Raw genomic sequence first — 62,280 nt, forward strand, 5'->3', positions numbered from 1 at the left:
AGCAAATCGAAACGAAAACACAGCTCAGAGACCATTGCATTGCGAAAACCCTAGAAATTTCAGCGCAATCGAAATCAAAATGCAATGAAAAATGAAATTCAAATGCCAAACAATTGAACCCACCTTCGAGCCCAGTTTCGGACCCCACGGGCCAACCCGACTCCGACCCGTCTCTCCCAGTGCTCCGCCCGTAAAACTCCATTGAAATTTTTTGGGGTTCTGATTCTCTATGAGTTAGGATTTTATAGAAGGAAAAAAAAAAAAAAGGGAAATTGTGAATTTGTGTATGAATAGACACTGTTTTGTAGAGTAATTAATCAGAGAGTTTGGTAGATCGAAGAAAGATTGATACAGTGCATGATGGGATGAGAGAGAGAGTCATCTCTCTAAAACTATTCTTGTGCGGTCTGGTTCTTTAGCTCTCTCTCTCTCTCTCTCTCTCTCTCTGTTTTTTTTTCAAAGCGTGTGCTTTTTGTTTGGGTTCTCTCTCTAAAACTACAACTTTCTCTCTCTAAAACAACGTTTGTTTGTGTACCCGCCAAAGTCTGGACAGCCGACAGGGGTTAAAGCCCCCCATCAGGTAATTTTCGAGGGAAATATGGTAACCGACATTGTTTTTTGTTTTATATTTACATAACTACCATCCACCTTGTTCGTTTACTTTTCAAATTTTAAATTTTTTGGTTTAATTACACTATCATCACTTAATTGTCAATAAATATCACTTTGCTCTTTTTAAATTGGATAAATTATAAACACACCCTTTAAAATTTACTTAAAGCACAGATTACCCCTTATAATTTGAAAAAATACAAATACTTCCTTGTTAAAAAAATTTATTTAAAGGAATTAATTAAAAATATGAAATTCATAATTGTTCTCCTATACAATAATAAAATTACTTAAATTATTAATTGAAATATATTTATAACATTATTAAAAACTGTTAATTGACTTGATGATTTATTAATAAAATAGGAGATTTGTTATGAAATTAGAAACTTCAGAGGATAAAATATAATTTTTAAAATCACAGGGAGCGATTTGTATTTTAATCAAATTTCAAGATGTGTATTTATAATTTACCCTTTTAAATTTGTACATTTTCAATCTCTTGATTATAAAAAAAATGTACTGTTTTTATTTATTTTGGAGATGGTTTGGAAACGGTCACTACAGGAAAACCTGTCAAATAACACGGAGCTTTTTGCGACGGGGTACCTGCCGTCGCAAAAAGTGGTTTTTTTGCGACGCAGTGTAATTTCTGTCGCCAAAAATTTATTTTGCGACGGGGTTTATTTACCGTCGATAAAAATGGGCTTCTGCGACGGGTGTGACTTCCGTCGCTAATGAAATTAAAAGAAAAATGTAGGAACAGTTGCGACACACGGTATACCGTCGCAAAAAATATTCTTTAGCGACGGTAAAATGTTACCGTCGCAAATGGTGGATCATCTGTGACGGCAGAGGCCCATCGCAAATACTCTGGGTAAAAATGACGTCGTTTTATTTGTTAATGATGTACCATTTGCGACGGTTAAATTTTCCCGTCGCAAAAAAGTTTTTTTTCATATCCCGCTCATTTCAGTGGCCCATTCGCGGTCATATGTCCCAAAATCCCTAAAATCCCAAATCAAAATCCATTGATCCCAAAATCCCTAATCTCCGACGGCGACGGCCTTCGCAGAGTGGCGAGGGTGAACGGTGAACGATGGCCTTCGCCGGAGTGACGAGCAGCAGCGACGCGTGACGAGGGTGAACGACGACTGACGAGGCAAGACATTCATCTCTTATCTTCAAGTTCGCCAATTGTAGCTCATCGTGCTTTGTTGTCGCCTACATTTTTCTTGATCGGTTCGTGCACAGCCAACCACTTTTGCCGATCAATTCCTTCAATGTGCATCGGTTTTCATTACCAGTGTCTTCGTTTCTATCAAGTTCATGGATGATATGTGAGTTCTCTTCACTTTTCTTCTTCTTCTTCTTTTTTTTTTTTTTTTTTTTAAGTAGTGATTGAAATTCTTTGATCTATTCTTGTGGTTATACATGAATCATTTAGTTTTTTAGTTAGCAAAGTGGATTTAGATGTTAATTGTATTGAAGTTTGTTTTTTTGTTGGGAGCTTCCTCTATCAATTAAACTTAATATTTTAAAAAAAAATTCAAATTTTAAAATGTGTGGATTTGATTCATTACGTGTGATTCACACTATGCTAAATTTAAATACTCCTACATACATTAATTGAAATTCTTATGTATATACATTTCTAAAGTTAAATTGGGTTGTCATATGAACTTGTATCCCTCTTCAATTTGATCATTCTTTTTTTCTATTTTCATTCAATTCAATTCTAGTTTTATACTTCTTTGATTTTTTATTTTTATTTTTTCAAATTTCTCTTGTGAATTGACTTTCCTTAAAAATTGAAAAAGAATAAAAATTGAAGCTTAAATGTCAACACACCTGAACATTATCATAGAGCTCAAACAGGGGAACGGCCAGCAGTTTCAAATTTTTGGGTGCTGCGAAGTACTCTCTTTCAGACAAGTGAACAAGGAAAAGCTTCTTACACTTCTGCATTGAAAATTCCTCTTCAGGACAGCTGATTTCAAGACAACTCAATCAGGGAAAAAACAAATTTATTCCATGTGTCACTAGGAAGTCCAAAGATCCTCTACTACCTTAGGCTTTGTGATATGTGGAGGGCAATAGGGGTACATTATAGTTTCAAAGTTTGGCCTCCACCAGATAGCCACACACTCGCCAATCTGCAACAAAATGTGACAAAATAAGCACAATTAAACCCCCACAATAATGTGTCCCTTCATGTTCCTTGTCAACATGAAAATCAAGCAGGGCAATACAATTCTTTCTTGATGATGGAAAAAGAGCAACTAGCATATCTCTCGAATCAGGAACACAGTTTTTTTGGTGAATCAGGAATACAGTTACTTCTCCTAGATGGAGAGCAACAAAGGAAAACAAGAACAAAAAATATAAATAAAAAGCTAATCAGCTGGAACATGGTGGATGCCTATTTTCTTAGGGATTAGCTTTTTTATCTTATAATTTCCCCAATTAAAAAGGATGATAGTCAATCAAACCAACTTGGTATTTACTGTTTCCTTCCCAGTTGTTGAAAATTTAGCTAGAAGCTAATTTCTGCCTCCTCATTTAATAAATAATAACACACAAACTTGTGTCTAATTGGGATTTGAACCCAAACATCTCTCTTTAGGGGCGGGAGATACCACTCAAACTAACAACTAATAGCAGCATATGCTTGATTATTAAAGGTAATGAAAGAACAAACCTGCCAATTTGGTTGCAATGAAGGAGAATTAGCACCAAGTTTGCTTGACAATTTCCTTTTCAAGCCTTCAATTTCTACAAAAAGTAGAAAGCAATATCCTAACATCTGAGAGAGAGAGAGAAGGCACACTATAAATTATATACCATTTTCTTCAGGCTTCAAACGGCCACCAGGAAGCTTGCAAAAGGTGTTTCCAATTTGCAAAAGAAGAATGTGAGGATGGTTATGCTCTTGCACTTGCACAAACCAAGCATTGAGAGCAAAATCAAGGAACTTATAAGTACACTAAACTCTAAACCCTAACTTATAACTGACAAGGATGCTTGGTGGTATTGGTGATAACTGATAATTGATTGGCTCGGTTTACATTTGAAACTAACAAATATCTAAATCACATCGTAAAATGCAAGAGTTGTCTTCTTAAAACAGGATTCATTATAATTTCTCCAAAATAAGCATACATACATTTAACGTGCGTAACATATCCATAATATGTAGTTGAAGACAAATCAACTCAAAAAAAGTTCATCAGTCCATGCCATATGGTTATAATAATTGGATTTTGTTATTTGAAATGCTTAGTTTACATGGTTGTAGATGTGTGTGGGCTTATATGTGTGCATTCCTGATTTTTCCTCCTCTTCGTCTTGTTCTTCTTTGTAGGTTATTGCAGGTATTTGTGTATTGGTATGGCTTGTAAATATTGGTCATTTTCGTGATCCTACTCATGGTGGTTTCTTACAGGGGGCAATCCACTACTTTAAGGTAATGATTTATGGATGAGGTTCCTTCTTTTCTGTTGCATACATGTTTATATACATATACATTGAACAATGCTAGAAACAACCCTTAAGGTAAAAAGTGTGTAAAAAGTGTATTGAAATGTGTATAACTGTTTTGGGACATGTGTGGATCTATTTTGTGCCTGGTTTGGAGGTAATTTTAATTCTCTCACACTTTTTTGCTCGATACTTCTGCCTCTAGTTACATAGTTGAATCCCAAAAATTGTTCTAGGCTGCTTTTGCTTTTTGATGTCATGAAATCATGTCCTTTGTTTGTGTTTGTTGCAAAAATCGTTTTATTTCAGTTGGTGCAGTACATTAACCAATGACAAGTGCAATCTCTCCTTACAACCAGGAACTTTTTTTTGTGTTTGGATCTTAGATTTGTAAAAAGATTAACGAGGGAGTGTGTTTGGCTATGTTTTCGATTTCTGTTTTCATTTTTTTGAAAACACAGCTTCTATTTCATTTTGATTTCCTTTTTTTACATTCACAATTTTTTTGAATTAAACATGTTTGATAAAAAGCCATAATGAAAAGAAAAGAAAAAAAATAAAAAATAGCTCTATTGTACATTTAATTTATTAATGCAAGCAAATCTTTAATGACAGAGAGCTTACATCCTACTGCAACAGAAGCACATCCTTTACACGCACCTTCGTCCAGTTGCTCCTCATTTTCATCCTGTAACCTTGATACTGTAACAACCCTCATACTGTTTACCGATTAATGACTGATTGATTACCGATAACCATCGATTACCGTTAAACTGAATTGATTATGACTGATAATTGAACTGATTAAAAATACTGAACTGACTGACTGAAAACTGGAACTGAATTGACTGAGTATGTACGTTTGAATTGCATTCTATCTGTCGATTGTTTATTTGATCTGTTCGTATTTTAGTGTTTAAACTGCTAATTGAAGGCCTTATCGGCGGCCGAATCCGGAATTGATTAATGTTTTATGATCATCATAATTAATGTGATTTTATGGTATAATTATTTGAAAACTGATTAGGTATGATTAAATTAGATTAAATATTGATAAAATACAGAGTTTGCCGTAATTACCAACTTGCCACTAAGTGGGCCACTATCTCACACACCTTTGAGCCTTGTATACACTCAAACACTTGAATCAAAAACCATTTCCTCAGCCCTTTTCCTTACACTAGCCGACCAAGAGAGGAGATAGGAGAGAATTGAGCTCAACTTGAAGAATTGCTTGGTAATTGAAGTGTAGATTGCTAAATTGGACTCCTAAACCTTGAATACAAGACTTAGGTAAGGATTTCATCTTCTCATTCTTGTGTTTGAGCTAATTCTTGCATGGTCCATGTTGAATTGTAGAGCTAAGTCATGTTTTAGTTCATACATGTTGATATAGAGCATAATTCATGCTTGCATGTGTTCTTGGTTGAATTTGGAGTTGAGTTCATGGCAAAATGGTGCATGCATGTCCATAATTTTGTAATGGTCCATGTTTTCAACTTGTTCTTGGATCAATTGGCTCCTTAGAGCATCAAATTGGAGCTTCAAAATGGTTTGAATTCATGCATGTTTGCATGTTCATCTTGTGCTTGAAAAATGGTTTAAATTGAGTTTGAATTAAACACCCTTGGGCTTTGATTTCTTAAAATTGAGCTTTGAAACATGTTATTCTATGTGTTTATAAATGTTTTCTAGAAAATGGGCCCAAGAGGATCGGTTTTGATGCTTTTGAACTTGGTTTTTGGCTTGGAGGTGCAATCTGGAATTTCTAGATTTTGCATTTCCGCTCGAGCGGGGGAATCGCCGCTCGAGCGTGGAATTCGAGCATCCAGTATCTCTGCACTGTTTTACAGTCCGCTCGAGCGGAGGATTGGTCGCTCGAGCGGAGTCATGTCTCAAGCTCGAGCGGGCGTCGAGCGGAGATTTCACCCATCCAGTACTTTTACAGTACGCTCGAGCGGGAAAGTTTACGCTCGAGCGTGTACCTTTGTTGCATGTCCGCTCGAGCGGGGAAACATGCGCTCGAGCGGGACTCTGTTTTTCTGAAAATTCCGAGACTGTTTTCTGATCACATCTTTGCATCCTCATTCCATTCTAGGCATTCTTAGACCTAGTTTAAGGCATCTTATTGAGGATATAGATGTAGAACACACCGAGGCAAATTAGGGATTAAGTTGTTAGCTTTCCTAACTGTGTAGCTTAGTGTGTGTTCAACCTGTGAACTGTGTAGGGTTGGCAACTAGGGAGACACGCTCTAGCATACTGTAGCCCAAACTCTGTGAGTAACAATTGTGTAAAGATATGTTCAAATGATTATCTTCTGAATACTGAACTGGACTGTTTACTGAACTGATATTGTTTACTGAATGAATGTATGTCCTATCTTCTGAACTGTATTATGGCATCCTTAGCACCTACTGTTTACTGTTACTGTTACAGAGATCTCTGTCGGTTCCCTCGTGGGACCACTACTGTTTACTGATTGATAGCCATCAATACTGTTCGGTCTTTAAGACCTACTGTTTACTGCTATGCTAATGGATGTACCACATATGACTGAATAACTGTTCTGACTGAAAGACTGAAGTATTGTTTAATGAACTGATTTCATTACTGTAAGGACATTTCATTCATAACCCCTTTACGCATTATGTTATTCACTGGGCTTTAGCTCACTGTTTATATATATATGTAGGTGCTCAGCCACCAGATCGGAGCTAGGAGCGTGGATTAGACTCCAGTTTTGTCAAGCCAACCTATGTGCCTCACTGCGAGGTTCCGAGCCTATCGTGTTAAGGCTTAGGGGTGTTTTACAATTCCCCCTTCTGTACCGTCTACTGTTCTGTATAGACTGAATGCTTACTGTACTGTTATCAAGGGATTAGGTCCCTGTACTGTGTGACTGTAAATTTTGTATAGACTATACTGTTTGTATATGTGAATGCATGAAAAATCTTTTTGGCATACAGACTGACACAGCTCAATGGACATTATTCATTTACTGTATTGGCTTCCGCCAGGCCCTGTACTCTGTTTTACTATACTACTGTTCTGCAGGCCTTTGGTAATCTCGGATTACTGGCCGGTTACGGTGCTAAACCCATAGGGCCGGGTTTGGGCCGTGACAGATACAAAGATAGGTAATTCTTCTTCTTCCTTACCCCATCTGGTTGGTAATTCTTCGAAATATGCATCTTGGTTTTTCTTTCATGAATATCATGTTGGACCTTAGAGGCTGTGATTTTATGGGAACATGATTCAAAATGTAGTAATTATTAAAATCAAATAAAACTCAAAAGGTCATAACAGATTTTTACCCTTACATCTCATTATGACTCTTACATTTGTTATAATTATATTTTTTTCTAGGGCATATTTGTTTTGCATGTGAGATGTATATCTCCTAGTAAGTTTGCCTGAAACAAATTAATAGTGGGAAACACATATGAGGGAAGTACAGATGATGGATAAGAGTTGGATTGATTTGCCAAATAGGATGTCGAGCGAATACATTAATGGGATTGATCAATTCCTTGTGTTTGCCTATACCAATAGGGTTGAAGGTTCGATGATTAGTTGTCCGTATAGAAAATGTGAGAATCGATACCATCTTGTGCGAGAGGGTGTACGGGAGCATCTGATTTTAAATGATTTTTTAAAAAAGTACAAACATTGGATTAATCATGGGGAATCTTACGTATCTCTGCATGGTAATCGAGAGAATGAAACATTGGCTAATTTAGACATTGGGGACGATATGGTTGGAATGATACAAGGGGCTATGGGAAATCCATATGCCGATACAAGTGTTGAGGGTAATGAACCACAAGGGCCTGATCCCCATGCATCTGAACCCCAGCTCGGTCCAAATGCAGAGACTGCAAAGTATTTCAAACTTCTTCAAGATGCACAAAGTGAATTGTATCCGGGTTGTCAAAAGTTCACATCTTTGTCATTCATTATTCGACTTCTACATTTGAAGGTGCTTAATCAGTGGACAGACAAGTCTGTTGACATGTTGCTTGAGTTATTGAATGAGGCGTTCCCGTTGGGTGTGAAACTCCCGGACTCATAGCTGCAAAACAAATGAGGTATTTTCCTTTAAAGCCAAGGTTGCAGAGGTTGTTTATGCCATCCAAGACGGCTAAGTTAATGAGATGGCATGCAGAGGAACGAACTAATGACGGTGTCTTTAGGCATCCTGCAGACTCCCTTGCATGGAAAGATTTTGATCGTCAGAATATTGACTTTAGTAATGATTGCCAAAGTGTAAGGCTTAGCTTAGCATCTGATGGTTTTAACCCATTCAGGACAATGAACATAGTTCATAGCACTTGGCCTGTTGTATTCATTTCATACAACTTGCCGCCATGGATGTGCATGAAACAACCATTTCTAATTTTATCTGTGCTTATTGACGGCCCAAAAGGACCTGGTGACAAGATTGATGTGTATATGCAACCGATGATTGAGGAGTTGAAAGAACTATGGAATGACGGTGTCTCCACATTTGATGCATCAACAAATCAAATGTTTCAAATGCTTGCAGCTTTACTGTAGACAATTAGTGATTTTCCTGCATATGCAAACTTGTCAGGATGGAGCACTAAAGGCGAATATGCATGTCCTTGTTGCAATAGGGAAACTACATCGTGTTGGTTGAAGCATAGTAGGAAACAATCATACTTGGGTCATCGCAGATTTTACCTAGTGGCCATAAATTCCGAAAGGATAAAGTATCATTTGATGGTAGTCGGGAAGTCAGATTCAAACCAAAATTGTTGTCTGGAACTGAGATGCTGCTACAATTAGAATCTGAGGGTATTTTAACGCAATACAAGAGGGATGACCTTAAGGAGAGGCATAGGAGACAAGTAGAGAAGGAGAAAGCTGGACATCGCACCCATAGCTGGAAGAAAAAGAGTATCTTCTATGAACTGCCATATTGGGAGCACAATCTAATTAGACACAACCTCGATGTGATGCATATAGAGAAGAATGTTTGTGACAATGTGTTGTGGACAATATTAGGGGTTGCAGGAAAATCGAAGGATGGTGTTAATGCTCGGCGTGATTTACAAGAAATGAATATTAGAAAACCCCTACATTTGCAGTTAAGAGGGTCGAATAAAGCTTATTTACCACCGGCACAATTCACGATGACCAAGGATGAGAAAGATTTGTTCTTGAAAGTATTGAAGGAAGTTAGAGTTCCCGACGGGTATTCATCCAATATATCGCGTCGCGTGCGCTTACATGATAGAGGTATTGGGGGTCTTAAGAGCCACGATAGTCATATTCTGATGCAACCACTAATTCCATTGGCCATTCGAAGATCGTTACCGAAGAATGTAATTGAACCTTTGATTGAATTGAGTAATTTCTTTAGACAATTGTGTTCCAAAGTGAATCGTGCGACGGATTTGCAATATATTCAAGATCGTATCGCCATAACACTTTGCCATCTAGAGAAAATATTTCCTCCTAGTTTTTTTGATATAATGGAGCACTTGCCTATACATCTAGCTGACGAAGCATTATTGGGTGGAGTGATTCAGTTTCGATGGATGTATCCAATTAAGAGGTATCTTCTTACTTTGAAGCAATATGTGCGTAATAGAGCTCATCCAGAAGGTTCGATTGCTAAAGGATATCTTATGGAAGAATGCATGAATTTTTGTGCACAATATCTCAATGATGTGGAAACTAAATCTAATCGACCCGTGAGGAACTACAGTGGTGATGATAATCTGGGTCGTGCTGTTGGTGAAATCACAAGCTTTTATCTTGATAACACTTCTTGGGCACAAACTCATCGGTATGTCTTATTCAATACACCCGCGGTTCAACCATTCATAAAGTAAGTTATGTCACTCACGCAATATTTTATTATGTTTCATTGAATTTTGAACCAAATTTTGTTTTTTGATAAAATTTCAATCTACACAGCAAACACATTGAAGAACTTAAGGTTAAAATGCCTCGAGTTGACGATCATCAGCTTCGGCGTGAACATTTTGAAACTTTTCACATTTGGTTCAAGGAACATGTATGTATTTAAATCTACAGATTCTATTTACCTAAGTCAAACTACACTTTAAATTTTACAATTTTTATTTTTTAAAATAGGTTCAAACTTTGCGAAGGACTAGTGATGCCACATTTTCTGAAGAGCTTACTATATTGGCAAATGGTCCTCATAACCTGGCAAGGAGGTTCAACGGGTATATAATGAATGGGTTTCGGCATCGAGTTAAGGCCATGGATGACCGTCGAGCCACACAAAATTGTGGTGTAGCTTTGAAGGCAGATACCATAAGTTATGCTAGTCGGAAAGACAAGAATCCTCGTGTGGGGTCTGTGTACTATTATGGACAATTGACAGATATTGTTGAGATTCGATATTCCAATGAGAATAAGCATGTGTTGTTTAAGTGTGCTTAGATTGACAACATTCACGGGAAGATACAAGATGTCTTCAATTTCACGTTAGTCAACTTCAATCATTTGTTGTACCGAGATGATCGAATTACCAATGAACCTTTCATCTTGGCATCCCAAGCAGAGTAAGTTTGGTATGTTGCAGACCCATTACAACCAGACTGGCAAGTGGCAGTGAAGATGTCTCAAAGAGGTTTATTTGATATGAGTTCGACTGATCCACAAATCGAGCCATACATGAGCCAACAATTAGAAGAAAATATAATGCTTCGTGATGAAGAAGTTGGTTAAGTGAGGGAAGCCGCAGAAGGGGAAACAGTTGATGTTCAAATAGGCTGATATTTAATCAACATCAGTAATTCAATTAAGGCGAAGGTTGTAGTTAATCATCAATTTCTTAGTTGTATTTGTAATTGTATTAGTTCAATTAATGTCATATTATAGTTGATGACAAACCATTGTCTATGTTTCTAATGTCAATTAATGTTATATTGCTTGCAGATTATTATGGGAAGGAAGAGGAAGCCTGATCATCCTCGGCGCATGATGTCCGATGTGGTACGTAAGAGGACATCAGCGGCACCACCATCAGAGGAGGCATCACATCGACCACTATTAGTGGCACCACCATTAGAGAAGGCATCACAGCGAGCACCATTAGTGCCACCGCATCGACCACCATTAGTGGTACCACAGCAGCTATCATCTACTCAGCCTCCACACCTACCATTGGTGCGTCCACCATCAGTGGCACCACCATTAGAGGAGGCATCACAGCGAACACCATTAGTGCCACCGCATCGACCACCATTAGTGGCACTACAGCAGCTATCATCTACTCAGCCTCCACGCCTACCATTGGTGCGTCCACCATCAGTGGCACCACCATTAGAGGAGACATCACAGCGAGCACCATCAGAGGAGCCATTAGTGCCACCGCATCGACCCCTATCAGTGGCACCGCAGCAGCTATCATCCCGACTGGAGTCATCGACTTATGAGTCATCCGCAGGTATATAATTTTGCTTTGATTTGTATGAAAATTATTTAAATATATATTTATTTGTTCTCATTACATATAACTTGTTTATTTTCATTGTATTTTTCAGACCCTTCGACGTCTTCACAGCCTCCCTCAGGTATAAGAAATTGATTTGTATTGACATTATTTAAATTTGCATTTGTTTATTCTTATTGTATCTCGCAGGTCATGTTAGTTCTTCATCAACCTCGAGTAGGCGTGGTAGAGAATGTGCCAAAGGCATTAGAGAGTGGGGTACTGGTACAAAGTTGGACATACAATTTGATGAAAATTACTGTCCAATAGGGGATAACGTGTCTAAGTTAACTACTCAACTTGGCATTATTGTGCGAAATGGTAACATTGTTCCTCTTACATTTCTTGACTGGAACACTGTGCCTGATGACATTCTTGATGCTATCTGGAAGGATGTGAAGGTAAAAGTATATTTTTGTCCAAAAATTGAAATTCTAAAATTGTGTTATTATTATTTAAACTTTGAAATTGTGTTTTATAGGACAATTTGAATATATGTCCAGAGGAGTACAAGCCAATCTGCATGAAAAACAGTAACAGCATATGGAAGGATCACAAGAATAAGATTAAGTCTAATTATTTCAAGCCTAGAAGCGAAGATCCTAATCTGAAGGATGATGTTCCTTTGCACATTGTGCCAAGCCAGTGGGAAGAACTTGTGGAGTATTGGCGTACTTCTGATGCTGAGGTATACAAATAAGTTATATGTATGATATGTAAACATAGAAATCATATTTATATACTTACATTTGTTGAACCTGTTATAGAAAATTGCAACTAGGAACGCTAAAAATCGACGAGCTCACGGCATAGCTCATACCACAGGGCGTACTACTTTCGCTCAGATACGGCATGAGGTTTATATTTTATTGTTTTATTTTTGTATATAAATAAACATTGTATATTTGCAAATTATTTAGATTCTAATTTTCATATTTCTAAAAAAATGTAGATGACCAATAAGGGGGAGTCTACAGATAAGATGAATGTTTGGCTTATGACACGTAGAGCAGACGACCCAGAGGTTATCTAGACCTTGGTAGTTTCCAAACACATTTGATTGTATTTACAGTTTATTTTTTATTTTTTGTGTGTCAACCATCTTAATTTGGCATATACTTGTATGTTTTATTCAATACATGATGAGTTTAATGCCCAACTCTCTATGCTACCTGAGGATTGTCGGACTGTGGAGGCTAGGAATGCCATTTTCCATGAGTTGATAGGTCATGACAATCATGGATATTGTCGCACATACGGGAGAACTGTGCCTCAGAGAGCAGTGTATAAAGATGGTGCTGGGCCATCACAGTCAGCACCCCAGCCATCGACTATTGTTCAGATCACCCAGCAGGTTCGTGCGGAGCTACGGGATGAGTTGAGGGAGGAGCTATGAGCAGAGTTCTCTGCACATTTACAGCAGCTGAGAGCTGAGATGATGGCCTTTGTGTCACATGGGGCAAGTGTGGATCCCAACAGACAGGTTCGATATAATTAAATTGTTTGATAGTTAAATTTTTACACAACATTATATATAAAATTCGAATATGATTAACACATTATGCATTGACTATCATAGGCTCCTGATGCATCGAGTGGCCACCGGGCATTTAGGGAATCTGCAGAAGACGAGAATCCATATACACCACCACCAGAAGATCAGGTATAAAATGTATCTTTACATTCTAAGCTAAAATGTATCTTTCAATTATTTGCATTGTAAGCTAAGAGACTTGTGGGAGAAGACGGGACTCCAATGGGGTTCCCGGTTTGGGAGTTAGAGCCCTAATTCAATCTAGGCAAACTAGTTTCTTAATAAACTTGAATTCGAGGTGTTAACGCCCCAAAATCACCAAACTGGGTTGGATTGGCATGAAACTCGGCACGAAACTTGGCACACACGACCGCCTAGGCACGAGAGACTTATGGGAGAAGACGGGACTCCAATGGGGTTCCCGGTATGGGAGTTAGAGCCCTATTTCGGTCTAGGCAAACTAGTTTCTTAAGAAACTTGAATTAGAGGTGTTGACGCCCCAAAATCATTAAACGGGGTCAGATTGGCACGAAACTTGGCACACACAACCGCCTAGGCACGAGAGACTTGTGGGAGAAGACGGGACTCCAATCGGGTTCCCGGTTTGGGAGTTAGAGCCCTATTTCGGTCTAGGCAAACTAGTTCCTTAAGAAACTTGAATTCGAGGTGTTGGCGCACCAAAATCACCAAACGGGGTCGGATTGGCACGAAACTTGGCACACATGACCGCCTAGGCACGAGAGACTTTTGGGAGAAGACGGGACTCCAATCGGGTTCCCGGTTTGGGAGTTAGAGCCCTATTTCGGTCTAGGCTACTAGTTTCTTAAGAAACTTGAATCCGAGGTGTTGACGCCCCAAAATCATTAAACGGGGTCGGATTGGCACGAAACTTGGCACACACGACCGCCTAGGCACGAGAGACTTGTGAGAGAAGACGGGACTCCAATGGGGTTCCCGGTTTGGGAGTTAGAGCCCTATTTCGGTCTAGGTAAACTAATTCCTTAAGAAACTTGAATTCGAGGTGTTGACGCACCAAAATCACCAAACGGGGTCGGATTGGCACGAAACTTGGCACACACGACGGCCTAGGCACGAGAGACTTGTGGGAGAAGATGGGACTCCAATCGGGTTCCCGGTTTGGGAGTTAGAGCCCTATTTCGGTCTAGGCAAACTAGTTTTTTAAGAAACTTGAATTCGAGGTGTTGACTCCCCAAAATCATTAAACGGGGTCGGATTGGCACGAAACTTGGCACACACGACCGCCTAGGCACGAGAGACTTGTGGGAGAAGATGAGACTCCAATCGGGTTCCCGGTTTGGGAGTTAGAGCCCTATTTCGGTCTAGGCAAACTAGTTCCTTAAGAAACTTGAATTCGAGGTGTTGACGCACCAAAATCATTAAACGGGCTCAGATTGGCACGAAACTTGGCACACACGACCGCCTAGGCACGAGAGACTTATGGGAGAAGATGGGACTTCAATGGGGTTCCCGGTTTGGGAGTTAGAGCCCTATTTCGGTCTAGGCAAACTAGTTTCTTAAGAAACTTGAATTCGAGGTGTTGACGCACCAAAATCACCAAACGGGGTCAGATTGGCACGAAACTTGGCACACATGACCGCCTAGGCACGAGAGACTTGTGGGAGAAGACGGGACTCCAATCGGGTTCCCGGTTTGGGAGTTAGAGCCCTATTTCGGTCTAGGCAAACTAGTTCCTTAAGAAACTTGAATTCGAGGTGTTGACGCAACAAAATCACCAAACAGGTTCGGATTGGCACGAAACTTGGCACACACGACCGCCTAGGAACGAGAGACTTGTGGGAGAAGACGAGACTCCAATCGGGTTCCCGATTTGGGAGTTAGATCCCTATTTCAGTCTAGGCAAACTAGTTCCTTAAGAAACTTGAATTCGAGGTGTTGACGCACCAAAATCATTAAACGGGGTCGGATTGGCACGAAACTGGGCACACACGACCGCCTAGGCACGAGAGACTTGTGGGAGAAAACGGGACTCCAATCGGGTTCCCGGTTTGGGAGTTAAAGCCCTATTTCGGTCTAGGCAAGCTAATTCCTTAAGAAACTTGAATTCGAGGTATTGACGCACCAAAATCATTAAATGGGGTCGGATTGGCACGAAACTTGGCACACATGACGGCCTAGGCACAAGAGACTTATGGGAGAAGACGGGGCTCGAATTAGGTTCCCAGTTTGGGAGTTATGGTCGGATTTCTGTCTAGCCAAAATTATTTACTTAACTATCTTTGTAATTATATAGTAGTTAATTTTTTATGTTTTTTTGTAATTAAAATATTAACACATAATTATATTGCCATTAATTATTTTCATTTTTTATTTTCAGATATTTCCTGAGTAGCAGTTTGCTTCATGTGGAATGTAGGCGTGTGAAGATGTTGACAAACTTTTGTTTTTGTAACCCACGGAAGAATCATGACGAATACTTTTACTTTTGATTTACCTTATTTAGATTTGTGAACATTATGTATGTATTATGCAACATTATGTGGTGGGATAATTTTGATGATGTGTTGTTATGAATGGAAGAATACTTTAATTATGGATGGATTTTTATTTATATACAGGAATTTTTATATTATTATATAATTATCAGTCTTTTTTTTAGTTATTTTCATTTAATACAGGTAATTTTCATATTTTTAGGAATTGTGTTGCAGTTTTTTTTTTTTTTTTTTTAAGACGGTATCATATTGTCTCAAAAAGGATTTGTTGCGACGGTAGTATAGTCGTCGCCAAAGATATTGGCATTAGTGTTAATTAGAAGAAAAGGCTTTAGCGACGGTACCCTTAACCGTCGCTAATATTATTTTTGTCGACGGCATTTTTTGCGGTCTCAAATAAAACCTTTAGCAACGGTATTTTACCGTCGCAAATAACCTTTTTAGCGACGGAACCAGAGTGTCGTCTCAAAAACTTCAAATTTTTCCACATTAATAGCAACAGTATTTTGCCGTCGCTAAAAGGCACTTTTGTCGTCGCCTATATTTTGCGACGGCGTCACACCGTCGCTAAAGGGCTTTAGCAACCCCCTTTGTTGCGACCCCCCTGTTATCGTCGCTAAAAGCTCTCTACTGTCGCAAAAAAGCTTTTGAGACGGGGTTTGGTGTATTTGCGACGGTATTTTACCGTCGCAAAAAAGCAAATTTTTTGTAGTGGGTGGAAGTGATGCATTTTGGTATGAAAACATTTATAGTTTATTAATTTTAATTTATAGAAAATATTAACATGTTTATCTTTGTTTTAGTAAAAATGAAAATAAAAATAAATATATTTTATATGTGTGTTTTAAATTTTTGTTTTGAAAACAAAAAATTATTATTGTCAATTGAAAATGGTGAATTAGATATCAAGTGCCGAAAGTAGATGTCATCGGTAAGAAGTCATTGACGGTAGCAGAAAGTAATTTTCGGCAAGAAGTGGTGGTTGAAGGTGATTATTGCTAGTGTGGGGTAGGTAGCGACAGCAAGAGGTGGCTGTTGGAGGATGTCATCGACAACGGTGTACAATAGATAATGATTAGGATAGATTAGAGAAAAAAGAAAAAAATATAAAATTAAACAAACAAACTAACTAACTTTTTTGTGATCTATTGATGATTGGTAGTGGTGGTGGTGAAACGAATGTGGGGATGGAGTTGTGGCATAGTGATAGGGCGACGACAGTGATGGTAGCGATGATGATGGTAGCAGTGGCCGTGGTGATGACGGTTGAGGTAATTAGTAAAGTTTTTGTTTGAAAAACATTTTTTGCATTTTAAAGTTGAAAATATTTTCTACTAAAATAAGTTGTTTTCCATTGACAAAAAAAAATATTTTTCATTAGTTTTTGTTTTTTATTATTCAAAATACCATAAAATAAAAAAATAAAATAAAACGCTTTTTCCGCCAAAACAAACTATACTAAAAATTTTGAAATTCTCAAAGTTTTTGTTTTGTTTTGTTTTTTTTTTTTTAATATTGTGAAATTGAGAACAACCATTCAGGTCTCATGGCCCAGAGGATCGAGAGGAAGCCCGACGTAGAACCCTCTGCCCTTGAGAAACCCATGAGCCTCTAAGTTAAGAGTGATATTACATGCACCAATTAATGTATTAATTAGTATATCAATACTAGTTGTGATATTATTATTGATCATACTCATTAATCACATTACAAATATTAAAAATCACTTAAATTATAATATATCATCAATTGATACACTAATTATTGTACTAATTGGTGCATATATCTTTATTCCTGAACTAATGGCCTATGGTTTTTGGAGTAGATCGACCACAGTTATTGAGTTGGACTAATTCTCCAATCACATTAAGATCTCGCAATTTAATTTTTTAGTTTAAAAATTAAAAAGTCACTAAATTCTTGTTCGGCATGTGAGCGTTTTAGTAAAAAAGTCAAAAAGTTATTAAAAAAAATCAAAAAACTTATAACTCATATAAAAAAGTTAAAAATTCATTTTTTTCTCTACTTTTTTCACATTTTCTCATAAAAAATCTAAAAATTATTACAAACATACTAGTTTTTTTTACCTCAAATTTTAGCCAAAAAATTAATAAAATAGCATGTTCCCAAATAGGGATGGCAATTTGAACCCGGCCCGACGGGGACCCGACCCCGAATTGAGTGGGTTTTCCCTGAAAAATACCCCCAACGAGACGGTGATAGTATTCAAAAATCAATCCCCAAACAGTTTTTGGGCCGAAGACGGGGATAAGTGTTCCAGTCCCGTCCCCGGCTCGGCCCGGCCCCGGCCCCTTCCCCTTTCCCTTTCCCTTTCCCGTTCCCCAGCTCGGTTTATCCCCGACGTGAAATTACTGTTTTACCCCTATATACATTATATATATATATATATATATATATATATATGTATAAACCAAACCCTGAATCTCGCTTTCACTTCTCTCTCTCTCACAGTCGCGTCTCTCATCTCTCTCTACCTCACTCACTGACTTCTCTCTCTCTTAGATCCACCGCCACCGCCACCGTCGTCCAGCTCACACCACCACCACCACCACGTCTCTCTTCCAGATCCACCACCACTGTCGTCCAGCTCATACTGCTGCTTCACTTCTATCGTCGACTCTCCACCTTCATCCACCTCGTCACTCTTGCACCTCTCCTCCACTTCTGTCTACCTCGCACCGCCGCTCTACCTCCTCCGTCATCCATCGCGCCGATCTTCTCCGTCGTTCGTCGCAATTCCATCGCCTCCGTCGCCCCTCTCTCTCTCTCTCTCTCTCTCTCTCTCTGTGACACACTCAGATTTTGTTGATCTCAGATCTGAGATCTGTTAGATGATTTTGTTGATTGTTGATGATATTGATGATGAGATCTCAATCTCAGATCTGTGTTGATGTTGCTTTTGTTTTCTTTTTTTTTTTGGCCGGGAAATTTTCGGAGTCAGGGAAATCTAATCCTCGTATAGGGGCAAGGATTGGGGAGTGTGATCCCCAGCCCGTTGTCATTCCTATTCCCAAACTAAAATTTAAAAGTCAAACAACTTATATCCAAAAGTCAAATATACCTTTTTGTCTTATGCTTTCGTAAAAAATTAAAAAATCATCCCCAACATATTAATTTGCACATTTTTTTTGTAAAAAATTAAAAAATTATCCCCAACATATTAATTTTTTTTACCTCATTCTTTAGTCAAAAAACTAAAATATTATTAAAATAGCATGTTTTCAAACGAAACATAAGGACTATTTGTTACAGCTTTTGGGGGGTAATTATAGCTTATTTTGATTTAGGATTATGTGTCAGCTCTTTAGTACAACTTCTGCTTATAACTTATTAAGCATAAATAACTTAAATAAACTGAAAAAAATTAATTATTTGAAAGCTGAGATAATAATATTTTTAACTTTTACTTTCTGATTATCAATTATTAATTTAAAAAAAGTTCCACCAAATATGTCCATAATACTCTTGTTTGAATTATAAGCTTGCACGATCAAGCCCAGCACACTATACTCATTAGGATTTTACATCGTTCGTATTTGTTTGGGTGGACATGAGCTTGAGATTGGACTAATAGTCCAATAAAATTATTAATCTGATGTTTGGTTAAACAATTGAAATACGGACTAATTATTTTAAACTTAACTATTAGTTAAGATAGGATACATAATCCAACGGATTCGTAGTCCTAATACTATTAGTCATGGGAATGCTAATCCAGTCCGCCCAAACAAACATGACCTTAGTGTTTGTTTGACATGCACTAAAAAAGTACACTTTTTTGCATACTTACATTTATTTGAGTTGCATCAATCAATATCTATCAACATATACTCTCTATTTTTTACTCATTTTTTCTACTTTTCTACACATCTTTTTATAAAAAATAAAAAAATACACTTATTTAGAAAATCTAAAACCACAAAGCCAACGTGGGACAAAATACAAGCAGTGCATTACTTCTTCTTTTTTTTTAAAAAAAAAAATGTTTTGCTTTCATTATTTTCGTACCAAAATGTTTATAAACCAATTGATGAGAAACGATTTAAAAAATAAAAAATAAAGTTGTTTATTTTTTATTTTTTATTAACAAATAAATAACTTTCAAGGTTGAATTTGTAACCTGTTGCTGTTTCGAAATCATTGAAGTTTAAAACGTACTGGATCCGGATAATAAAGGTTATTGCACTTGCGTGCCAATTATTATAACTGAATTTTCATTGGTGAAATTATTTAAAGATTTAAATACTAAACAAAATATATATTGAAATTCTCACTTAAAAAAAAAAAAGGGTCACCGTCAGTTATCAACCATTGCAATGATATGCCATTGCTTTTGAGCCTCTTAACTGGTTTTTTGGTGAAAGGGAAAAGAATGGCCAGGTTTGAAGTTAATAGGTGTTGCATGGTTTGGTTGGTTGTTTAGATTGGTGGTAAGTTTGATTAATATAATACAAACATCTCTTTATTTATTATTAATTGATTTTTGAGTTAACATATGATGTTAAATTAGGTGACCTTTCAACTCTTGTGGCATAAATGTTCATCTCTCAATCAAATATTTTAGTCACCTCTCCATGCTATCGATGCTATCGGGTAATATGCAGTCTTGTTTGGATTAAATTATATAAGTGTACTTTTTAACATAAGTACACTTATTTGGGTTACATCAATCAACATCTTCTTTTTATTTTTTTACACATTTTTTATAAAAATTCAAAAAATATACTTATTTAGAACATTCCAAACCAACTACATCACCAAGGTAAGCCACTCAAACTTAATTACTATAATATAAAGGTCTCTTTATTTATTGTTAATTAATTTTGAATTAAATGCTTTAACATGGGATGATTATTCTATAGTCGGAGAATACAATTACGTGGTGCTCTAACATAAAGTGATTATTCGGTACTCTAAAAGTACAGAAGTCCCGAACATCATATGATCATATTCTCTCACTAATTATCATTCATTATATCTTTTTATATTTCTCACCTATTAATTTTTTTGGCAAATTTCACTTTACCCTCCCATGGTATAAGCCATGTGCGGATCACCCCCTATGACGTTCGAATATCACCACAAAACCCCTCTGTGATTAATGGATTAATGTACACAGTTAACACCGTTAATGGCAGATGTAAAAATACCAATCTGCCCTTGTATATATATATATATATATCTAACCTTGCTTACCATTTTTACTTCCAACATTCATGCATCTAAAAAGAGGAAAGTGAAGAAGAACTAGGTTGTACATTCAACAAATTAGGGTTGTTTGATTGAACAAATTAGGGTTTCAATCGAACGAAATAGTGCTTAGATTTGAGAAAGTAGGGCTTCGATTGTTCGATTGTCACTAATTTGGAGATTTACGAAGCAAACAAAGCCCAAAAGTTCACGAAAAATAAGTTGTAAGGTATTTTTTCGATCATTACTTTTTATTTTGTATTTCATTCGGCTCGATTTACTAATATATATATATAATGTTAGTTGATGTACTTTTTATTACTGTATATTGTGATCCCGTATGTTTTGTATATTAGGGTTTGTGTGCCTCTCTTTTTCGTACCATTAGTGGTTAACTTTTTGTTATGGACACTGTGTTCGATGCGATTCTTCGTATCCTGTTGCGATTGTGGTTTTGTATATATGAAGTTGTTCATATACTGTGGTCCCTATGGTTGTTTGTTTATTTGTAGTGGATGATGTCAATGTATTACTTTGTTTGGTTGTTCTCATTGTGTTTTGTGTGGGGTATGCACTGAAAATGTGAAGTTTATTCCTGATCGTTAGTATATTACTTTGTTTGTTTCTTCATTCAATTAACTTTTAACTTTATGTCTGAAGAATAGGTTTTTTAATTATATTACTTTATGCTTGTAGGCATTTGTATTGTATGACTTTATGCTTTTATACTTTGTTTCTGTTTTGTGTGATCTGTTTGAGGATTATGGATTATTTATTATTTTAGTCTAGGGTTTAGGGTTGTGGTCCCCAAATGTATTGATGAAAAACTTTTCTACTTTAATAGTGAATGCTGAAAATGTCAGACAAATTCATAACTGTTCAAATGCACCATGGGGCTATTTTGTCTTTCATTCACATGTTGTTATGAGGGTGGTAGGATGAATGAAATAATTAACTGTGACCCTGACAAAATGTCCATGTTTGAGTTAAGAGACCTTTATTATGACCTGGTTAGTGGAAAAGAAACAAACATAGATATGTACTATACATGGCCTGGTTATAGTTTAGATGTTGGGTTGAAAACAATTTACAGTGATGCTGACGTGATAAAAATGCTTGAGGCTTATAAAGGTTTGGATTATGTAGTAGTTTATGTAGAGAAATGTGTAGATCCTATTATGGTTTTGTCATCCAATGGTGAGTTGTCAGATCCCAACGGTACAAAACAGGGTGGTAATGGCATAGGTGGTGGCAACATAGAACAGGGTGGTAATGCCATAGGTAATGATAACACAGACATTATTGATATAAACTTGTCTGATATTGACATCATAGTTGATGACATTAGAAATAACTCAGATGCTAGTGCAGAGGTACTTGAGGGTGAGGATGTGGGTAAGGAATGTGAGGGTAGTGAGATAAGGGAGCATAAAGGTGATGATACACAACATAAGGAGGGGTTGCCGCATACTACTGACACTGAGTCTGTAGAAGGTAATGAGGATGATGAGAGTGACAGTGCATAGAGTGAGACTGAATTTTTGGCTGATAAAGAGAGAACTGATAGTGATAATTTTGAGGACTTGGACTATATAGTTAGTGAAGAATACAGTGATATTGAAACTTCTAAGGATGGTGCAGAGGAAAGTGATGACCAAAGTTGGTTGTATGAAGACTTAGAGGGTCCAAATAATGACATTTTTAATAAAACCTCATACAGAAGAACCGAAGGACTGTAGACACCCCATTTTTGACCGACCTTGAGACTCAGACATCACCAGTTGAGCGCTCGGTGATATTGCATATTGTGCTCGTTCAGAAGTTTCAGAGTCTCGGCTGCGAGCTTTGCCTCCGGGCTTCCGGACTCTTTTGTGCTTTGCCTCGGTTTGCGAATCAGGCTCCGTTTTCTCTGTTTTCTCTTCCTGAAGGGAGGGAGAGGTCTCGTAGATCATCTCTCAGTGGCCGTAGGCTACGTTTCGTGGTCGTAGGCCATTTTGCCTGTTTGGAGTCCGGTTTCCGATTTTTCGGAGCCGTTGGCCGTGTGCCTCGGTTCGGGACCGTTTAACCACCTCTGTTTGCTCCAGTTTTTGGCATACATCTTATTTACTCCCTTTTGAGGGACACTGCGGTCCGAGAGACCAACTTTGTGGTCGGACACAACTTTCGGTGCCTAACAGCCCACTTTCGGGGCCCCGAACTGCGTGTTTTGGCTCCCGAACCTTCATTCTACATTTTTGGGCTCCGACCCGAACTTGAGATAGTCGTATTTTGAGGCCCTTTCATATTTTATTAAGGACCTTTTGCTGTTTGAGATCTCCTCCTACCCCTTGCTTCTTTAATGCCCTTTTAGGCCTATTTTTGCACGGTATTTTAGGCTTACTTGTGAGCTGTTTCGGACTTGGTCATAAACTACAAAGTGTCTTGTTTTGAGCCCGTCTTCAACTTTGTTGAAGGGCTCTCGGCCATTTGGGTCCAGCAGCTACCACTTGCCTTTATATCCCACTTTTTGGCCTTTTTTGGGGGGAAACTTGAATTGTTTTCCCCCCCTTTTTTCCCCCTCTTTTCCAACTCTTTTGCTTATAAAACCAGCAGCTCCCAGCTGTATTGGAGGGTGAGAAAATTTTGGTTTTGAGCTCTCTCATTAAATTTCTCTCTCTCTCTACTCTAAACCTCAAAACCCCTTAAGTTCTTAACCATTTTTACACACCATCACCTAGCACCACACCACCACTTCCATTTCCAGCAGCTTTGAGGGCTTCTCAGAGGCTAGGAGGCAGCAAATTTGGTCCAAGAAGTTGCTAAAGATTGGTCTACAAGGGTGAGTTACCATTTCCCTCTTTATAGCTCATTTTTTGCAACATTTCTTAGCCTCTCTTTCTTGTATATCTGAGCTCCGGCCATAACTGAAAGTAGTGTTTTTTTGAGCTCTATTTCATGTTTCATTAAGGGACTTTTGTCATTTGAGGTCCCCATTTTGCACTTGCTTCATTATCCCTCTTGTATGCCTATTTCTTGCGTAGTATTTTAGGCTTATGTATAATCTGTTTTGAGGCATGTCATAAACTGAAGAGTTGCTTATTTTGAGCCCTTATTCAACATTTTTGAAGGGCTTATTGCTGTTTGTGGCCTCCATTTACTACTTGTCATTATATCTCTCTTTTGGCCATTTTTTTTGCATGATTTGTTAGCCTCAGATGCTTCTGTTTTTGGTCTCTTTCAAAACTGAAAACAGTCTTATTTTGACCCTCTCTTCATGTTTCATTAAGGGTCTTTCATGGTTTGAGACATCTTTTATATACTTTGTGTTATATCCCTATTTTTGGCCTTATTTTGCATAGCATTTTGAGCATTCTTGCATACTGTTTTGGATCCGGCCATCAACTGTAAAGTGCATTATTTTTGGCCCCTCTTCAATATTGTTGAGGGACCCTTTGTGTTTAAGGCCAGAAACCACTACTTGCTTCTTTGTCCATCTTTTGGCCCTTTTCTTGCATGAGAGCTTAGCCATACCTGTGTTGGTTTTTGTGGTTTTCCATAAACTGTAAAACATCATATTTTGGGCCCCTCTTCAACATTGTTGAAGGGCCCTAATCTGTTTGGGGTCAGCAGCTGTGAGTTGCTTCTTTATCTCACATTTAGGGCTATTTTTGCATGCTAGTTTTGCCCTATTTGTGTTTGCTGTTTGGCCTCGCTTAGAACTGTAAACATGCTTGTTTTGGGGCTGCCTTGAATCTTTCTTCACATGTCATGATCAAATAATGCATGCTTGATGTAGCTACAAGTCATTTCATGTGCTTAATCTTGCATTTCGGGAGAAATTCCATGCATCGGGTGTCATTTCGCCTTGTTTCGGGGCTGTTTTCCCCCCTCATTTTGCTACTGATTTTTGCATGTTTGCATATCATATTCCATGTCTTTGCCATGTCTCATTAGAGTGGCATTTCGGTGCCTGAGGGTCGGTCCTCGGTTTGCGTGCACGCGTGCACGCATTTTTAGTTGTCTTATTTTCATCTGATGGCCTCCTATGTGAGTGTGGCTGAGGCTCTCTCATGTTGGTGTAAGCCCATTATTGCATTGCGTATGCCATTTCATCCATAGCATTGTGTATGCTCGGTTGTGTATTACCTCGTGCAGCGTGTATGCCATTCCATAACATTGTGTATGTTAGGATTGTATCTTAGTTGCATTTCATGCATGTCATGCATATTGCATTGTGTTCAGGATAAGAGTTAGCCCGGGCACGGGAAATGAGGTGCATTTCGTACTCCGAGTGACGGAACGTGTCTCAATTCCCCAGTCACCGACACTCCGGATTATCCATGATGGGGTTAGGTTTTAGTTGTGTTTTCATGTGCATTCATCCTATATTGAATTGCGCAATTCGACTCCTCGGTCGTCATGCATCGAGATGCGTGATTGGTGGCACGAGGATCGAGGCATGCATACATTTGTGAAAATACATTGCCATGCCCTTTTCCTGCTCTCTGTTGCAGCAAATCAAGAATCAGCAGTCTTCCGGGGCTTGGCACATTTTCCAAGAAATCATTGCAAAACAGAGGCTAATTGGGGCATCGCAGTAGATTTCCGCACAAGGCAGCCCAAACATACATCATTCATCAGAGTCAAGGCAGTCTCTGGCTTGCATGCCAGTTTATAGCTTTCCTAGATTAATTTGTAAATTAATTAAGATTTTTGTATTTATTCGGGACTGTAATTATTTGGGACTGTATACTATTTATTCGGACCCTCTGTGCGAGGGCATAATTGTAATAAGTGTGGGTGAGTGTGATGTATGTCTTCCAACCCCACGTCTTTCTTCCCTTTTATTTACCTGCTTATGATGGTTAAATTAGGGTATGTTTCAATTAGCATACAGTATGACAGCATGTTTGCACCATTCATCTGTTTTGCATGCACCGGGCTCGGCGCATCATACTAACTGCATTGTACTTTCAATTTCCAAGTTGAATACATGATAGTTGTAGCATTCCATATGCCATGTTCAGAATAGCCGAGCCTACTATAGTTTGCATTTTTGCATGTGTTGCATTAGGCATTTCTGTATACTTAGGTTTCATGCATGATTTATAATAAGTTTCTATTTTGGCTTGGAGTACCTGGTAAGCTTTATGCTTTAGCATCCTTGCATGCGTGTAAGTGACTGCCATGAATAGCATGCTTACCATGAGGCTATTTGCTTATGTGATATTACTGCCTGAATGCCTGTGGGTGAAGGTTGGGTTATTTGGATTGGAACAATTCATCAAATGTGTGTTGTTTTAAGCCCACTAGATAGTGGCAAAACCATCTTTTCTTAAGCCCACTTGAGGGTGGCAAAATCTGCATCTTTAAGCCTACTTGCGAGTAACAAACCATCTTTCAAAAACAAACATGAAATGTTTTGTTCCAATTCAGGTGACCCAGTTTATACTTGTATGCTGTGCGCATCACATAGTAAATCTAGGCTAATAACCGGGATAAGAACACACAATGTTTTCAAAACTAGATATCATGGTTAGTAGAGGCCGATCTTTGATCGGGCGAGCGGGGGTGCTCATGAAGTGACCTTCCCCAATCGTACTCAAGTTCCCGAGCCGAGGCAACTTTGGTGATGACGGACACATGGCCTTAGGCAAACGAGTCAGGGTTTCCTAAATTTCCCCTAAAATAAAATATTTAGGTGGCGACTCTGTATCTGGCAAAGCAGTCCATGTTTGGCACTTCTTTCAAAAAAATCTGTTTTCTTAAAACGATTTGCCGGATTTGGACTTTTTGGTTCAGACTTAGAATCGTGACAAATTTGAGAGTCCTGAGCTGTAGTGGGCCCAATATCGAACGGAACGGGGAGCTCGTTCCTCCCGGGGCGTTCGGGAACGTCTACAAGGACCACCACCTAAAGTCAATCTACCAGATCATGTTGGTTGGTATTCAGATCTTGATGATAATGATGAATTGATTAGTTTGAAAGGGTCATCAGATGAGGCAAATGATGCTGGATACCCTAAATACAAAGAATAGATGATGAAGGATTCCAAACTTGTAGTTAGAATGAAATTTCTCAGTCCCCAAGTTTTCAGAGAGTATTTAAGGGAGTTTAATGTGGTGAATGGTTATGATATAAGGTACATCATAAGTGAGAGTGCTAGGATCATTGCTGTTTATAGGCATATTTGTACTTGGAGGATACATACCTCTCCATTAGGGGGAACCACAACCTTTCAGATCAAAACTCTAGAGGGGAAACACACATGTGAGAGGCATTACAATAACAAACAAGCCAACTTTAAATATTTGAGGAAGAAGTTTGTAGATAAGGTAAGAGATGACCCCTCTATTAACATAACCTCTTTCAAGAAGAAAAAAAGTAAGAAGAGAGATAATGGTGAATGCAAGTAGGTTTCAAATATTTGGGGCAAAAAGAAGGGCAAGGGAAATAATTGTAGGGGATTTGGCAGAGCAACATCACAGGATTAGAGATTATGCAGCTACAGTTATTAGGAAAAATCCAACCTCACACATTTTAATAACAACTAATCTTGAAAAGATAAAGCCTACATTTCAAATGATGTATTTCAGACTTTAGTGCATAGAAATATGGATTTCTAGCAGGGTGTAGACCAATAATAGAACTAGATGGTTGTCATTTGAAAAAGATTTTTGGAGGGCAGCTACTCAATGTTGTTGGGAGAGATGGGAATGACAACATGTATCCTATTGTAATGGCTTTGGTTGAGATAGAATGTAAAGCCTCTTGGTCTTGGTTTAAGCTAAGGAAGGATAGACACACACTGTGTTTGTATTTAAGCTAAGAAATGACAGACACACACTTAGAGTTATGGTTTTTGTATTTAGAGTTATGGTTTTTGATAATGGTTTTTTTTTTTTTTTTGGTATGGAAACTGTTGATGTATTTAAGTGTTGTGTTTGTATTTAAGTCTGGTATTCAAATGTAGCATACTTCTGTAATGGATTGTTATTGAATAGTATTGTTAATCTCAGTTTTTTTTGTCATTTTTGTTCCATTGTTTCAAGTGCATTGATTTGGAATGAGGCCTTTTGTTTTGCAAATCAACTTAACAGGGTTACCATTTTTATTTTGTATACAATCGATTTGTTTGTGTTAGAACCATTTTAATCTTGGTTGTATATTTTGCATTAGAATGTAGTAAAAAAAATTCAGAATTTTTTGATTTTTTTCCAATTAAGCTCAGCATGGTTTGTGCTTGAATAATTTTTAATGCATTTACATGCATTTTCATGTTGCAGTAAAAAAAATATACAAATTTCATAAATTTCATAAACATGATTTCATTGCTTTCAAACATACATCAAGTACATAAAGCACCTTACAAATCCATTTCATACTGAACATTAACATGGTAAAAATGAAACACACAAGCAAAACCACCATAGATGTCTTCATCATAATGTTCAGTGCCTCCATCTTTATCTCCAGCTTCATCAGTCTTCCATTAAAATGCACACCTTCCTCAACTCTTGGCTTCTCATCATCAATCTCATCTCTTCCATAGGTGGGAGCATATCCAACTAGGTTGCACCAAGCCCAAAAATCACAACCCCCCAAACCCGCCTTTTCACAAACATAGTACAACCTACATTTTGAAGGATTTTCGGACTCCATGATTTTAATGGCTGTTTTTTTTCCCACAACGACATTTCTTGCTCATGAACCTCAACATTTGTCCTTCTCCACTAGCAATGCTTGAAGATGACATTTTTGCTGGGTAGACTAGCCTGCAACTCAACATACGAAGCAATGAGGCAATATAAAAAACAATCTTGCCCTAATTTTTATTTTTAACTCTAGGGGCATTTTGGTTTTTTAATTGTAAGGAAACATCATCAATTCATGCCCAACTGTACCACACTCGCGTGTGCAGCATAGTCTGTTAGAATAGATGGAAAAGGTAATTGTGTACATTACTCCATCAACCACAATGGGGTTATGATCCACACATGACCTATACTATAGGGGGGTAAAGTAAAGTTTGCCCTAATTTTTTTCTAACATGAAACCTTATAAATCTTGGGTGACCTCCGCACGAGATTTATAAAAGACATTTTTTTAATGTGAGTCCTATGTAGAAATCCCATATTCTCCATTTGTCTCTAAATAATAATTAGGGTAAATTATAACTTAACTCCCTGTGATTTACCCAAAAAACACGGAGTCCCCCTATAATTTTATTTGTAACACTTAAACCCCCTATACTTCATACCAAAGAGTAATTTTGGACGAACGTAACAAAAATTGCAAAAAGTCTAAATTACCCTTGTTTATTTATCTAATTTTCTTCTTGATGCCATTACAAACCAGAATATTCTTTGATTTTTCTTTAAATTTTTTGTATTCCTCCTCATCTTCTTATTCTTTCTCATCCCATGGCAAACTACACACCTTTCATACCATCATCAAATACATATCTCTCTCTCTATAATTTAGACCCAAACAATTACTTATCTCTCCCACCTCCTTCAAAACCAAAAACCACCCTTTACAAAGTGTTATAGATGAAGCAACAGAAGAGGGTGGATGATGAAAAAAAAAAGGAAATAGATTTGGAGATATTTCTTTGAAATGTGTGAAGTTAGTTTTCGGACAACTTCCGGTATGCCGAAACCACCCATTTCAGGAAGAAATCAGAAACTGAGGTAGCGTAGGATGAAGTATAAAGCAAGTTGATAAGATTGGTGAAAGAACGGGATAAAATCGTTAAGAATTGAGAAAATCATGGAGTCCGAAAGATGGGCCTAAGAAATGTCAAAAACGAGAAGGAAAAGTGGGTTTGGTTGATATGAATCCCATCAATACTATTTCGAAAATCTAAATGTTTACACATATTAATTGTTTGATTTCATGGATTTTGTTACTAATTTGAATTGTAAGAAGAAAAGTGGGTTTAGATAATTTTTAAAGAGAGAAGTTGTGTTAGTGATTTTGAGTGGTGGTTTTGCTGGGAATAAGAAGTTGGTTGTGAATAATTTTTAGAGAGAGAATTTATGACAATTAGAGTGTTTTGGTCATTTGTCATATGTTAAATTCCTCACTCCGGTGCAGGACCCATATTGTTCAATCTTTCTTTGCCGTCTTCCTTTACTGATTCTACGTTTTTTCATGAACAACAATCTAAATTGTTCTTGATTTATATTACGATAAACGAAAATGAGTTGGACCCCCAGTGGGGGTGCTGGGGGTCTCCTCCCATTTGTCAAAAACTTTTTTTTTTTTTTCTTATTTTCCTCCATTGCCAGCACCCCACGTGGAGGTGGGGGTGCTGGGGGTGCCTCCGTACTGGGGGTCGGAATCACAGCTCTACTATAAATATATATATGTACCTAAATCTATCTAGATATAACTAGTATCTGGGTCCTGCGTTATTTTTAATTTTCCAGTAAAATTAATAGTAAGATCTTTGGTTTAATTGGTGTAAAATATACCAAATGGCTTCTTCAAGTGAAAATTCGTCAGGGTCTACACAGATTCAGAACCACTCTAGCTCTGAAGAGCACTTGCAAGGAAAGAAAACAATTAGATCATCACAAGTGTGAGCATCACCACTCATCACTATCCATGCTTGTATTGCACCATACTGTGTATATATACAGTAATAAGGGTGTTTTAGTCATTTATCATTTATTTTTGAACGGGCTCATCATTTATCGTCATGCAACACAGGTTCTATTTAAACAAATAATTCAATCAAAAATGACCCTTTAATATGAAATATGAAGAGTTTAAGTGTTATAAATAAACTATTTGGGGGTTGTTTGTGTTTTGGGGGGGTTTTTGTTTTTTAAGCAACTACTGACATCCCTTGAATAATCTATTTTTTTTATTTTTTTCTATCATATCATTTCTTTATTTTTTTACATATCTTTTTATAAAAAAATAAAAAATAACTTACTTAAATCATCCAAACATCTCCTAAATTCGAAAATACAACAAAAACCATCCGAACCGCGATTAATCCGTGGATCTGCCATTCGGTGCGAACGCACACCCCTGCTGATGACTACCTGAGAGACGTCTGTCTCTCTCTCTGCTGTACTCTACTCTGCTTATGCTGCTCTTACTCGAAGCTAGGGTTTCGATTTCGATTCGAACTCGACTATAATGGTTGAGAGAAGGAAGCCTTTGGTATTGTCTTCAACCAAAGCTCTCATCAATTCGTTACTGAATTCATCAAAACCTCAACAAATCCATGGAATTGACCCAACTACCCCAGCGTCCGGCGATGAAAGCACTCCGTCTGTGCTGTTACCGGCGGGAATTATTCGATTTTCGAAGGACAGAAAGGACATTTTGGACCCCAAGGTCGCTTCTCTTGACGACTCTGCCTTGGTTGGGCTTCCGACGTCTGTGCTCAAGAAACTATCGGTCACCTCAGGCTCATTGGTATGCAGTTAGGTTTTTGTTTGGCTACTACGAAAATTGAATAGAAGGAAAGCGAAGAAAGGGAAGTAGGATTGTATAATGTTTTTGGTGTTTGTGTTTTTTCAGAATGTTAAAATTGCGTTTTTTTTTTTTATTGAAAACGAGATGAAGATCTTACTCTTTTTTTTTTGTTTGCCTACAATTTCTTAGGAGAGCAAACATGAAATTGCAGGAAAATAAATGAAAGAACAGAATTCTTAAACTTATTGGGAATGGGAGTGGTGGCTTTGTAATGAAATGAAAAGACACTGGATTCTTAACTTGGTGGCTCTATTCTTCATGGGTTCCACAAGAGAAAAATTTAAATGTCTGATAACCATAGTCTGCACTAATACAAACTCAAAGAAAAGATTGTGAATTAACAAGCTCAGTAAGCTCAATAGATTTCGCAACAAATTGAATTAAATAGAGCTTTTTCATGGAGATGATTAGTGTATATTATGGGTTGGTTTGGGAAGTGGGTTGGCTTTTTGGCTTTTTTGGCTATTTTAGCCTGGGTTAAAAGCTTGGTTTGAGAAGGGTTTTTTTGGCTTTTTTTATTTTTTCTGTGAGAGAAGAGTGTAATGATTATGGGTTGGATGTGAAGTTTTGTTTGTTGTAACTAAAATAACCTATTTTGTCTTTTATGGCTAAAATAGTAAAAAAAAACTCACAAAATCCCTTCCCAAAAGGTGCGTCGGGTCTTTATCTTACATGGCCTTGATTGGCTCTTTTTTTATTTTTTTTGGTCCAATATTTATGAAAGAATTGACTGCACCTTTTTTTTTTGGTCTCTAAAAAATTTACAAGATATTTGTCAAGAATGTTGAGATGAACGAACGGAGAATTGGCCAAGCTTTTGTTCTAGATCCTCCCTCCATCCATGAACATTTGGGCGACAACAAATTGCCTTTCCCCAAATCTCCAAGAGTAATGCTTGTGTTTCCTTCATATAGTTACCCCCAAATTCACCATGCACCATTGGACCAAGAGGTTGCCTATGTATCTCCTCTACTGGCGTTTAACCTTAGCTTGCATGTATCATGCTTCAAGTCTCTTGTTCACCAAGGTAAAGAGACTTTGGCATCTCTATTTGAAGTTAAAATGGATGATCACACAAATGGGAAGGGGAGTGAAACCTCTATCATCAGTTTAACACTTCAACCATGTGCTGAATTGCCAAGTTATGCCTCACACTTGAGGATTTCTTTTGTGAAGATACCGGAATGTGGTATCCTTGAATCTCTTAAAGGAAGTTCATCTGTTGAAGCTAAAGATCGTCAAGAGATGATTGATTTGGCATTACACAAATACTTTGAAAAGGATAGATATCTTGCCAGAGGTGATCTTTTCTGTATCTACATCAATTGGAATTGCAAGTCAGCTATGTGCATTCCTTGCAGCCTAAAGAAACAAAATGCCAGTGACGAGATAATCTACTTCAAGGTGAACTCCCCATTTCTTCCATTCATTTTGTAACATTCTCACAAGGAATATCATACATGACAGATTCTCATCAGGAAGTGGTACATGTCCTCAGGTCATGGCTATGGAGCCGTCTGATGAACCAGTTCTTAGAGTCAATCGGATGCAAACAGCACTCGTGCTTGGAGGGAGTGTTCCTTCTGCTGTTCCTCCAGATCTGTTAATTTCTAAGTCAAAAGATTTTGTGCCTTTACAACGGGACACAGTCAAGATTTTGGCCTCAATACTTACACCACCTTTATGCCCATCAGCACTTTCATCAAAGTTTAGAGTTGCTGTTCTGTTAAATGGTTTGCCTGGTGCGTGTCTTTGCGATTTGTGATTTGTTGATTAAAATATTTTTTTTTTCAGGAGTTTGCTGATTATATTGTTGATTGAGGATACAATATCACTACTATCTATTGTAATTCACATGGCAGTGTCGAATGATTTGTTAAGAAAACACTGACGGACAGGGCTGCTATGTTTCCAAAGCATCATTTAGACTTCAACTGGTTTAATATCCTCAGTATTGGATTTGTGAAAAAGTTTTTTAAATGGATATATTGACTATTTCTGAAATGCTTACAAGTTAAACAATTGAAGTATCTGATTGTTCTCGCCTTGTTTTTATTTATTTATTTATTTTTACTTTACTATAATTGTAGATATATTTGTCGGTGAGTGCTGATCCAGTAGTTGTTGCAGGGTGTGGCAAAAGGACTGTGGTTAAATATATTGCTAGCCGATTGGGCCTTCATGTAGTAGAATATAGTTGTCATAATCTAGTGGGATCCTCTGAAAGAAAGACATCTGTTGCATTAGCAGAAGCTTTCAAAACAGCTCGCAGGTATTTGGCATGATGAGCTATTGAATATTATATGTGCAAGCTTTTCTGTAACTTATGTGCTGTAGTCTTCATAATCTGGTAGTACTTTCAAATCATTGATTGTAGATTCTTGCTAAATAATCTAAATGGCATCAAACTTTCCCCCTTCTTTGCCCATCCCCAAAAATTAGGAATATGGAAAAGACATAGGTGATTGAACCTTTAATAATTTTTGTTATACTGGTTTATTTTTTCCCACTGAAAATGTAGATGGAGACTCACCCCTTTTCTCCTTCCAACAATAACATTTGAAGAATTCTTTTTTTTTTTGTGTATTCTTAAATACATTGAAGTCTCTGTGCAAGCAAGCAGTGGGTATATACAGTTATGAACCATCTTGCATGGTATTTTGCATTTCATTCATTGTTTATTTTAAATGCTTCAAGTCATCTAAATTCTATGTTGAGGAGCGTAATTACTTTATAATTTCTCCTATTCTGCTGTTTTTATGATTTTCCTAATATTATTTGACCATTGCTTGTCACCATTCAGACCTAGAATTGGAGAAAAACGTGGTGCTGTTTTTTTATCCAACAATTCAAAAGTTTCTCCCAATAAATCTTCTCTGAAAATAAATGAATAAAAGAGTTTTCCCAAATTCATGTCCTTGTTTAGGTGGGGATGATCATTAAGTAATTCAATACAATCCACTTTTTTTTTTTTTTTTTTTTTTCTCCCTCTTTTTCTTTTTAAATTTTGTATAATGCTTAAAATCATTCTAGGCAGCAATCCATTATACTCCAGTGTGGCTCAGAATAATCATATTGTGGAGAAGATCTTTTGGGCTTGGACCATATGAGAAATCCAGTGATAAAGTTTGTTGTTGTGAACGTGTTTCATTTTACTAATATTTCAAAAATCTTTATATTTACAAATTTATTGTACTTATTAAATTGGGTAAATTACACTTGCCTCCACTGAGTTATGGAGAAAATACAAATAGCCCTACAGTTTTGGCATATGTGCATTGACTTCCCTTTTAGTAAGGCTAAAGGAACTGAAATTGATGCAAATATGTGAAATCACAATAATAAACAAGAAAAAATAATTACATTTCAATGTAAATGATATGACATCATTGTTTTTCCATCCATATAACTAACGAATTATTGATGAAAAGGAGGCTAAGTAGTATGTGGATTAAAACGTTAAGGGAGCCTAATGTAATCATGTCAAAATTGTGGAGTTTACTATATTTTCTCCAAACCTCAAGGGATGTAAGTGTTATAATTAATTGCACTTAATTAGGTTGTTGCTGCTTGTTCCTTACATTTTAATCTTGTTACAGATACTCACCAGCAATTCTTCTTCTCCGCCATTTTGATGTTTTGCGGAACCTGGTTTCTCAAATGGGTTCGCCTCTTGATCAAGTTGGTGTTACGTCTGAAGTTGCATCTGTTATCAGGGAATTTACAGAGCCAGTTATGGAAGATGAAGACATTTATTATGAAGAAATTTCCAATGATGATTCTGTAAGATGCAGTTTGTATCATTTTAGGTCTCTAAACTTCTTTAACATAACTGAAATTTTAGATATCTCAATATGAATTGTTTACTATGTATTAATTGTGACTCTAAGCACTGAAAAGCTTGTTTTAATTATTATAAATCATTCTTTCTTCCCATTTGCTTTCCTTCTGTTCTTTTAAATCCTAGAACGCAAATTCTAAATTGGAGAATTGAAACTTTAACTAATAAAGGATACTAATACTATAATACAGAGAAAAGGGAGATCGTCCTTAAGTATGGGTAAAGACAAAATTAAGTATGGAAGCAAAAAGAGCATACCAAAGTAAAAGGAAACGAGAAAATAAATTTGAAAAAGAAGAAATAGCAGCACACGAGGAGGTTTTTGTGCATCATGAAATCCCCTCAAGAGTGTTAAGGCATGCCACTCAAGATCTGCTTCTCAATGGATATATTTAGCGGGGCTGACCAACAAATGGATGATGACAAAAATCTACTTAGAGAGACCACAAAACTCCCCAGGATCCCAGATTATTCACTAATCCTTTGCCGAGGTTCAGTTGTAAACAAGAAGAGGGATGTCAGAATCTATTTTTAGGGCCTTTTTTCCCATAGTTTTCTGCCTTACCCGCCGTGTTTACTGTTACAACAGATTCTTTAGTGCTCTTTTGGAACCCAGAAATGTATTATTGGTAGCTGTTTTGGTGTTTGGGTTGATGATGTTAGAATACTAATCCTCTGATAGAAAGAGGCATCCAAAAGACTTCATACTCAAGAAAGTTGTGCCACTACAGTTATGCAGAACTCGGAGGGTACCCTCAGGATCTAGGTTTCCTGAAGAACACTTGTCTAAGTCAAGACTGAATGGATCTTTGAGATGAATAATCTAACTTGGGAATGGGAAAATTCATTTTTAGAAATTTTGTTTGCTAGATATTGTCAAAAGCAGGACAGGGTTACTTTTCTAATTTTCTGATGCAGCAAGTGAAGGGTGCTGAAACAGTAAGCAGGCATCCATTGCTGTTAGTTGCGGCTGCTGACAGTTCTGAAGGTCTGCCACCAACTATTAGGCGTTGCTTCACTCATGAGATTAGTATCGGGCCTTTGACTGAAGAACAAAGGGTTGAAATGCTGTCCCAGTCACTTCATGATGTTTCTGGATTGCTTCCTAATGTAGGTGAACATATGTTCTCTTTTATCTTTTGTTTGTATTTAGATAAGATGATGCCTTTATCCAAGTGGTCCAATTTAACAACCATTGATGGCCTCGTTACATGTCCAAAATCTGTAACAGAGGCTGACCCAGCATTCAGCAACTCTTGCTCCTTAAGATTACAATAGAAGCTAATATTTGGTATCATTTTAAAATTTGCATTTTTGTTTTTCTTGTTTTGGAAACAAAAACAATGAAAAGCTCGGCAACACCAATAGTTTCCATTCTTGTGGAAAACTAGTTTTTGAAAATTCAGAAAACAATTTTAAGTGCTTCCTAGAGAAGGGGTGTTTTTAGAGAATTTTTACAAAAACTGTTTCCGGAAATATTTTGTCAAACAAGTTTGCCATTGGACCATCATATCGGTTTCCATTTTTTATGTTTTCCTTGATAACAGAAAACCAAAAAAGAAAATGATACCAAACACGTCCTGAGATTAAGTTGTGTATTTTTTCAAATTCCCAAAATAGTGCCATGGTTACAATCATTTTATTCAGTCAATTTTAGCTTCAGAAATTGTTGTCTTTCCTTTCAGCTAACTATTAAGATCCCCCTTTGTAAAAGCATTACAGTAATTTAAGTGTGTTATTAGATGGTTGTTATGGTCTAAAACAAATTGATATTTGCAGCTCTTCACAGTTATGATTTTAATGTTGATCATAGCTTACCTTGGTCATTGCTGTTGACTTTGATAGATCAGGTTATTATTTCTTGCAGGCTGCTTCAGATGATTTTATAAAGGACATAGTTGGACAGACATCTGGTTTCATGCCCAGGGATTTGCATGCTTTAATCGCTGATGCTGGTGCAAATTTAATTCCTAGGCAGAATATTCAATTTGACAAAGCTGAGCCTGAGATCTTGGGTGAGAAGAGATCTATTTTGCTCAAACCTGAGCAGGATAATAAGTCATCTGATGATGCATCTCGGGTTCTGGGTAAAGAAGACTTGATCAAAGCTTTGGAGCGATCAAAGAAGAGGAATGCATCAGCATTGGGCACTCCAAAGGTAAAATAAACAAGCAATGCTAACTCCTTCAACTTTTTATGCTCTAATGTTCTATTGTACCTAAAGTAGTATTAGTAGTCTGAAGTTGTCTAGCATTTACATTCTGCTGCAAAAGTTTTAAGTTGTAAAGAGCAGATAGTGAGGTTTCTTTCTAGAGAAAATTCATGTCTGCCTGTTGAACATATTATTGAATGTGTGAATGATTCTTCTATAGGTTCCTAATGTAAAATGGGAGGATGTTGGTGGGCTTGAGGATGTTAAGAAATCAATTCTGGATACTGTTCAGGTGTGGCCTTCAATATCTCTACTGTGGTGTTGATTATTATTTTGGATTTTATCTCTATTTTTATTGATTTGAGAAGATTGTTACTGTCTTTCTTTTTTAGTTTTAAAGGTTTCCCTCACTCAATTGACTTACCTATTGTTCCTTTTAGTCAGTTCTTATGGAATGTTAGCTTGTAAAGCTCTTTAGCCATGTGTTACATTGACATTGTCCATTTATTTGCAAACTTTACTACAGCACACATCACCCAAGAAATGAACATTTCTTTATAATACAGTTCCTACCCCAGTATTCTTCCTTTTCTTTTCTTTTTTTATTGTTTAATACCATTCTACTTATCTTCTAAATGCAAAAAAGCACAATTATATATAGAAGTAGCATTTGAGAATCCCGCCCATTAACAGCAACGCTGCATATGGCTATTTTGCATTGTTCATATCCTGTTAATCCCCTCCTTCTGCATCCATATTTCCAAAAGGGCATTGTCGGATTTTTTTATAGGTTGAATTTCCAACCATGAGCTTGCCCATTTCATCTAGGCCCCTTTTAATCTTTTGTATTCTGAAAGCAACTGAAGAGAACCAAGAAGAGCGAAAGGAAGTGGGTAGGCACGTAGGCAAGATAATAATTCGGATTAATCGTTTAGCAAACATCATTTTTGCATTGATAATTTTCCTTTGGTGTATTCCAATGATTGAGGTCCAAAACAATTTCACTTATATGTAGTCACTATGATAAGCCTAAGCATGGTAAAGAGAAACTGCCCACTTCAAGATCAAAGGAAACTCTGTGATTGGAGAAGCTTTGGGGTGATATATTCTCAGAACATCCTTCTGATTTTTGTTCATTTTCTCTGTAGCTGCCTCTTCTGCACAAGGATCTGTTTTCCTCTGGGTTACGCAAGCGCTCTGGTGTCCTTCTTTACGGTCCTCCGGGTACAGGGAAAGTAAGTTCTTGGTTTATATTATTCCTTAGCGTTTCGTATCTTCTTTTTGGGAAGGACTCTGCTTCATGACCTTGCTGTTATCCTGATTTCAAATTTCAGACTTTATTGGCGAAAGCTGTTGCAACAGAATGCTCTCTGAATTTTCTTAGTGTAAAAGGGCCTGAACTGATCAACATGTACATAGGAGAATCAGAGAAAAATGTGCGCGACATTTTTCAGAAGGTAATATTCTTATTTTTTTGGTCCATGTTAAATTGTGAAGTAAAAAGAACAGACAGTATGAGGATGAGTTATATTAGCTTCAACGGCGGGTGCTGCTTCAACTTGTGATATCGCAATGTAATTGCACATCATTTGCAGGCCAGATCAGCACGTCCATGTGTTATCTTCTTTGATGAACTTGATTCTCTTGCTCCAGCCAGGGGTGCTTCCGGAGATTCTGGGGGTGTCATGGACCGTGTGGTTTCTCAGGTAAGAATAATTGTGTTTGATTGATATCTTTTCATTTTCTTAATCAAAATGGTTGCTTTATGTGCTAAAATTCCTTGTTAATAGATGCTTGCCGAGATTGATGGACTGAATGACACAACACAGGTTTCTCATGCTACTTAGAAATAATACTTTCTATTTGACGATTTATTTTCTCCTTTTGCTTCTAAGCAACACTACTTTCTTAATTCTTTCTGGTTTAAAGGATTTGTTTATAATTGGAGCAAGCAACAGACCAGATCTGATTGACACAGCTCTTCTACGGCCAGGCCGATTTGATAAGCTGCTTTACGTTGGAGTTAATTCTGATCCATCTTACAGGGAGCGGTTAGTTTTATTCTCACTTGCCTTTCATGATCATTATTGATTTAATACATTTATTATCATGCATCACGATTTCCTTTTTTCAGAGTCCTTAAAGCGCTGACCAGGAAGTTTAAATTGCACGAAGATGTGTCTCTTTACTCGATAGCAAAGAAATGTCCCTCAAACTTTACTGGCGCAGACATGTATGCCTTGTGTGCAGACGCATGGTTTCATGCTGCAAAGCGCCAGGTGAGTCTAGTCAGTGCCATACTGTTGATTGAAAATACGAATCTGCATTTTCACTACATCACAATTTTTGCAAAAGTAATCATAACTGAATATAAATTGGAAAAAAAAAAAAAAAAGTTTATAAATTTCAATTTTAAGCTTACGTGGTAAAATTTGAATCTGCTCTTTTTTTGGGTCAAACACATAATTAATAGTTCTTGAAGTAAAAACTTGCAATTCATTAAGAAATACGATTCTCATGATTTGACTCTAGAATTATGAAATTTCAATATTAATAAATCTAGTATTTTTTAAAATTTTGTCTTTTGTTTGCTATTAATTATCTTGCAGGCTTTAGATCCAAGTTCAGATTCATCTTGCACAGATGATCAAGCAGACTCCATTGTTGTTGAATTTGATGATTTTGTGAAGGTATGAAATGTGATGTAATTAGTTTCTTTATGTTTGGTTAGGGGATTTGGGAAGGGATTTGGAAATGCAAAGGGAAAATGTAGGTGAAATGTGAATAAAATATATCTACATTTTACTTAGTTTCACGCATATTTTCCCTTTTTTTTCTAAATCCCTTCTCAAATCCCCTAATCAAATATTTTAACATATTTTGCTGCCATCTTGAAGAAGATTGCTTAGCTTAGCTGGAAGAGTTTAAATTATTGAAGGCATGTATTTGTACTTGGTTGCACTCGTACAATTCTGCTTTGCTTAAATTGTGATAATGAACATTTCGAGTCACCTGACCAACAATATTTAGAGAGGGCACTTGACTATCTAGGATCTTCGTTTTCCTATTACGTTTGACGTTCCATATCTACAGTTTGATGCTGTGAAATGTAATTTTCCAATTATTAGTATAATGCATTTACCAAAGCATGACGTGCCATCTGACTGTTTCAGTGATCTAACTGGTAAATTTTCATAACTATGACTAACTCCCCAGTTAAAAATTGGCCTTTGCGGTGTTGCTTTTTTTACAAAAGTGAGAAAATGTTCCTTGAATTGGACTTTTTTTGGGGGTCTGGTGTGTTGGTGTCTGAATTCTATAGCTCATCTTTGCAGGTCTTAGGAGAGCTGTCACCCTCACTTTCTCTAGCGGAGCTTAACAAGTATGAATTGTTGCGAGATCAATTTGAAGGACGTTCAAGATGAATTCAATTTAAGGTGAATTCAATTTGTACTGCTTTATATAGATGTTCTTCCCTTCATATGTTTCAATCACAGCAGTGACAATTCAAAATCGTAGAGTAAAAAACTCCTATCGGGGCTGATTTTCCTGTTTCTGACAGCATACAACTTATATGTTGAAAATTTTCTTGTCAGTACCCGGCCTACCTATTAACCATTTTTAGGAGACGGAAGCTTCTGGATATACTCTTTCAAATTTTCATTACACCCACCATATGGATTGTAATATTTAGAAAGAAAGTCTTATCCAATTGAGTGTAGAAAGATATTTAGGTGCATTTACATGATCTCTTGGAAGCCAAATGGGGCTCTATTTAGGTGCATTTTTATTAAAATATCATTCTGGATGTGTTTTTTGTATAGAATTTTTGTTTGCAAATCACTTTCCTAATACTAATATTTCAATGTTAATTCAGGTACCTATTTTTTTATATATATATAAAAAAAAAATCAAATATATATATTCTACAAACTCATTAAACTTTGTGAGAGTGATATTTCTCGTGCTTGTTTGGAGTCACTAATTCTAGGTAATAGGTTTTGTAATTTCAGTAATATTCAGGGAGGTTAATGTAATTTTCTTTTAATTGTTTCATTTTTTATTAGTAATATTTTGACTGCATGTAGATATATATTCCATCTTTGATTGGGAAAACAAAAAGGTTAAAAAAGAAAAGCATGTTGTATTCATTGCTGTATTATGATATATACTCTGATAAAACTCATTTACCGTTTATTGAAGCATGCTCTCTCCCTCGTCAAAGAGGGAGTATATTCCAGAACAAAAATGTTATAGGTTTTAAATTTTTTATTAAATAAATGATTAAATATTTTATATAGGTGTGGAGTCTATATAAGTGTGGACTCCCTTTTATCAAATAAATAATTTAATGTCTCACATAGGTATGAAAATTTATAAAAATGTGAATCTCACACTCAAATATGAAATATTTAATTATTTATTTAGTGAAATATTTAATTATTTATTTAGTAAAAAATTTAATATTCTCAATATTATCTATAAACCAACCATGAGAGTTGAGTTGAGTGGACATCGCAATATGGCATTGGCCTTGTTTGGTAGGGTTTATTTCAGGTTTTAGTTTAATTTAAGTTATTTTGATGTGTTTAGTTCAGTTTAATAATACAGTTTATAGCTTTTTGTAAGTCAAAAATCAACTTATTCTTTGAGTGGGGGAAGAGGAAGCTTAATTTATAAGTCAAAAATTAGTTTATGTTCACAGTTATAAGGTATAAGCTGTTAGGCTATAAGTTGTAATCACTTTCTTACAGCTCTACCAAATGGGGTCATTATCCAATACTAATGGCTTCTGGGCCCGATTATTATTATATTATTATTACAAAATGTTCTGCTTTAAGGTCTGTCTGGGAAACCAAAAAAAGAAATTAAGAAACAAAAGGGGTAAATTATATTGATTTTCTTGATATTTGAAAAAAAAATACAATAATAAGTTTCATAATTTTGGTATAATTATATTAGATTCTTTTAAGATTCTACGTGTTTGGTGTAACTTTTGTTTGTAGCAGCTTATTAGTTAGAATTAACTTTAGTAAGCTGGAAAAAAAAATTAATTATTTGGAAATTTGGAGAAAGTATGCTTTTAATTTCTGCTTGTAATTATTAATTTATCGCGTGGGATAAGCTACACCAGACATGTCCAACAACACCTATTTGTCTGTATGTCTGCTTTTCAATAATCAGTTTATTTCAATTTAATTAAGCTAACTTTATCTCATAAGTTGTAAATAAAAAATTGCATCAAACACTATTGACACATTTTTTCAAAAAAAAGAAAAGAAAAGTTGCAAGTAAAAATAATAATATTTTTCTTTTTTTAAAAATAATAATAAACAAAGATATGAAGGTTATTGTGAGTGACTTAGAACCAAAGCCTTTTTACTAACCGCCTTCCTCTGTGCTTTGTTTGGACCTTACTTGTACGGTTGGTATAAGCCGCAAATACATGCGTTATGTGCAAGTAATGTATGAAAACCAAACAAACAAACCTTTACTTTCAATTCCTTTTCCCTTCATCTTGGGTTAGGTTTCATGATCAATGGATGGAGGATGCGTTTTGTTTTGTTTTGTTTTGTTATTTTTTTTTATTTTTTTTGGGGTTCTCTGCTTTGAAGGCGTGTGATGATGGGAATTCTTTGACCTATAAGATAAAAAATTCAATTCTTGCTATTGACCCAAAAATAAAAAGGATTATTATAAATTATATGTAAGGTTTGTTTATCCTATTTGTAACTGGTGCAATATTGATAGGTGACCTAAAAGTAATAAAAAAATGTATGCATGATCTTGATTATTTATGAAAATTCTAAATATATATAAAATTCATACAAAAAGTTTGATAAAAATAATGTGATAATGTCATTATTGTAAATAAATTTATCTTTAATGATATTTTGTTTTGAAATTAAAGATTTAAAATATGTGGAGACATAATTTTGAGTTGTCTATGTGGCCTAGGTGGTTAGTCGAAGTGTCACGTGGATGATTTTGATTCTGATTGGTTGAGATGTGGTCAAATCACATATGAATCCGAGATGTTCGAATGAAAGACTAAAGTCCTAGGTAATGATAGACTCTTTAGGTAAGGTTGGACTTTTGAGAGAATTGATCGTAACGCAAATACGAGAAGTCTTGAATAAGTAATATCATAGAATCCCATGAGGTAAGACTTTTAGAGGAAGTTAGACACTGATCATCCTATAGGATATAAAGAGGGTATTCCGTGGGTCTAAGGTATGTTCAGAATTAGTGTTATTTTATGTCGATATCTTGTGAGATAAGTTTACTGACTTGATCATTAGAGTGCCCCGAGTGAACGAGCCACCGCGGTACTTCTTATCTTCTTGTGCGCAGGTGCTAACTTAATCTATTTTTCTGTATGCTCTCCAACTGAGATCCCTAGATCTGGACAAGGAGATCTGTTTGGATGTGAGGTCAAATTGTGGGTGTTGATTTTTGACCTCACAACCAAATAGATCTCCTTGTCGAGATCTAGGGAACTCAATTGGAGAGCACACATAAGAATAAATTAAGCCAACACTTGCACATAGGAAAATAAGAAATACTGCGGTGGCTTGTCCACAAAAAATAAGAAATACTGCAGTGGCTTGTTTACTTGGAGACACTCCGACGATCAAATTAGTAAACTTATCCCACAAGATATGTAAGACGATTAAATTAGTAAACTTATCCCACAAAATATGGGCATAAAATAGTACTAGTTCAAAACATACCTTAGACTTACAGGATGCTCTCTTTATATAATGATTAATGTCTAACTTTTCCTATAAATCTTACTTTATGAGATTTTATCATTTACAAGGTCTTATTTGGATTAAGATCAACTCTCTCAAGACTCTAATCTTATCTAAACAAAGTTTGTCATCATCTAGGACTTTACTCCTTCATTCGAATATTTTAGATTCAGATATGATTCGATTAAATCTCGACCAATCAGAATCACCCACGTGGCACTTTGACTAATCCACCTAGGCCACGTGGACAACTCAAAATTATATCCCCATAAAATTACATCATTATGTATGAATTTTTTGTTTGTATAGTATTTTTATATATAATGATGTGATTTATTGTAGACATTTAATTTTAAAACAAAATATAATAAAAAATAAATTTATTTATAATAGTAGGATTCTTCTGATGAGTAACAGACTCGTGACAAATAGTAGGTACCCACAATTAATGTCCTATTAAAAAAAACGTATTATGATGATTGATACTTTAAAATCCTGTTAATAGTAAATTGTCATGAATGAGATCATCATATCCACCGTGAAATTAAGGGGTGATACTTAAAATTCTATTAATAGTAAATTGTCATGAATGAGATTATCCACCGTGAAATTAAGGGCTAGTTTGGCATGTACTAAATAAGTCAAAAAGTCACTATCTTATTTAAGTCACATCATCTTATTTAAATCACATCATCTCTCTAACACATCACATCAAACCCAACTCAAACCCAACCCAACCCAAACCCACCAATAAGTCAAAAAGTGCACTTTTTTAGGACATCTCAAACCAACCCTAAGGGTGATTTGAGAAGTTGGTTGAAAGTTAATTTCTTGATTTTTTTTTAGTTTTTTTTATATTTTTATATGTAAAAAAATATAAAAGATGATATGATCTAAAATAAATTAAAAATTAACTTTCAACTAGGTTCCAAATTATCCCTAAGTTACACTGAGATACAAAAATTAAATGGTATGTTGTAAGAATGGTAAAGGCTAATAAGTGCTTCAAACATTAGTTATTGTAGGATTGAGATAAAAATAATAATAATAAAAGAGTGCTTTAAGAAAATATTAATGTTATGTTTGGTTCATTGATTTAAGTATAAGGCTTTGTTTGTCATAATTTAAAAAAGTTAAAAAGTCAAAAAGTTACTATTTTATTTAAGTCACATCATCTTATTTAAATTATATCACCTCTCTACCTTATCACTTCAAATGCAACCCATACTCATCTCATATCGGCAGTGCTAGGGACCTCTAATAGTAGAGTTTTAACAGAGCTCTACCGATGTGGAAACCTCAAAAAAAAAAAAGAAAAAAAAGCAACACTGTGGCAGAGGGTGGGGCCTACTGCCACATCATTAGAGCTATCACTAATTAGTAATCTCAAGCATGTTTGCAACTCATATTTCATAAAAAAATTAAAAAGTATACTTATTTAGAACATTCCAAACAAGAAAATACAAAAATTAAATAAAATATAATTATATTTTACACACTTTTTATATACGTATATATATTTCTATTTTAAAATCTTTAGTCAAATTTATGAAATAAACCCCTTCTAAAAATATATATCTGTCACAATTGTATATATGTAATGGTTTTTTTTTTTTTTTTTTTTTTTTTTTTTTTGAGTGGGTTAATGTTGTTAGGAAAATTTACCCATAAGTCCTAGTTTTTGAAACGTTGAACCATTTAGTCCTAAAAGTTTTCTTATGCTCCATTTAGTCTCATTTTTACATCAACATGATGTGAATGATGTAAATGATCTGATGTTTCATTCCATAATTTGAAAATTTATTGAAATCTGATGAACATTAGATGTTTTTCATCCTATATTTTCAAACATTATTGAAATTTGATGAACATTAGATGTTTGAAATCCAATGTTTGTAACATGACTCTGATGTTATTAACATTGTATCTGATGTTATTAACATTGTAATGGGACCTTTCAATCTATAAGAAAACTTTTAGGACTAAACAGTACATAAGTTATTAATTTGAGATTTATTGGTGCATCCCGATGTTGTTATTCCTTATGAGAACCTAAAAAACAAAAAAAGACGTGTGAAACACGTGAAGTCAAGAGTCCAAACAAACTCCTGTTAAAAAAAAAACAAAGAGTCCAAACAAACTTTAAAAAATCCTGACAAGTCTTGGATAAGCCATTTCTAATAGTGCTTTTTCTGTCCCTATAATGGCAGCTCGTACAGCTATTTTTATCACAAAAAATGACATTAAAATGATAGAGAGTGATGGCATATTTTGGAAAGAAAAAAAATTAATCACCATATTTGTTTTCATTTTTGAAAATATTTTAATTATTTTTCATATTTTTTTAGTTTTACTAATTTTTTTAATATTTGAAGTAATTTTTTTTTAATTTGTAGACACATCTAACATATATATATTTAAAAAGTATAATTTTCATGAAAAAATCTTTAAGAAATTCACTAAATACCAAAATATAAAAAAATAAAAATTCAGTATATTTTTCATATTTTTGTATATTTATTAATTTTTTAAAATATTTTTTCACAAATTTTTTACTTTTTAGATACATCTACGTAAGGTGCATCTAAAAAAGTAAAAAAAAAATTCTTATAATATAAAAAATATTCACTAAAAACAAAAAAATATGAAAAATAAAAAACTCTATTTTCAGAAAACTGAAACCAAACACACTTAATCATTTTGTTTGGTTTTAATTTTTTGAATTAAATTTTTTAGAAATTGAGTTTTTTATTTTTTCTATATATTTTTTTATTTTAAGTGAATATTTTTACAATTTTAATTAAATTTTTTATTTTTTTAGATATACTTTACTTAGATGTATTTAAAAATTAAAATATCTATAAAAAATATTTTAAAAATTAATAAATACGTAAGAATACAAAAAATATAATGAATTTTCATATTTTTTATATTTTTTGATATTTAGTGAATTTTTTAAAGATTTTTTCACAAATATTATACTTTTTAAGTATATTTATATTATGTGTATCTAAATTTTTTTTAAAAAAATGCTTAAAATATTTTTTAAAATTCAATAAAAAAATATATAAAAAAAAATTAATTTTTAAAAAAGTGAATCTTGAATTAGGAAACCAAATAAGCTGAATTTTTTTTTTTTTTTTGAAAAAATATGTAAAAATAGAGAAGTAATATGACCTAAATAAGCCAACAAGTTTATTTTTTTCATAGTTGTCAAAATAAGCCAAAATAATTTAAAAATTCCATCAAATTATCATATCACTATCTTTGTTTTTTTATACATCTTTTCATAAAAAATTTAAAAAACCAATTAAAATAGTAAATTTCCAAACGAGCTCTTATACCATGTTTGGAGGGGAGGGGGGGGGGAGAATTTAACCAATAACCAAAAAATAAAAAAGTTAATACAATTTGTAAACTCGATCTTTTTATTTTTTTACTTGTCTTTTATAACAAAGTCAAAAAAATTAATTCTCAAACAAATCCTCAAATTTTCTTTGCACAAAAAAGTAAAAATAAAAATCTTAAGAGATATAAGTATTAAACTTTTTCATAAAAAAATTAGGAAAAAACACTTATATAAATTTAAAATATTGGTAATTAATAAAAAATGGTAGGTATTTTGAAACTTATTGGGACCACCATCGTCCTAACGTTCCACTCAAATCCATCCTTACCTAGATACAACCGAATCTTCAACGGTTCACTAAACTTGACATCAAATTTAAATTTTAGTGAAAAAAGTCACTGTTTGGTGCTCCAACGGTTGCACCAAATCGGTATCAAATAGAGAATTCACCAAAAAATTCATCAAAGTGAGAATAAGCTGCAGATTTTACCAAATTACTGTTCCTGACCGTTGGAAGAGCTGAACCGGTCAACTAGCCGCCCGGCCGGTTGACCAACCGGTCGACCACTAAAAGGTTCAAATAGTTCAAATGGGTTGGTTCAAACAATTCAAAAAAAAAAAATTATTTTTACCTTACCGGTCAACCAGCCGGTCGATCGGCCGGTCGACCACTAAAAGATTCAAACAGTTCAAATAGGTAGGTTCAAACAATTCAAAAAAAAATTAAAAAAAATTTTGCCTCACCGTTCGACCGGCCGGTCGACCAACCAGTTGTCCCTGGAGCAAATTTGATGAAAATCAACCATTGGAGCATTCTGTATCAGATTGAGAAAATAGTTATTTTTTTACTCAAATTTGGTAAAAAATTAGGTAAACCGTTGGAGATGTTCTAACGGGTCATGGGTGATGAAACACTGACATTTTGTGGAGTTACACCCTTCACTTGTTATTGATGCAAATGTTCATCGTACTAGCTTTATCTTTTTTCTGCTTTTTTTAAACTGAACTTAAAAAAGTTGGCTACAATGAAATCTACTAATAAAATTTGAATAGTATTCAAATCAGTTTCGTTATGTAATTCGAAATTTACGAGCTCGAAATTGGTCCGAATCCAAAACGACGCTATTCTGGATTTTTTTTTTCTTCTTCTTTCTATTTCTCCTCTATCTGTTCTTCTCTTGTTTTTTTTTTCCTTTGCTTTTTCCATAACTCAGAATAAAAAAAAAAAAGAGATAGGGAGGAAAAAAAAAATGAAACATGGTATGTGCTTGTGTTGTGCTTGAGAGCATCAACATCAACAACAATACATTCACAAAAAAAAAAAATTTTAAATTGTAGAATCGGGAAAAAAAAATTCAACAACACAACATCATCATCAACAACAACCAACAGTCATTAACAAATTTTTTTTTTTCCATTTTCCTTCATCTTCAGATCTAGATCCACTAGAAATAAAAAAATAAAAAAAAATTGAGAGAAAACAGAGTCTGAAAGAGGCGATCATCAACAACAACAACACACATCATCATCAGCAACAACCAATAATCACCACAAAAAAAAATTGCAGAATCTGAAAGAGACGAAAGACCCACCGGCGATCTGTAGATCTGGACAGTGATACCCACCGGCACTGGTAGAGAGAAAGAGACGCCGCTATCACCGACAATCTTCCTTCTCTTCTTCCTCCATCATCACCGACTTCTTCTCTTCCTCCTTTTCCTTTCCATCTTTTCTCCTTCTCCTTCTCTCTCTCTCTCTCTCTCTCTCTCTCTCTCTCTCTCTCTCTCTCTTCGTCTCTTTCTCTGTTTCAGATATAAAAGAGGGAAGAAGAAAAAAAACAAAAAACAAAATCTAAAACGACATTGTTTGGATTCGGGCCAATTTCGAGCTCTGAAGCATTTTTCTATTCAAATGGTATTCAAGCAGTAATGGGCTTTTTCTTGGGGTGGATTTGCAAGGGGTTGGGATGGAAGTGGCGTTCACAAGGAGTACAAGGTTGAAGTTAAAGGGATGGGTGAAGAGAAGTGGATCTAATTTGGAGACGTAAAAGTGATGGAAGTAGCTAAGAGTTGTGGGTATGGAGGTGCGAAGGATGGTTAGTGATGTAGGGATTGGGTGTATGGTAGTAGGAAGATGATGGTGGCGGTGGAGTGACAAGGGTTGGGCCATAAAGGTGGCAGGGATTGGAGATATAGAGGTGAGAGATGCAGGTGTTCGAAGAAATAGATATTTTTAAAGTATGGAAGAAATGATAGAAAGGCATAAGAGAAGTACAAGAACAACGGAGGGCGATTGGAAAGAAAAAAATGAAAATGAAAAAATATGACAACATATTATTGAGATTTAATTTTTTTTTTCCACATTTACACAAATTACCTCTAGGTTTGAAATTCTGGTTCAACTCTCGTAACATGTCATTTTTCGTTATATAATTATGATTACAGTTGACATTTGGACTAAGGTGAGAAATGATTACTAGTCTGGTAAAGGTGGACATGAGTCGGGCTTGGATGGGCTTAGGTCACTTGAAATCATTTCTCAAGCTTGTTCCTATTCTGTTCAAGATCAATCTTACATTTTATTCTCAAGTCTGTATTAAAAGAAAATAAAGAATTTCAAACCTATCTAAATGCCATACGACCAAGATATTATTTAATATAAATATTTTTTTATATTTTAAAATAAAAACTATAATTAATTTAATTATTAGGTATTTTCTTTACATAACTAGTGAGAGGGTAATTTATATATAAATTGGGCTGAGCTGGGTAATGGGCTGCTGTGGGCCACAGTAAGAAGGGCGGAGTAAAAGGGTCTTGGCGTTAGCCCGATCCAAGAGAGTCTTGGAGTTAGCCCAGTCCTAGAAAGCCTTAATGTTATCCCGGTCCAGGAGAGATTTGCGGATAGCCCGATCACCACACTCAGAGTTAGCCTGGTCATGGCATAATGCAGTTAGCTCTGTCAGACCTAGCCATTCGTTAGCACGGCCTAAGCATCATTGGATTAGTATGGTTTGTACAGAAGAAACCAAGGTACACGCAGTGAAAGGAAGAACCGAGCTAAGTGGAGCTCGGTCTATTCTGCGACTTTAGCACGGCCATGTTATCCCGGTTGTATTGACATCCGACCTAGGTAAAACCATCTCACTTGGTTTAAGCAGTGAGGGGGGTGTTAAAGGATAAGCATTATCTTTCAGGAATGTGATTCCTAGGAGGACTCTACATGGAGGAGTAAGAGTCCTACTAGGATTGTGCCACGCGGAACCTATAAGAGCTCATAACATCACCTATGGAGAGGTAACACAACTTTGATTCTCGAATACACAGAGCTTTTGTCTATTTGTTTATTTTGCTGATTTAGGTATCGAAGAGGTATCCGGCACACACCCGCCGGCTAGCTCACGTTTGTGTTTTCAGGGAGTAAAGCGACGACGTTTGGAGGAGCGCGGACTTGATCAACAAGATTATACGAGAAGATTATTTCTTTCCCGTACAATTGGCGCCGTCTGTGGGAAGATCAAATAAAGAACAAAACCTCTTGATCAAGTTTCCCTCACTAATTGAATGGCGCACAATGAAGATTTCCCGCAGTCCGCTATCGACGGACAAACCCCAGAGGGGGGTGGGAGGCGTGAAGGATTACCCTCTATCCTTCTCATGGCGGACTTAAAGCCCCAGCGACAGAATCCCCAGAGAGATGCAAGGGGCAAGTGGAACAACAGCCTCCGTCGCTCTCGCTCACAAAGTCCTGAAAGGCAAAGGTGAAGAATCGACCCTCAAGCTCTGGAGGATCGCGTAAAAGAGCAAGATAAACTAATAAGGAAGATGGCGGCGGACATGGAGGCCATGAAGCGCCAGATCAAGAGAAAATGGGTGGCGACAGGAGAGGGGCGCAAAGGCAATACGCCTCCTCGCCACTCAGAAGATCGTGGTAGGCATACCACGCCATCGCAAGCAGAGAGTAGAAACCTCAGGATAGGCGACACTCAATCAAGGACTTCCAGAACTCATTACTCCAGGTCTGAGAGAACGAAATCATTGACATCTTACACTGAGGGAAGTACTTATCTGCCCTCACATAAGCACAAGACATCATCTAGGCAAACGGAGTTGCCTAGATCGTCCGACTTACGGACAGTGCTTGAAGAAAGGGAGCGACAGAAGAAGGATGCCAGGGCACGCGACCGCACAGAGTTTCAGCCCTTCAACGGTTGGCTTCTCGGACGCATAGAAGCGTCGAGGTTAGAATGTCAGTACCGCACCTTGCCTACGAACCAACAGATAAAGCATTGGCAAGACTACATAGCTCGCCATTCGTTCCGGCGATTGAAAACGCACCATTACCCTCAAGCTTCATCCAGCCTAAATTTACCACGTACAAAGGGAAGACAGACCCTTACATACACCTAAGCCACTTTTGTCAGGTCATGGCAGTATACCGGCAGAACGAAGCTTTGATGTGCATCCTATTCCCATCCAGCCTTGGCGACATAGGTTTAACCTGGTTCGAAAGGCTACCAGAAGGCAGCATAGCCTCCTGGGCGCAATTAGCGGAGGCGTTCGTGACAAGATTTAGAACGAACATCAAGACGCCAGTGGAGATTGATCAGCTACTCTCCATTGACATGGGCGACAATGAAACATTGAGATCCTACAACAGTCCCTACTGGGAGATGTTCAACCAGATAAGGGACTGCCCCACCAATCTCGCCATCGCACAATACAAAAGAGGACTTCCAATGGGAAACAGATTAAGGGATTCGATTACTATGACTCCACCCCTCACAATGGAAGCCTTGATGGAAAGGGTGCACCAACATATTCGGGTGGAGGAGGATGGCGCCCGTGCCAAGGCAAAATCTGGTGCAACAGCAACACCAGACAAGAAGACTACAGTGAACGTCAATACGGTAGAACGTCAAAGCAAGAATGGATGAGACAGGCGAGACAACGAAGAGGACCGAGATAAAAGATGGTTGAGAGTCCGCACTACCATTACCACGGTATTCAAGAAACCAATCTACCGGATTCTCAATGAGATACGTGATGAACCTTTCGTCAAATGGCCAACTAAATTGGGAGAAGCACAGAAAGACTACGACGAAAGATCTCGGTGCACCTTCCATAAGGAAAAGGGGCACCACACTGAAAACTGCACGCTGTTGAGACAGTATTTGGAGGAATTAATGGCAGCTGGTCACCTGGACCGGTACATAGAAGGAGGGACGCAACCAGCCCCCCAAAACCACGACCACCCAGACGGAACACCGAATGACGCCACACCTCAAGGCGTGATAAACGTAATACATGGGGTATTCGAGCCTGAGTGAGTATGTGAGCTCAGGGGCATGATAAAGAAGACTGAGCACTTAAGGGAGGTATTAAGTGCGCAGCCCACCATTAAAAAGGGGAAAATAGAGACCACGAACGTCGTGTCTTTTTCAAACAAGGACTTGGAAAGGATATATTGCCCTCACAACGATGCACTGGTCGTCACTCTCTGCATCAAGGATTACGACGTCAAGCGAATTTTGATTGACCAAGGAAGCTCATGCGAGATAATGTACTATGAAACTTTCAAACAGTTGAAATTGAAGGACAAAGACTTGGCACCCGCTGTATCTCCCCTAATCGGGTTTAACTCAATGCCAGAATGGCCAGTCGGCAAGATAATCCTCTCAGTCAGAGCAAGAAGCATGACTAAACAAGTAGAATTTTGGGTATTGAAAGTGCCCTTCACTTACAACATAATCTTGGGAAGGACATGGCTGCACGCCATGAGAGCGATACCATCAACCTATCATCAAGTAATGCGATTTCCCAACGAAGCCGGAATAATTGAAGAGGTCTATGGAGATCAAATTATGTCTAAGCAATGCTTCGTCACAGTAAATGGCAGCCGAGCTGCCAAGGGGTTTGTCCAAATAGTAGAAGAGCCAAAAAATAATGAATTATTTGCGGATATCGGCAAAGCCGCTGAACAGAAGGCAGTGGAAGACTTGGTACAGGTAAGAATAGATGAAAAGAACCCAGATAAGTTCTTTTTGCTTGGCTCATCTATGTCCAGCACTGAGAGAATAGAGGTCATGGAATTCTTGACCTCTAACATCGAAGTATTTACCTGGACGCCGTATGACATACCTAGCATTGACCCAAGCTTCATCTGTCACCAATTGAATGTCCACCCACTTCCAGACTAATTATACAGCGCACTCGCAGATCAGCACTCCATCATGCCGAGATAGGGCGGAAGAAGTAGAAAACCTACTAGAAGTAGGAGTTATCAGAGAGGTGCATTACCTTAGATGGATCTCCAACACAGTAGTAGTGCCTAAGAAGAATGGAAAATGACGTGTCTGTGTGGACTACAAAACGGTCAACAAGGCGTGCCCAAAAGACAACTTTCCTCTTCCACGGATAGACCAACTGGTAGATCTGACGGCAGGACACAACCGTCTTAGCTTCCTTGATGCGTACAGAGGCTACCATCAGATCGCTATGTATGAACCAAACCAGGAGGTCACATCTTTTACAACTCCAAGAGGACTTTACTGCTACAAGGTCATGCCCTTTGGCCTGAAGAACGCAGGGGCAACATTCCAACGGATGGTCACCAAGATGTTTGAACCGTTGTTAGGCAGAACAATGGAGGCTTACATCGACGACATGGTGGTCAAGAGCAAGGACAAGAGTGACCATCTCAAGGATCTAGGTGAGATCTTTCAGATCCTGAAGAAACACAAGTTACACCTTAATGCATCTAAGTGTGCGTTCGACGTAGGATCTGGCAAATTCCTAGGCTTCCTGGTAACCAACCGTGGCATAGAGGCAGACCCTTCTCAAATCCAAGCAATCCAGGATCTAGAGAGGCCCAACTTAGTAAAAAAAGTATAGTATCTCACCGGTATGGCAGCCGCGCTAAACCGGTTCATAAGTCGGTCGTCAGACAGGGGTCAACAATTTTTTCAAGTGTTGAAGGCCAAGTTTCAGTAGGATGAAGAATGCGACCGTGCCCTTGAAAGTTTGAAAGAATACCTGTTTTCTCCACCGCTACTAGTGACCCCAATACCTGGAGAAGAACTATTTTTGTACCTGGCAGTCTCACAACACGCAATTAGCGCAGTGTTGGTCCGAGCGGAAGGAATCCAATGTCTACCCATCTTTTATGTCAGCAAGACATTGCTGGGCGCGGAAATCAGGTACTTACCATTGGAAAAATTGGCCTTAGCCTTGATGATGGCATCAAGGAAGTTGTCGCACTACTTTCACGCCCACACCATAATCGTCCTCACAGCTTTCCCATTAAAAGCTCTGTTTGAGAGGGCGAACTTTTCTGGGCGAATCTTGAAGTGGGCAGTGGAGTTGGGACAATTTGACATCAAGTTCCAACCTAGAACCGCGATAAAAGCCCAAGCCTTGGCAGACTTTGTCACAGAATTCACCCCAGGAAGTCATCATATCTGCCCAGTCGACCTGACCGATACAACCGAACTAAGGTTAAAAGTTAACGTCGGAATAGCGCAACCCCTGGTGCAGGATACCCAGTCAGACCCTGAGGCAGACCAGAGTAAATTAAGGGAAAAAAGAAACAAACCATGCTGCACCAAGAAAAGACTCACCAGCAAATGAAGACTTGGTACAATCAAATAATGAGGGACAAACAGCAAGCATGGACTTTGAAGAAAACACCAGCAACACTCAGGACCCCAAGGCATCATCCGATCCCTCTACCTGCTGGAAATTATTTGTAGAAGAGATGTGGAAGCTCTTTGTGGATGGAGCATCCAACAGACACGGAGCAGGACTCGGTATAGTCCTCATCTCACCAGATGGCCTAGTAGTGGAACAAGCAGTCAACCTTGGCTTCCCAGCATCAAACAACGAGGTGGAATATGAAGCACTTTTAGCAGGACTGAAATCAGCATCCCACATGAAGGCCACCGAGCTAATGGTTTACAGTGACTCACAACTGGTGGTAAACCAAATTTCAGGTGACTACGAGGCAAAAGATGACAGGATGGCTAAGTACCAAGAATTAGTCAGAAAAGAGATCAAGAAATTTGAAGTAGTGCGGATAGAACAGATTGGTAGGGAAGAGAACAGTAGAGCGGATGAACTAGCAGGCTTTGTTTTAATGGCAGATGCATCTGTCCCACATCCATTACTGATTGACTACTTACCAAGACCAAGCATTGAAGAACCTGAAGTAGAAGAAGTATGTTGCGCCGAATTAGGCCCTTTATGGATGGATCCCATCATAGCATTCTTAAAAAACGGCATCCTACCAGAAGAAAAGAAAGAGGCCAACAAAATCAAAGCAAAGTCGCAGCGATTTTGGCTCTCTCCATCAATGGCCTTATACAAGAAATCCTTCACAGGACCTTATCTAAAGTGTGTCGATCCCAGCAAAGTTGAAGCGTTCTTGTTCGAGATACACGAAGGCGTATGCGGAAGCCACCAAGGAAGAAGATCATTATCTTACAGAGTCATTTCGCAAGGATATTGGTGGCCGTACATGCAAGCAGATTAAGAGAAGTATGTAAAAAGGTACGAGAAATGTCAGAAGTTCGCATACCAAATACATCAGCCAGCCAGAGAACTTCTACCATTAACTAGCCTATGGCCCTTCGCAATGTGGGGCTTGGACATAGTAGGGTCACTCCCAACAGCACCTAGCAATAGGAAGTTCTTTCCAGCAGCAACTAGGGGTGTGCATAATACCGCCGAAACCGCCGAAACCGCCAAAACCGCACCAAACCGCACCGCCAAGGCAAATTTGTTATTATTTGTCAATCGAACCGCCGGTTTTTGGTAAGAAAAATGGCAAATTCTAGTGACACTTTTATCAATCCGCCGGTTTCTATTTTTCTTCCAAACCGCACCGACCCGCACCACTATTAAATCATGTTTTATAGGATTCTAAAAATTCTTTTTTACTTAAGTTTGCTTATTGTTCTATACCTTAGAATATAGTATTACATTACTGCTCGAGGGGAATTTTATGTATTGTATTTGATCATTGTAGCTTCCACAGATGCTTGTAATGAACTGATGGCATAGTTGTTGATATTATCATGTTGTTGCTACACTTGCTGCATCAGAAGAAAGCTTCGCAAGATGCTTAACATCACGATATCTCTCGTCTTTTTTTTACTTTTTGATTTAAGTTTTGTAATTTGAATTATATTTTTTATAAACCGCCAATCCGCCCGAACCGCCAAGGCAAATCCGTCATTATTTGCCAACCGAACCGCCGGTTTTTGATAAGAAAAATGGCAAATTCTAGTGACACTTTTATCAATTCGCCACCCGCCATACGGTTTCTATTTTTCTCTCAAACCGCACCGACCCGCACCGCGCACACCCCTAGCAGCAACGGACTACTTCATAAAGTGGGTGGAGGCAGAAGCACTAGCATCAATAAAGGAGAAAGATGTGAAGAAGTTCGTCTGGCAGAATACCATTACTCGGTTCGGCATACCAAAAGCTCTAATATCAGACAATGGCACCCAGTTCGATGGTAAAATTTTTAGAGGCTTTTGTGAAGAATACAAGATAGAGTTCTACAATTCTACACCGGCTAACACCCAAGCAAACGGCCAAGCAGAAGCATCAAACAAAGTTGTCTTGGATGGATTCAAGAAAAGGCTAGAAAAAGCAAAGGGCAAGTGGGCTGAAGAGCTCCCTCATGTTTTATGGGCTTATCGTACCACACCTCGTCGATCTACTAGGGAAACACCTTTTTCCCTGGCCTATGGCATGGAAGCAGTAATCCCATTAGAAGTCGGCCTCCCTACAATCAGAAGTGAAAATTTTGATCCAGACCTAAATAGAGAAGCCATTACCTTGGAGCTCGACCTTGTGGAAGAAAGAAGAGAAAGAGCACTGGTTTACATCGCCTCATACCAGCAAGAGTTATCAAGGAAATACAACATGACAGTACATCCAAGACAGTTCAAGATCGGAGATTGGGTACTGCGTAAAGTAATGGGAAACACCTTGATACCCGGAGATGGCAAGTTAGGGCCTAATTGGGAAGGACCTTATAAGGTGGTTGGATTAACAGGAAAATGGGCATACCACTTAGAAGACAAGGACAACAAAGTCATTCCAAGGCTATGAAACACTGCCAATCTCAAACTATTTTATTTTTAGCTTTCATTTCAAGTATCTGTAATTTTTTCTTTCTCAATAAAACAAGTAGTTTCTTTTCAGTATAGTTATTTCTTTCTGTAAAAGATTGTTTTAGTGAGTTAAGAGCACTGTAAGCATAGTTGGCCGGAATAACCAACTTTTCACTCTCGTCAGCTAAAATTAGGATCAGTACTGAAGAAGTTGGCTGGAAAAACCAACACCCCTCCTAAGCTCAGGATAAGGATCCAGGTTGCAGGACGTTTGGCTGGAAAAACCAAACACTTTACTCTAGGTTGGCTGGAAAAACCAACTTAGAGGTTGGTTGGAATAACCAACACCCCTCCTAAGCCTAGGATAAGGATCCAGGCTGTAGGACGTTTGGCTGGAAAAACCAAACACTTTACTCTAGGTTGGTTGGAAAAATCAACTTAGAGGTTGGCTGGAATAACCAACACCCCTCCTAAGCCCAGGATAAGGATCCAGGCTGCAGGAAGTTTTGGCTGGAAAAACCAACACTTAGTCCTCTTCAGTCGAGATAAGGATTCAGAATGAAGAGTGATTGGTTGGAATAACCAACACCCCTCCTAAGCCCAGGATAAGGATCCAGGCTGCAGGAAGTTTTGGCTGGAAAAACCAACACTTAGTCCTCTTCAGCCGAGATAAGGACTCAGGCTGAAAAGTGGTTAACTAGAAAAACCAACACTTTATACTCTTCAACCGAGATAAGGATCTAGGCTGAAGAGTGGTTGGCTGGAAAAACCAACACTTATCGTTCTCCAGCCGAGATAATAATCTAGGCTGAAGAGGTTGGCAACTATGGCTTGATAAATTGGAAAGCTAAAGACCGGGATAAAGTATCTCGGCAAGAGAAGGTTACACTTCATTCAGATTACAGTTAGAAAGCAAGTACCAGCATGGACGTAAACCGAGATAACAGTTGGAACAAAAGAGGATTTCATTAAGCGCAAATTGAATACACAAGGTGGGACCTCAGCCCAGTTACAACTTCTCATCCAAAAGCAAAAAGATGAAAATACAGAGATTAAGCAAAAAGGTCATCTATTTCCGCATCAAGATCAACTCGGAGCTTGGTCTCATCTGGTAGCCTGGTCTCATCAGGTAGTTCGATCGTCAAATCTTCAACCAGTGGCTCCAACTGAGCTGATTAAACAACAGATTCATTAACAACTGGGGTATTGTTTGGCTCGGTCTCTTCTTCGTCATCCTCAGCCTGAAGAAATTGTTGCTGAATGGCAGCAGCGTACTCCGTCATCGAAACCGGGATAAAATACAGAGGAGGGTTGAAGACCTCGGTCTCTGGCCCATGACCGAGCTGTGCCACAGCCGCCCTCCATTTGTATTTAAAGAATAAGTCTTTGGCCGTCTCGCATTGCTTAATGTAAAGAGCCTGCCCTTCCTTAAAACCCCGGTCCTCCGCATCTTCCAGTTTTTTCTCAAGCTTGGTTATCTCGGTGTTCTTTTTTCCCTCGAGCTCGGCGAGCTCGCGCAGATACTTATCTTTTACCACGGCCACAACCTTTTGTTTGTCTGCCTCAGCCGAGCTAACAAGACCGGTTAGACGATCATTCTCGGTTCGTAGCTCGACTATTTGCTTCCTAGCTTCTTCTAGCTCGGCGGTTTTTTCAGTTACTTCGGCCATAGCCTACCTTGTTGTTTTCCGAAGTTCCAATACTCGCTTATGAGCGATATGGTTCTTCTGTATGGCCTGCAAAAAGATGAAAAGAAACTTTTTAAATACGACTGAGCAGAAAGTTACAAGAATTTGAAAGATAAGAAAGTGAACTACTTTCCAGCACCATGGATTTTGTGGACGAGCAAAGGGCCTTCAGCTCGGTTAGGTGGTCATGGTGCTCCATGTCGGGTGGAAGGCAAACACTATTGGCCAGATTGAATGCCATTAGGTGGTCTTTTTCAGCGACCACTGAATCAATATCCCATATAACACAGTTCTGAAAAGTGATTTTGGGAGCCCACTTGGAAGAGTTAGCTCGGTTAGAGCGCTCCGGTGGTGGGCTTCATGGAGGGCTTGGTGGAGAAATGGTATCCTCTTCATCAACAAGACGTGGCTCGGTTGTGGAAGTCCGAGCACACTTGTTTGGACGAGATGAAGAGGGTTAATGGGTCGGTAAGGCCACCACGGTCTCTTGTGGCTGTCTTGCTGGTGGTACCTCGGCTTGGTTTGTTTCGGTTAGAAAGGCCCTCACAGCTCGTTTCTTGGTCATCTCTTGCTCAGCAGTTAGAGGGATCAATCTGATTTGGAGCAAGTTTGGGTCCGTTTTAGAAGAGGCTTCCAATAAGAAGTCAGTTACCTTGGTCTTCCGTTTGCCACTATATTGATAGGTCGGCTGAAAGTCCAATAGCTCGGTCTAACTTCGGTTGGGATATCGCAGGGCGGCGCGAAGTATATTCAAGTTGGGGTAGCTGTACTGGGACTTAAGGAAGTTCAAATCTGCAAAAAAGAGAGAACAACAAAAGTTAGTTCGGTTCCAGAAGTGAAAATCGGAGTAAAAGACAGCATACAATGGAGCCGAGCTAACCTTATCGGCTACACCCTTGTTCCAATTTATTCTGTCGCCAGGGATCTGGGCTTGGTAGTCCTAAAAATTCCCAGATATCCAAAGGAAATCGTCATCATTTATATCTTTATCAGGAGTATCTTTTATTATCTTTTCACGTCGGCATCTTATTCTTAAATAATAGACCCATCCATCTTCGGCGGAGCCTATAGAGTATTGGTGGAAAAGCTTGGCTAGACCAAGGTTAAGGCCAGCCCGGCGGTTTAACTTGGCAATGCCATTTATTATACGGTAATAGTTGGTGGAAAGTTGGGTTGGACAAAGGTTGGTCTGCCTAAGGAATTCGCAGAGAAGAGGCTGTACAGGAAATCTTAGTCTGGTTTCTACTATGGACAGAAGGGTAAATGGAACAAAGCCTGGGTTTCCCTAGGGTGTGGTATTTAGTGCGGCTAAGGAGAAGTATACATCATCAGGTATATTGTAATCCTTTCGGAATTCGGCTATGGCCCCTGGTGAGCTTACTAAGAACCTATACTTTCCCATTTATGATTTAAAGTTATGAATAAATGAAACTGGAGTGTTAGCTCGGTCGAAGAGTGATGCTGAGTAGCTCGGTCAAGCGCTCAAAGGAGTGCCTGGACAGCCTAAGTTTGCAAAGTGAAAAACAAAGGTGTTAAGCACAGATCGATTGAACCGTGTTAAAAGAAACAAAGGCAAGATAATTGAAGACCTAGCACGGCTAGGTGAAATGCTATGGATCTTAGCTCGGTTTGAGCAGGTAGTTTTAGCCTGATCGAGCCTCTAGGGGCAGCGTTCTTAGTTCGGTCCGAACTAAGAGGGCTGGTTTAGCCCCAAGCTGTAGCTCGGCCGTGGTTAAGGCATTCAAGCACACTATTGCGCAGACCTAGTACGGTTCGATAGCTCGGCTAAATTGAATCAAAAGATGGTTTGACTTGTTGAAACTACTAGTATAGCGCGAAGTGTTAGTTCAGTTGGTTAGTCTGGCCAGACTGACATCAACTACAAACAACTTCCTAGTTCGGCTACATGGTGATTTTGGATCAAATGCAATGTTCTGCAGATTATTTCGTGAATACAAATAGTTCTTACAAGGTTTTTTCCCAACAAACATAAGGCATAACAAAAAATGGAAAACATGTGTTTTGCAAAAACACAAACAATATGCTGTGGATTAAACAAGTGCGAAAACAAGAAAAATAGAACAGATCTGTGTAGCTTACCAGATGAAGAGGAAGGAACTGGAAGTTGGAAACGGCAGTGGAGGGATTCACGAGCTTTGCAGTTGCAAGTTTGAGAAGCAAGAGAGAGAGAGAAGGTGAATAGTGCAAGTGAAGTGAAAGATCCAAAAACAAAAGGGTTTGTTTTGTGTAGAGGGAAGGACAAAAAGAGCGGGACTGTTCAAATTTTGCGAGATACGAAGACGGCGTGACAGCTGCATTGGGCCAATCAGAGTGTGCCACGTGTCCTTAGAATGAGAAGCGATTCAGTTGCTGCGATTGAAGAGACATTTTGACCGGACAGATAGAGCATTTAGCTCGGTTGGTAGGCTAAAGTTTTTTTTTAGCTTGGCTGGTAACAGGTAATCCCTATCATGCTATACAGATGGAATTAAGTGGCAATTGAGATGGTAATTTATATATAAATTGGGCCGAACTGGGTAATGGGCCGCTGTGGGCCACAGTAAGAAGGGCAGAGTAAAAGGGTCTTAGCGTTAGCCCGGTCCAAGAGAGTCTTGGAGTTAGCCTAGTCCTAGAAAGCCTTAATGTTATCTTGGTCCAGGAGAGATTTGCGGATAGCCCGGTCACCACACTCAGAGTTAGCCCGGTCGTGGCATAATGCAGTTAGCTCTGTCAGACCTAGCCATTCATTAACACGACCTAAGCACAATATGGATTAGTATGGTTTGTACAGAAAAAACCAAGGTACACGCAGTGAAAGGAAGAACCGAGCTAAATGGAGCTCGGTCTATTCTGCGGCTTCAGCATGGCCATGTTATCCCGGTCGTATTGACATCCGACCTAGGTAAAACCATCTCACTTGGTTTAAGCAGTGAGAGGAGTGTTGAAGAATAAGCATTATCTTTCAAGAATGTGATTCCTAGGATGACTCTACATGGAGGAGTAAGAGTCCTACTAGGATTGTGCCACGCGGAATCTATAAAAGCTCATAACATCACCTATGGAGAGGTAACACAACTTTGATTTTC

At 37.5% G+C, this 62,280-nt stretch overlaps 2 protein-coding genes across 4 annotated transcripts in view; one reads left to right on the forward strand and one right to left on the reverse strand.

Moving 5' to 3' along the window:
- Positions 1-565, reverse strand: part of LOC114259801 (zinc finger CCCH domain-containing protein 32) — a 6,909-nt gene extending 6,344 nt beyond the window's left edge. The window contains exons 1-2 of the mRNA XM_028199825.2: positions 353-565; positions 124-227 (exon numbers count right to left, since the gene is read on the reverse strand). Coding sequence (XP_028055626.2) covers positions 124-202 — 79 coding nt within the window. The 5' untranslated portion in view covers positions 203-227; positions 353-565. The remainder of the gene's footprint in view (positions 1-123; positions 228-352) is intronic.
- A 30,177-nt stretch (positions 566-30,742) lies between these two features.
- PEX6 (peroxin 6) lies at positions 30,743-41,087 on the forward strand. Of its 3 annotated transcripts, XM_082899641.1 has the most exons (17): positions 30,764-31,226; positions 32,055-32,690; positions 32,785-33,028; positions 33,417-33,558; positions 34,886-35,069; positions 36,046-36,241; positions 36,978-37,285; positions 37,500-37,571; positions 38,428-38,514; positions 38,614-38,736; positions 38,875-38,985; positions 39,070-39,108; positions 39,209-39,330; positions 39,414-39,558; positions 39,889-39,969; positions 40,615-40,716; positions 40,842-41,087. In XM_082899641.1, the coding sequence occupies exons 1-16, from the start codon at positions 30,945-30,947 to the stop codon at positions 40,702-40,704; spliced, it is 2,862 nt and encodes a 953-aa protein (XP_082755767.1). In that variant the 5' UTR covers positions 30,764-30,944; the 3' UTR covers positions 40,705-40,716; positions 40,842-41,087. The 3 variants fall into 3 exon arrangements, with proteins under 3 accessions (XP_028055629.2, XP_082755767.1, XP_028055627.2); XM_028199828.2 differs by having other exon boundaries at positions 30,743-31,226; positions 36,046-36,237; positions 36,995-37,285; positions 40,615-41,087; XM_028199826.2 differs by having other exon boundaries at positions 40,615-41,087.
- Positions 41,088-62,280: the final 21,193 nt, after the last annotated feature.

This window comes from Camellia sinensis, chromosome 12, assembly GCF_055761805.1.
Source record: "Camellia sinensis isolate YWXY chromosome 12, ASM5576180v1, whole genome shotgun sequence".
Lineage (NCBI taxonomy): Eukaryota > Viridiplantae > Streptophyta > Magnoliopsida > Ericales > Theaceae > Camellia > Camellia sinensis.

Bases quoted from the DNA above. Each gene is read 5' to 3' on its own strand.
- PEX6 (XM_028199826.2), top strand. From the start codon at position 30,945: ATGGTTGAGAGAAGGAAGCCTTTGGTATTGTCTTCAACCAAAGCTCTC. The intron at 37,572-38,427 runs GTGTGGCCTTCA...TTTTCTCTGTAG, and splicing joins CAATTCTGGATACTGTTCAG to CTGCCTCTTCTGCACAAGGA. The intron at 38,515-38,613 runs GTAAGTTCTTGG...TTCAAATTTCAG, and splicing joins GTCCTCCGGGTACAGGGAAA to ACTTTATTGGCGAAAGCTGT.